Source organism: Hemitrygon akajei, chromosome 9, assembly GCF_048418815.1.
Source record: "Hemitrygon akajei chromosome 9, sHemAka1.3, whole genome shotgun sequence".
NCBI lineage: Eukaryota > Metazoa > Chordata > Chondrichthyes > Myliobatiformes > Dasyatidae > Hemitrygon > Hemitrygon akajei.
Genome location: NC_133132.1, coordinates 16,965,676 through 17,037,764, shown reverse-complemented (window position 1 = coordinate 17,037,764; position 72,089 = coordinate 16,965,676). Strand labels below are relative to the sequence as shown.

The 72,089-nt window shown below is 43.2% G+C and overlaps 2 pseudogenes; both read right to left on the bottom strand.

Annotated features, from left to right (window-relative positions):
* Window positions 1-29,839: 29,839 nt before the first annotated feature.
* Window positions 29,840-36,777, bottom strand: LOC140732702 (large ribosomal subunit protein P1-like; annotated as a pseudogene).
* A 22,763-nt stretch (window positions 36,778-59,540) lies between these two features.
* Window positions 59,541-66,413, bottom strand: LOC140732701 (large ribosomal subunit protein P1-like; annotated as a pseudogene).
* Window positions 66,414-72,089: the final 5,676 nt, after the last annotated feature.

The following is a 72,089-nucleotide window of genomic DNA, read 5'->3' as shown; positions in this document are numbered from 1 at the left end:
TGTATCACTTGTTCTGCTTACAAGGGTAAGGGCCGGGAGGGAGTTCGTTGGGAAGGGATGGGGCGGGGGGGGGGGGGAGGAATGGTCAAGGGAGTCGCGTAGGGAGCGATCCCGGCGGGAAGCAGAAGGCGGTGGGGGGGGGGGGGGGTGGAGTGCTTGGTAGTTTTTTTGCCATTCAAATATAATTTCTATTTATTTATTTGTAAAAAATAATTCAAGGCATTTAATCAAAGAGACCAAAACCCATGTCATCATCAGACTCCTCAGATTCTTCCTTTCTCTCTTCCGCAGCAGGAACAGCAGCAGTGGCAGCTGCGGCACATCCTCCACCACCACCAGCACCAACTCTACAGATCAAACTATTAATGTTACAGTTTACCAAAGCCTTACCGAACAGACTGGGCTAGAAAGTTTCGACACTAACTCCACCTGCCTTGACGAGGGCTTTGTGCTTGTCTTCGGTCACGGTGACCTCATCGTCGTGCGGGATGAGGACGCTGTAGATGCAGCTCGGAGTGGATGCCACGGCGGGTTGGATGGTACTAGTCGCCGGCTGGGATTCGACCTTAGCTTCGATCGAAGGATCGAGCGCCTCGGAGCAGAGTCAGGATAGGAAGAGGTTCCCACCCTTTCCAGTGGTCGCAGCATTGGAGATAATTACTCAGAGATGAAGATTCCTACTCAGGGATGGAGATAATTAATCAGGGGTGGAGATTCTTACTAAGCGGTGGACATACTTGCTCCTGGCTGGATATTCTTACTCGGGGGTGGCTTAATCAGATGCGTGAAAGGGTAATCGGCATCACTATATGAAAAAATAACGATTCGCTGTTCACCCGGTGTAAGAACACCAGGCATCGCAGTTCATTCCGAATTGCGGGTCAGTTGGAAGATGCGATGCCGTTCCTCTAACTTATGCTCTGCCTGTCGATGCCAGTGGAGAAGGCCACAGGCAGTGAAAATACTCCGAATGTCAGTGGAATAAGCATTAATAGAGAACGCAGGATCAAACAGGTGGACCGTACGCAAGTATTCCGGAGACCAAGCACGCAAACTCGGTTGTCCTTTTGTCGAATGTAGAGGAGACATAATTGTGGACAATGAAAGTGCAGTAGCCTGCGTTGCCAAGCAGTAACTACATTGCTGCGTCAATTCCCTACATCAGAAGAAAGTCAACACCTTCCATTAGCGTACGCTACTACTCACACGTGCCCTACACCTATGACTTCGTATGAGATGCAGCTGATTTTAAAAAAATAGAATCATAGAACAGAACACAGGCCTTTCGGCCCACAATGCTGTGCCGAACAACTACTTACTTTAGAAATTACCTAGGGTTACACATAACCCTCTATTTTTCTACGCTCCATGTACCTATTCAGGAGTCTCTTAAAGGATCCTATTGTATCCGCCTCCACCACGGTCGCCGGCAGCCCATTCCACGTACTTACCACCCTCTGCATAAAATACTTACCTCTGACATCTCTGTACCTACTTTCAAGCAACTGAGAATCGTGCACTCTCGTGATAGCCATTTCAGCCTTGGGAAAAAGCCTCTGACTATTCACACAATCAATGACTCTCATTATCTTACACACCTCTATCAGTTCACCTATCACCGAACATGCATTTACTTTAGAAATTACTTAGGGCTACCCGTAGCCCTTTGTATTTTCCAGCCAGCAGGACCATGCCAGAAACAAGCGATTCCTGAAACATCACGGCTAATGCATCCGTTATCTCTTCGGAAACATCTTTCAGGACTCTGGGATGTAGTCGATTTGGTCCAGTTGACTTTCCAACTTAAGACATTTCAGCTTGTCTCACACTTTTTCCTTTGTAGTAGCAAAGGCACTAACTCCTGCTCTGTCTTCCACAGTGAAGAATGATGCAAAGTATTCATTAAGTTCATCTGCAAATTCTTTATCCCCCAGCATCATTTTCCAGTAGTGCAATATCAACTTTCATCTCCCTTTCACTCCTTATTTAACTGAGAAAATATCTTTTAGTATCTTGCATCATACTATTGTCTAGTTTGCCATCATATTTCATCTTTACCATTCTTATCGATTTTTAGTTGCCTTTTGTTTAATTTTAATAGCATCCCAATAATCTAACATCCAACGTATTTTTGGTCCGTTATACGCCATTTCCTTAGGCTTTACGCAGTCCTTAACTTTCCTTATCAGCCGCGGATGCCACCCCCTGCCATTTGAGAACTCCATCTGTGGGGCATGTCTATCCTGCGCCTTGTAAACGATTCCTAGATACTTTAGCTACCTATGCTCTGCTGTCATCCCCGCAGTATCCTCCTCCAATTCTCCTGGGCAATCTCCTATCTCTAATTCCTCTAATTCCGCTTATTCCTTTACGATGCTGATACATGCGACATAGGCTTTCCTCTCTCAAATTGAAGTATGAATTCCATTATATTAGGATCACTGCCTCCTTAGGGCTCCTTACTTTAAGCTCCTGAATAAGATCAGGGTTATTACACAACACCCAATCTAAAATGGCTTTTCCTCGAGTAAGCCCAAGCACAAGCGGCGCTCAAAAGCCGTCTCGTAGGCATTCAACAAACCCCCCTCTTGTGATCCAACATCATCCTGATTTTCGCAATCGCGTTGCATATTGAATTCTTCTGATATAATTGGACATTATCATTATTACATGCCTTTTACAGCTCAATACTATGAATTAACTTAAAGTCACTCTCACACCTGAATAAAGCATTTATCAGAAAAATATTAACGACCCCCCCCCCCCACCCCACGATTGTACTGAGAGTGCAATTCATTTTTCAGCCTTATAAACGTAGGGCTCTGAGTAACAGTAACTGTGCTGTTAACTATTCAGGCTAACAAAATGGCTTCTCTGTATTGTTATAATGAAATGGCTTCTCTGTAATGTTATTTAATGCTGTAATGGGTTTCTGTGTTTGGTATGTTTGGGTTATGACAGCAGAAAATGGGGGGGGGAACTAACGGATGGAGAATTGTTATGCTATCTTGCATGTGTAAGCTGAGCGGGAGTTTGCGGTCAGTCTGGAGGAGAGCGAGAAGGACGGACGTGTGAAGAGCGGACAGCGGTTCGAGAGCGACGGATACTGGACTTTGGCGGTTCGAATGGTGGCCGAAGGCTCGGAAGGTCGTTGTCGATGTAACCGGAGGCGGGAGTTCCAATGTATTAAAATATTATGTGCACAAACTGATAAACGTATTGATTTGGCGCCTTTAGGTTATCTGTTTCTAGTAACACATCTCTAAGAATTAACTATAAAACTGCAATTATTTATTCAAATAAAAAAATACAAAATGCTGGCAGAACTCAGCAGGCCAACCAGCATCGATGGGAGGAGGTAATAACGACGTTCCGGGCCGAAGTCCTTCATCAGGAGTGAAGTAACATGGGATAGTTGAGGGGGGATAAGAAGTGGGGGTAGGGATAAAGTAGAGAGCTGGGAAGTGATAGGCTGGAGGTAAATGGTCTAGGGGGAAGGTGGAGAATTATGGGAAATAAAAGAGAAAGAAAGGTAGGGCTGGGGGAAGAGAGTATAGTGGGGTGGGAAAAGAGAGAGAGAAAGAGAACCAGACTAAAATAATAGATAGGGATGGGGGTAAGGGTGGGGGGCAGGGGTATCAACGGAGTTCAGTGAGTTGGATGTTCATGCCGGCAGGAAGGAGGCTACCTCGGCGGGAGATAAGGTATTGAAGAGCGGACATCGGTTCCAGAGCGACGGATACTGGACTTATTTACTCGCTTTTGGTGTATTGTCTGGTATTTGTCTTGCGAGCGTGCACTGGGGGGCGGGGGGGGGGGGGTGTGGGGGTGGCATCATTACACCGTATTTATACCGAAGTATCGCACTGTTGGCGGGGTGACACTTTGACATCGGAGTAACGTTGTCTCTTTTGGCTGTATTCATGAGTATTCACATATGGTTAAATAACAATTAAAGTTGAGTTGAAATAAACTGAATTAAATTGAGCAGGGTTGTCGATCCAAAGGGGGAAGGAAAAGTGAGAGTGAAGAACTGTAGGGTGACAGGACTGAGACGGGGGAAACGAGAAGCTGAGGATGGAAGAAAGAGGCTGAGAGAGAGGAGAGTGTGCTGAGGAATTGGGAAGGGGTGAGAAAATTTTGAGAGTGAGAAAGAAAGGAGGCTCGAAGTAGTAGATTGCTCTGTGGAGAGGGGAATCGGATGATGGTCAGGGGGCTGCACTCCTTCGGTCATGGAATTGGGGTATTTCCATTCTTTCTGTGGCAATATAGGATCGGGTGGGTAACATGAAAATATCCAAAATACACAATAATAGATTAACAAACTCAAGACAATAAAGGCGGGAAATAATAGAAATCAGAAAGTATTCAACACATTATAGGACCCTGGAACAGTTTAATTCAGTCTGACTGCTTACACAAGCAGAATGAATTGGCAAAAGTCACCAAAATCTTGCTTTAAATTGCAAACTCATGAAAGATACAATTAAAGTGTTACAATTATAATACGAATAGTCCATTCCTAGCGATTAGGCAATACATGATACCTGTCCAGATATAATATTACAGGATAAACCAGCAAAACAATTTATTTAATAGTTATCCAATAACAAACAAGAGAAAATCTGCAAATATGTGTGTGTCATTCCAAATGCACATAATATACGGATATCAGTACGTGAAAAACACCAGAAATATGCTGACTTGAAAAAGAAAATTGAAACACTAATGTACATAAACAGGATACACATTGCCCCAATTGTAATATCTACTGGTGGTTTCACCATAAAGTCACTGCACAACAACAACAATTATACCTACACAGAAACGTTCATGTGGATCTCCAGAAAGCTAAAATAATAAGCATCACCAGAGTAGTAGGAAAGTTCCCAGCAATTGAAAAACGAGCGTGCTGATCTATTTCCATACCTGAAGTTTTACCAGGTAAAAAATCTAATAACAAACAGGCGATTGTACTGGAGTGAATGCAGTTTGCTCGGATGGAAATTTATTAGAAATCAGGAAATGAGATGAAGCAGAGCCGGCACCGGGCTTTTCCATAGATGTTTGCACAATTATGGACAGAGTTCTGCAGCGGTAAACATTCCTCTCTGATAGGTCGATCTACTGCGAAGGACAAGTGCAAGGTTTATTGTAAGTACGGGTAGACTGTTGAATTTATTTTCATTTCATTCTTATGCAAAAGGCTTAAGTAACAAATCAGTTGCATTTCAGCCGATTTGCTCTTGAATGTTTTCAGATCCTGACCCGCTCTATAATTTCCGAAAGGGGTGTGGCGGTGAGGAGAACCGGATTATGGTGGACAAATCAATAAAACTAAAAACCAAGAATAATGTAATAATTGACAGGAGACAGAGGTTGCCGACTGCGGGTGCCGAAGTCCCTGTTTCTGTGCAATGTCTGTCTCGGGATCGCAACCATATTTATTCTCCCCGCTGCCCATTCTCTGATGACGGCCGAACTATAGTGTCAAGAAAACATTTTTGAAAATTTGGCGCCCTTATTTACAAAAGATAGGATTAAATATATAGGTGCTCCGAAGATGAAATAATTGGTTACTTGGGGAAAGAAATAAATATATATACTAAAGTTATTACGATCTCTATGGAGCATGTGGGGATTCCTTTTGTTTCTTTCTTTCTTATTTTTTTTTAATAGGGATGTTAGGGGGGAGGGGTTAAGGGGAGGGGGGCTGGGTAACACATTTTTCTTCATACACATTTATTCTGTAACTATTTGAAAACAATAAAAAAAGTTTTAATAAAAAAATAAAAAAAAGAAAGAAAGAAATCACTGCGACCGTCTCTGAGAATGGCTTAGATATGTTGTTTGTTAACTAGTAGAATAATGGAAGTTAGAGGATATTTCGCTGCGCTGATGAACAGCTCTCTGAACTTGGACTGAGTCACCCCATAAATAAACGTGTTTGTGCAGCAACTTAATATCATCAGCATGTAGGCGCAGTGTTGAAGTATGTATTCCGAGTCACTGTAATGATTTGGATCCAAACCCGCAATTGTGTAATAAAGGAATTCGGCAACATCCACCGACCACAGGATGACGAAGCTTCCGGAGATGGTGAGGAGTAAGATCACAGACCTCCTCCTGCTCTCCATCTCCGGGTCACTGCGGTTCTCTGCCTTGCTCTGTCCCCTCAGCCCTTTACGGACGCGACTGGCCATTAAAATGTGTCTGACTGTCAGAGCGTTGAGCAGTAGTATTAACACGAACGGAAGTAATGGCACACAAACGGTAGAAAGCCAATTATATCCCACCCAAACGGGATCCGTAAAGTAGCCAGGATTTGAAATACAGTCAAAAGGTATATTGTCAATCACTTTCACAGAACGATATCTAAAGGCGTCGGGCACGTTTTTACAGCAGAGCAGAACGCCGGTTGTTGTCAGAACCACAGCCGCAGTTTTTCCGCTGCAATACTTCTCTTTCCACTTCTGGCAACGGATGGCTACAAACCGATCAAATGTAAAAGTGACGGTGAACCAGACAGAACAGTCCGTGGCTGCAAATGTCAGGGCAGATATCACACTGCATACAGGGGTGATGTCCAGGCATGTCCCGGGGAAATAATAATAACTGACCCGCCACAGAATGACATCAAAGATGACGGTTAGTAGATCCGCCGTTGCCATGGCCACCAGGTAGCGAGTGGTGCAGGTGGAGAGGCCGCACTTCCCCCGGGACAGGATCAGAATCGCCGTTAAATTCACTGGGGGAACAGCCAATAAGGAATAAGTAAATTACTGTTATGCCGTTCCTTGGGTCTCAGGGCAGAGTTGAAATGGAAATTGAGAAGAACTTAAGTTTGAAGACACCTCATTTCTGTGGTTAAAAGGCTATAAAGCGTGAGTCTCTGTTGCTGTTAACGAGATGCTGGGTGACAGTTACTCGGGACTGCAAGAGAAGCAGCGCTGAGGAAGGAGCTAACTGATCGCCGATGTTACTTTGGAGAAATCAATATAAATCGCCCAACATCAGGTTTACGACTGAAGTGTAAAGCCTGGACACAATCTCTCGGCAGCGGTGATTGCCGGGTTCCCAGCACCTATATTCTGACACACTCCCCATTAAGCAAAGCCCCGATCCCTTCGGTTCTGTCAACTTACAAGTTTCAAAGTAAATGTATTTCCACATTTGTCATGTCTTTCCCACCTCTCAGACTCTTTGTTTGTCATCCGTCCGCAGCGACCCTGCTTGGTTCGCTTTTAAAAAAAAAATAATGCAACTATTCTTGTCCGGGGTTCCTGCGCACTATGTCAAGATAACCCATCAGAAAGTTACAATTCAATCAATGCGCACAAAATGCTGGGGAATCTCAGCTGGCCAGGCAGCATCTATGGAAAAAAAAGTATAGTCAAGGTTTCGGGCCGAGACCCTTCGGCAAGAGTCGGCCCGCAACGCCGACTGCATTTGTTCTTAGATGCTACAAGGCCGACTGAGTATTTTGTGTGTGTTGCTTGTATTTCCAGCATTTGCAGATTTTCTCTTGTCTGAGAAAGTTCCAATTTTCGCTTTTAAAGATTCTGCCTGACGCAATGAACTCATACACCCACCTCACGTGCGCTCTTAAATCCTCACTGACATTATAGGTAACTCAAAACATCTGCCTTATTAGGGGTTGCTCCAAATTTCGGGAGCATAAATCTAAATGCTTCGATGCTGCTTTTCCCAGAACATAAGCATGAACCTCGACCCGTCTGACCTCAAACGGACACCGCTGGGTTGGCCCTTATCACTTATTCGATTAATAGGACGTGGAAGCAAACACCGGTGCACTAAAACTCACACAAACACTAATATTCATTTTCGAAACTCCGGATGGTTCGGTGTCTAACTCACAAGTGATGTCTACCGCTCTCCCCTGAATGTCACCCTACGAATCTCTTCCCGGGTTCCCATCAAAATTTCAGCAAATTCTTTCAAATGGCGCAATACTTTTCCATTTGAACTTAAAACCTGTTGCGCTTCCGATGCGAAATAATACCAAAGAGCCCGTAAAACAGAGCGTTGGATTATCGGAGTTAATTTTGACGGTATGTTGCATTGATAACTTCAAACTGCTTGCCATGAATCCACAAATTGCATTAATTTTAACGAACTTCTGCTTGACATCTGTCTCAACTGCTGATTTATTTTCTGCCGAGTCCACCGATTAACCTGTAAGGGAGCTTCTGACCGAACACAGAGTTTTATCACAATGCCTGCACGGCACTGTCTGATTCGCCGGCATCACAACGCTGCCGGTAACTGACCGAGTCCAAAGACAGCACACACAGAACAGCAAATCTTAGTTCGCCTATGTTCTTACCAGGAACACCGATAACGGCAATGATCATGAAATATATCTTTCTCACACGCAAGAATGTTTCAAGCATGCTGTGTGAGATACAGCCTGTCTTCCAGCTGCCCGCGATCTCGCTGAACAAACGCTGAGCTGATGAATCTCCACGGTCATTCATTTATACTCGCTCGAGCACACTGAATATTGTATACTACACAAGGCTGACGTGTTTTCGAACAGCTGTGGTAAAATAAATACGATGTTATTTAAGTATAATTCCGATTGTGATGAGGTATGGATAATTTGACACGAAATTGCTAAATCTCAAAGTCGCAGAAATGGCGATTCAAGAATTCAGTGAATGCTGTTGCGAAACATTCTCAGGCTCACCTCTCGGTTTTATGATTGTTATTGTTTATCCTGTCCATACGCTGACGCCATAGATTTATTATCAATGATATACGGTCATTGGGCTCCTCTGTTTCACTCTGGGATTTGTCTAGATTGGTGATCTTGCAATAGAAATATATACATATCAAAAACGAATATATTGTTTGTACGGTCCTGAAATATATTTAAGAATTTTAAAAGAATATAGCATCGATGCTTACAAAGATACTGGATACATGAAAACTTTACTTTATTGTCACTAAACAATTGATACTAGAGCGTACAATCATCACAGTGATATTTGTTTCTGCGCTTCGCTCTCCCTGAGGTACAAATCGAAGTAAATATAATAAAAATTTAAATTATAAATCATAATTAGAAAATAGAAAAGGGAAAGTAAGGTTGTGCAAGTCAGGTCCGGATATTTGGAAGGTACGGCCCAGATCCCGGTCAGGATCTGTTCAGCAGTCTGATCACTGTTGGAAAGAAGCTGTTCCTAAATCTGGCCGTACGAATCTTCATGCTCCTGAACTTTCTCCCGGAGGGAAGTCGGACAAAAAGTGTGTTTGCTGGCAGGGTCTTGTCCTTGATTATCCTGGCAGCACTGCTCCGACAGCCTGCGGTGTAAAGTGAGTCCAAGGGTGGAAGATTGGTTTGTGTGATGTGCTGGGCTATGTTCACTATCTCCTGCAGCTTCTTCCGGTCTTGGACAGGGCAACGTCCATACCAGGTTGTGATGCACCCTAGAAGAATGCTTTCTACGGTGGACGTATAAAAATTAGTGAGGATTTTAGCGAACAGGACAAATTTCTTTAGCTTTCTCAGGAAGTAAAGGCGCTGGTGGGTTTCTTGGCAGTGGACTCTGCTTGGTTAGACCAAGTCTGGTCATTTGTGATATTCACCCCGAGGAACTTAAAGCTTTTGACCTGTTCCACCTGCGCACCACCGATGTAGATGGGGTTGTGCGGTCCGCTACTCCTTCTGAAGTCAACAACAAATTCCTCCGTCTTGCTGAAGTTGAGGGATAGGTTATTGTCTTCGCACCATGTCACAAGGTTCTTCATTTCCTCTCTGTACTCAGACTCATCTTTATCCAAGATACGGCCAATAATTGTGGTGTCTTCAGCAAACTTATATGTTGAGTTCGAAGGAAACTTGGCTACACAATCAAGGGTGTACAGTGAGTACAGCAGGGGGCTGAGTACACAACCTTGTGGGGCACCGGTGCTCAGAGTGATTGTAGAGGAGAACCTGTCCCCTATTATTACAGTCTGGGTCCTGTCTGTGAGGAAGTTGACGATCCAGCTGCAGATCGGAGTGCTAAGACCCTGGTTTCGGAGTTTAGGAATCAGTTTATTTGGAATAAAGGCAGAGATGTAGTCGATGAAAAGCAGCCTTACATATATGTCTTTATTCTCCAGGTGTTCTAGGTAGGAATGTAGTGCAAGAGAGATGGCATCTGCCGTTGACCTGTTGCTACAGTAGGCGAATCGCAAAGCGTCGAGGTTGACCGGTAGGTTATGGTTAATGTGTGCTATAACCAATCGCTCGAAGCACTTCATAGCAATTGATGTTAGAGCCGCAGGTCGGTAGTCATTCAGGCATACCACCTTGCTTTTCCTCGGCACCGCGATTATAGTTGCCTTCTTAAAACACGAGGAGACCTTAGACTGAAGCAGGGAGCAGTTGAAGATATCAGCAAATAATCCAGCTAGCTCATTTGCAAAGGCCCGGAGAACCCGTCCCTGGACGCCATCCGGGCCCGTCTCCTTCCGTGGATTTATCTTCAGTAAGGCTTTTCTAACGTCTTCCTCGGTGACGATGAATCTCGATGCCACCAGGTCCGGTTCATCCAGAGGGAGCGGGACGCTCCTCTTCTGTTCGAATCTTGCGTAGAATACGTTAAGTTCGACTGCTCATCAAAGTCATGGCAACACAGAGAAAAAGCTGCTGGAACTCAACACGTCCGGCGGCATCTATCAGCTGTTGCCGCCTCTGACCAAAAACCCTCTTCAAATTAATCAGCGCTTCGATGTGCTCCTCAACTCCTTTAACGAAAAGCTGAATCATTTGAAATCTAATACCCATTCACGGTCCGACATGTCGGTCCATGACATCCTTTTCTCAGGTTCTCAGTTCGTCTCAGATTCGAGGATTAACACCTGATAATTCGTCTGGCTAACCTCCAAACTTATAGCATGAGCATGGGCATCTCCATCTTCCGGTATTTTCCCATCCCCTTTCCTGCTCCTTTCTTTCCCCACTCTGGCCTCTTGCTCTGATCTCAGATACCTATCAACTCCCACCTGTGCCCTCTCCTTCCCTTTCTACCATGGTCCACTCTATTTCTTCAGCCCTCCGCCTTTTCCACATCTCCTCCCAGCCTATTATTTCGTCCCCTTACCCCAACCACCGGGCTTCTGCTAGCATCTTCTGGGTTGCCCTCCGACCCCCACCCACATCATTTTAATTCTGGCATTTCCTTTTCCCCAGCCCTGTTGAAGGGTCGCGGCCCAGACGTTCAACTGCTCCTTCATATCCACAGATGGTGACTGCGCAGAATCATGGCACATAGAACATATAACCCTACAGCACATTACAGGCCATTAGGTCCACAATATTGTGCTGACCATGTAACCTACTCTATAATCTGCCTATAATTACACCACACATAGCCCTCTAATTTACTCAGATCCTAGTACCTATCTAAGATTTTCTTATAATATCTATGTGGAAACCAGAGAAAGGGTGCAGAGGAGATTTAAGAGGATTCTGTCTGGATTTGGGAGCATGCCTTATAAGAATAGATTGAGTGAGCTCGGCCTTTTCTCCTTGGACCGACGGAGGATGAGAGGTGACCTGGTAGAGGTGTATAAGATGGTGAGAGGCATTGATCGTCAGAGGCTTGTTCCCAGGGCTGAAATTGCTGCCGCAAGAGAACACAGGTTTAAGGTGTTTGTGAGTGGGTAGAGAGGAGATATCAGGGGTAAGTTTTTTACGCAGAGACTGGTGAAAGTGTGGAATGCGCAGCCGGCAACGGTGGTGCAGGCTAATACGACAGGGTCTTTTAAGAGACTTTTGGATGGGTACATGGAGCTTAAAAAATTGATGGCTATCGGTATCCCTGGAGATTTCTAAGGTAAGGTCATGTTCGGCACAACTTTGTGTGCTGAAGGGCCGGTATTTTACCGTAGGTTTTCTAAGTTTCTATCCTATTGTATCCTCCTCTACCACGATCCCTGGCCGTACATTCCACGCTCCCACCACTCTTTCTAAAAAGATACCCTTGATATTCCCCTTGTACCTAATTGCAAGCACCTTAAAACTATGTCCGATCGTGTTAGCCATTTCAGCACTGGGAAAAGAGCCTCTGGCTATCGACACGATCAATACCTCTCATCATCTTATGCACATCTATCAGGTCATCTCATCCTTTAGCACTGCAGTGAGAAAAGGCCAAGTTCATTCAACCTATTCTCAGAAGGCACGTTCTACAATCAAATCCTTGTAAATCTCTTCTACCGTCTCTCTTTAGAATCCACATTCTTCTGTGAGGTGACCAGATAGGAACCCAGTATTTGTGATACATACTTTCTCCAGGAACTCGGCACCTTGCCAAAGAACGAATTTCAGCTTTTATTAACCTACCACCTCCCTGCACCCGAGCTGAAATGCTTCCCAATTTGGGAATGGTCAATTTGTGTAGAGATTGCATTCCCGAATATGGAATGATGGAGGTTCCTCTTCGACAAGCCTCATTACCGAGCATGTCTGCCGAAATACAATACACTCAGGAAATGAACACAGCCTTTAATGCTCTGAACGCCGCTTTGTCAGCCGCCCCTGCTTTGGACATATCTGACTATCCAGCTCCTTTCTAAATATCTGTAAATGAACACCATGGGTTTGTTAGTGGCAATTTAACACATCGACATGGGGGCCTCCGACGATATTATTCGGTAAAATCACCACCAGTTGTAAGAGGCATGGATGGTTGTCTAAGATCTGTTGCCGACACTGCAGGTATGGTAGAACGTCCAATCCTATAGTATTGCATCGGCTGATGAAGGGTTTAGGCCTGAAACATCGACTGTTAACTCTTCTATGTGGCTGCTGCCTGACCTGCTGAGCTCCTCCAGGATTGTGGGTGTAGTACTTTGATTTCCATCATCTGCAGAGTTTCTCTTGTTCGTGATTGGACTCAGGCAGCAGTCAACACGAAGCAAAGTTAACCAAATGTTAGAACCATCTCCGGAATGCAATAGGCTTGTCACTTAATCTTGCCAGGAAATTTTGTTGTAGTCACTAAACCACCCAATCTGACTGGGAGTTAAATTGACCAAAAGTAGAATAACGCCCTTTGGGATTCAGGCTGTTATTGTTTTCACGGGGTGGCCGGAGTTGGGACATAATCATTGCGCATTATTGGAAGCGTAATTTATAAAAATAAATTATTGATTTACTAATGACCAGCGCGAGGCGCATAAATCTATTGTGCGCTCGAAAGGTTATCTCTCAGGTCAACAGTTACTTCCGTCAAACCCCTGGCCTGAAGAATCACCGCTGTTGTATAACTCTGATCAGTTGCATGACAGCCTTCAGAGAGACTGAACTTGAAATGTACCACAGTGCGTCATGCTCTGTTAGAACGCGGTACAACACCTTTTAAATTAATTTTGCGATATTTCTATGCGAGGCTTATCGCATCTGATAATCAATGTTAAAGATAAGCTGTCCGAATCCACAGACACGAGGCATTTGACATTTTTTAACCCTTGTGATGAACGGTAAGCACAGATGACTGAAATATTAATGAATATTTTAACTGGCCGTGCCGTACAAGCTGAGCGTTTCCTGTAATTTATGTCTGAATTCGGATTTTCAGTATCACTATTCTTCCCAAAAATCGATTACACTTTCAGATAGAGCTCAGTTCGTCGAGAGAGAGCGAGAAGCAGAGAGAGAGAGATCAAATAACATTTTCCTGTGGCATTGGAAGTTCTCTAAAGTTTTATGTACATTTATTATCAATGTAAATACACTTGCCAACATACTGCAGTGAGATTTATTTTGTGCAGTAGGGGATCGAGCGTGTGGTCGGGGTGAAACAGAGAACAGAGGGAGAAGTAAGGAAACAGATTGTCACGGGACCTTTGGATGTGAACAGAGATAAAACGGAAATATGAAAGGACAAAGAGGGAGCAGTCCAGAGAGGGAGACTTGAAAATAGAGTTGAAAAAAGAGAAAAAAACACATATGACCATGTTACATGTTTTCCAATCCGATCATGTTTCCTTCATGGTGAAACTCTTCGCTCTAAACCGGTGTGCCGGCCTTGCGGAAATCATAAACGGGGAAGTTTCTGGTGAAATCCAGGGCATCCTGAGAGAGGTTGGGAATAAATATCGGGTATGTCACTAAAAGCAAGAATGAGGAACAGCGGAGAGGGTGAAGACAAATGAGTTGATCCATTATGACTGAAGAAACCCGGAGGAAAACACGGCGGGCATCACCAGAGCGAAGAATAAGTTGCAGCTGAGAGAATGAAAATAAAACAGGCGGGACCTGGCTGGACCGTCCCGGTCAGTTCCCGTGTTCTACAGAGCGGCCATCAGGGTGAAGTACCGGTGAGCTGAGCTTTGCATATTTGCGAGGAATCTGATGAAAAATAAATTTCAGCTGCACGGGGTAGACAGCGAGTAAAATATATCACCACTAAACGCATGCGTATTTCAGAGTGCTCAGTTGTTACCCGTGGTTCTACAGATCGGCAAGAGGATAGTTTAAGGAGGGAAATGGTGATTGATTTAATCCCACTGCAGAAACCAGCTGGTCGCTCTCTGATTTACCGAATTTGGTTAACAGTTTCAGCGGGTATTTCACCGCGTTCTTCAGTTCCTCTCCGAACTTGCTCTGAGTCACGGCGTAAATACATGCGTTGGTGCAGGAGCTGAGGATCTGCAGCATCGTCACCGTGGAGTCTGCGACATAAATCGGATCCGTGACAGAGTAACGAGGAACGCTTGCAAACTGTGCGTAGATATCAAGTACCTACCGCATTAACCACAACAATGTAAATCTACCGGTTGTACTGAATAGTAAATCGACCGATTTCCTTCGGTTCACGATCTCAGCTTCCTTCTCATTCTTTCCGTTGCTGCGGCCTCGGACCCCATCCGGACTTTATTGGCAATAAAAATCCATCTAACTGTCAGAGCATTGAACAAGACAATCCGAACAAACGGGAGACAAGTTATTAATATGCGATGAAACATCTGAAGTGCGGCACATGAGGGGGACCTATAGAAGCTCGCTTTGGTCAAGCAGCCATAGAAAATTCCATTAATTATCATCACAGGATCCAATGTAAAGTAGAAAGGGATACTTTTAACATCCTAGAATACTCACTGTCCCGATAACCACAGCCACCGTTCTTTCGGTGCAATAATTTGTTTTCAGCTTTTCCCAACAAATGGCTAAAAAATTGTCACAGGTGAATCAGGCAGGTCAGCCAGACAGAAAAAGTAAATCTTTTTTAAAATATATTTAAATACACAATGATTAATAGTTTACATTTTAAGGTAGAGATTGATAGTTATCTGTGTAGCTGGGGCATCAAAAATATGTTCAGAAGGCGGGGGAGTGGGACTAAATGGGAGAATGGAGCAGCTCATGATAAAATGGCAGAGCAGACTCGATGGACTTAATGGTCTACTTCGACTCCTTTGTCTTATGATATATAATGAGACCCCGGCGCTGGCCAAAAGCAGGCAAAGAACGGCTCTGCAAACCGGAGTTCTGTAGAGGATAGAAGACCGAAAGTAGATTGAAACATTCCAGTTCAGCAGAGGTTTTGAGATAAGGACCAGGAGGAGATCGACCGCTGCCATTCCCGGCAGGGAGCGAGTGATGCATTTGGAGAGACCATACTTTCCTCCGGACAGGATAACAATCTCCACCAAGTTAACTGCAAGAGATTGGGAAGGAAGCAGATATATTATTGACAAGTCAGGGAAATAAAACAACATTGTGAAGGAATCAGATTAGTTCTTGCGTTTATTTTCTTCCTCAGAGGATGGAAACCGGTATATGAAGCCGCTGGCAGTGTGCGTTATCGGGGCGACAGAAAACCTGCCTCGAGTTTTATAAATGGTTAATTCTGGATAATTCCCCAAATGTCGCTGGGAGAGCTGCGTAATTGTTTCAGCGGCCAAAGTAAGGGATGGACATTAAATACCAGCATCACCGAGTCTGAGCAATATAGACATAAAATAAAATTCACGTACGCAATTCCCTCTGCTCATATTTCTAAAATATATGAACCATTCGCGTTGCCCCATCACCCAGTCACGCAATTCACAGGCAATTTCTTTGGATAGAACTGCAGAAGGACGGCTGGTTTCCACAGGAGCAGTGTTCCCCCGTGTCCTCATGTGCGGATGTTTCAATCCACCATCATTCCACGACTTCGGAGCAGAGGACATTATTTCAATCAAAAGCTGCATCTCATCCCCAATAGAGAGGGCTGCCTGCTGCGAAAGCAATGGGATGAATATTGTCAGCGCCTTCCGCCCATGACTGAAATGCGGGTACTGGACAGGTGGCTGTGGAAACAAGTGGCGAGAGGAGCACTTCAGAACATCGGAATTAACTCTCAGTTTCTGCCGTTTGCAGGCGTGACAGCAGCTTACCGGGAATTCCAACGGCTGAAATGACGGGGTAGTAAATGTCTTCATTCCGCCAGATTACTGGATATCCCATTTGAGTGACGCAGTGAACGCTACTGCTCTGACATCCAAAGCTCGGCAAACACTCTGGGCTGACGGACGGCACAGGCTCTGATTTATACAGGGGATCGATCTCAGAGACAAGGTCCCACTTCTGACCATTGTTACTGAAAGAAGAAATTCCATCACCGGCAGTGTCTCCGGTGCAAATGCAGTGGGGATGTAGCACAAATGCGTCGATGTCACTGACGTTACCTTTGTCTGATCCCTTTGTGTAATTCGACCGAGATTGTAATGAGACCAGTAAGTGAACAATGTGCGGCTCTATTTACAACGTTCCACTGTTATCTTGACAGCGGTCACGACTCTTCTCATTTTCCAACCTAAACTTTCACTGTGGTTCGCTTTCCACGAGCATTCCGGAATCGATGATTCAAGCATTTTCAGCAATTTTCACTGTCACGCCTGCTGTTTCATCATCAAATTGATCCGGTTTCCCTCAGTGATGTCTGGATCCAGGGACACATGAACACCCCATCCCAGTCTCCTCCTGCCGACTTTCAGTTAGTATCATTTTGGCCGCTGAGGCGCCAAACCCACCCCACCCCGTCTCACCAGAAATAAAACATACCCTCTGTCTACACAGACACTCTGCCCAGTTCTGCGTCAGCCCTGAATGACATCGAAGTTGACTTCATTTTAATCTGCTCCCTAATACGATGTTTATTTTCTATACCTTGAAGCTCAGAGCTGACCACGGTTCCTTCCATCTCTTAAACTAACTTCTCCGCATGTGTGTGTGGGGGGGGGGGGCGGGGGAGGGTGTTTGTCATAAATAATGTAATGTAATATAATACTCATTTCATTGTTTTTATGATAGCTGCAGCCTGTACTGTAATATGTCATGCATTTTTGATCGATAAATTGTGACTGCGTTGTTCTAGCACTGCGAGGTCTTGTGAGTAGGAGTGCGAGGGAAACTCCAGTTTCCCATTTCGTGTAATCCGAAGTTCCACAGTTGGTGAACTACTGAGAAGTTGTCCGCACTGCCTACGTCACAGCAAAGCCGGGAATGTTCCGCTCGACAGGGTGATGAAGGGCGGAATGGCCTGTTCCTGTGCTGCAAGCGACCGTGTCCGATGTGACACCCATCAGAGTAGAAGGAGAAGAGGAACTGAGGTGAACGGACATTGGACGATAAACAAATTGACGTCACAATGTGAACACACCACGTGGACATGCTTGGGGGAGGGGTCATGGAACGATACAGCATAGGAACAGGTGTTTTGACTCATTACCATCTCCGCTGAACAAGATGCCGAATGAGAATAAACTCTGATGTCTGTACGTGAACCATCTCCCTCCTTTCACTTATGCTCGTCCTCTAAGCCAACAATATCGGAAGCAACAATTCCGCATCTGCTTCCTGCCGCACCTGACAGTTGTCCCAGACACCCACCACTATCTGTTGTTACGTATTCAGGCAACAATAAATATATATGAGTTAGGCAAGGGTTTTCATAACAAATAACACCTTTATTAAACACTGAAAACCAACCCCCCAAAAGTAAACAAACATTAGCTCAACTGGAATTCAGCTGCTGTGCGGCAGACTCAGTTCTTAATAGCGCTGCAGTTCAAACAGTTCTTAAAGCGGTATGCCGAAAGAGAACAGTTCTTTAAAGCGGTATGCCGAAAGTTCAAAAGCTCACAGTCCTTTTAGAAGGAGAGACTTTTTAAAGCGATTTAAATTCTCTTCCACTTCGATGTCCTTCGATTCCCTGAACGTCGAACTTTCCCACGAAGAATTTTATAAAACGTAATGGTTTAATGGCACTAACCTCTTCTTCCACACTATTCTCAACCTCCCGCTATCCCAGCGGAGATTAACACGAGAACAGTCAACGAAATCCTTCCGAATGAGGATCAAATAAGGTGGTAACCAATCCACCGTCGAAAACCGATTCTCCTCGATTTTTATCTTCCAAATTCTTATCTTCACTCTCCACCAGCAAAGAAACCGTTGGCAATGACCTTTTAAACTTTAGGCATTATATAAAACTTCATTTTTCAACTAAACTGCGTCATCACATTAAATCACGCAGTAACATGAAGTCATCTTGGCAAATTCCGCCACGAACTGCCCCACCTGACAGGGTGGGTCTTCCTTTTATACCCTGTAAAAAAAAACCTGTCACATGACCTCTACTGGCGGGAAAATGACATCACTCCACCATCACAAGACCATTACCTCAAGTCCAGTGTAACTTCAACCCCAGTCACGTGACAAGGGTACCACTGTCACGTGTCACGGGTACGTAACACCTCCCTCCAAAAAAAACATTTTTGGTCTGACAAGAACAAAAATTTTAACAATTACTTACAAGAAAAACAAATGTATAAATTATATAACATACACAATTTACAATACAGTAGGAGTGTTACAATCAGAAAAAACCACTCCAAATAAAAAAAATATTACATTGTACATTCAACATCGAGATAGACAATCAGCAACCACATTATCTTTACCTTTAATATGAGTTATCACAACATTGTACTCTTGTAACATCAAGCTCCAATTTAACAATCTTCTGTTTTTGTTTTTCATCTTACTCAGAAAAACTAACGGATTATGATCAGTGTAAACAATAAGTGGTTTTTGAGTTGAACCAACATATACCTCAAAATATTCCAAAGCTAAAACAAGAGATAACAATTCTTTCTCTATTGTTGAATAGTTTCTTTGGTGCTTATTAAATTTCTTAGAAAAGTAAGCTACTGGATGATCAACCTCATCACCCTCATTCCTTTGCATCAATACTGCTCCTGCAGCTTCATCACTAGCATCTACAGCTAATGAAAAAGGTTTTTCAAAGTCAGGTGCCTTAAGCACAGGTTGTTGACATATCATTGTTTTCAATTTTTCAAATGCTTCCTGACAAAACACTGTCCACACAAACTTCACATTCTTCTGCAGAAGGTTAGTTAATGGAAGGGCAACATCAGCAAAATTCTTACAAAATTTTCGATAATATCCTACCATTCCCAAAAATCTTCTGAGAGTTTTTTTCCCCGTCGGAGTGGGAATCTCTAAAATTGCCTGAACTTTTGCCTGAACAGGAGCTACCTTACCTTGACCTACAACATAACCAAGGTAAGTCACAGTGGCATGTCCAAATTCACTCTTGGCTAAATTAATAGTCAAGTTAGCTTTTGAAAGCTTTTCAAACAATTTCTCCACCGCAATTATGTGTGCTTCCCAAGTATCATTTCCTGTCACTAAATCATCAATATAAGCATCAGTATCTTTCAATCCCTGAATCACAGAATTAATCATCCTCTGGAAAGTACCTGGGGCATTCTTCATCCCAGATGGAAGAACATTATACTCATATAACCCAGATGGAGTTACAAATGCAGAAATCTCTCTACCTCTGTCCGTTAATGGAACACACCAATACCCTTTCAATAAATCAATCTTTGTAAGGAACTTTGCTTTTCCAACCTTATCTACACAATCATCTACTCTAGGAATTGGATATGCATCTGTTTTCGTTACAGCATTCACCTTCCTATAGTCCGTACAAAACCTAATACTACCATCAGGTTTTGGCACCATAACACATGGCGAACTCCAATTCGAGTTAGAATGTCTAATAATATCATTCTCTAACATGTATTCAATTTCTTTCTCAGGAAGTTCACATTTTTCCATGTTCATCCTATATGGATGTTGTTTAATAGGTTTGGCATCTCCAACATCTACATCATGTGAAGCTATAGTAGTCCTTCTCGGAACATCTGGAAACAAATCCTTATACTTAAAAATCAATTCCTTCATCTGTTGTTTCTGCTCTAGCTGTAAATGTACTAATTTCTCACCCATATTTTCCAGAATGGTCGAATTAGGTAACCTAACAGAAACAATGTTAGATTTAGAATGAAAGTCAGATGAATCATCTATCATGTTCCCAGTTAAATCAAACTCATTCTCACTAACCACAACAGTCACAGTATCAGATTGTTTCTCAAAATATGGTTTAATCATATTTATGTGGCAAAGTTGTGTTGACCTTCTACGATCTGGAGTTTTTTATTACATAATCCACATCATTGATTCTAGACACAATTTCATAAGGACCATGAAATCTAGCTTGAAAGGGATTTGTCTGCACTGGGAAAAGAACCAACACCTTATCTCCAGGCTTAAACATCCTCATCCTAGCTTCCTTATCATACCAAGTCTTCATTTTCTCCTGAGCCAACTTTAAATTTTCCTTGGCTAAACTACAAGCTTTATGTAACCTGTCCTTAAATTTCAAAACATAGTCCAACAAATTAGTATGCACTTCCTTACTAATCCACTGTTCCTTCAATAAAGCTAAAGGTCCTCTAACTCTATGCCCAAACACAAGTTCAAATGGACTAAAACCTAAAGATTCCTGTACCGATTCCCTTAGTGCAAATAAAAGTAAGCTTATACTCTCATCCCAGTCACTTTCATTTTCTACACAATATGTCCTAATCATATTCTTGAGAGTAGAATGAAACCTCTCCAAGGCACCTTGCGATTCTGGATGGTATGCAGACGAAGTGATTTGCTTAGCTCCCAATTTATAAACTATCTGTTGAAACAATCCAGACATAAAATTACTGCCTTGATCAGTTTGTATTTCCTTAGGCAATCCAAAATAAGTAAAGAATTTTATAAGAGCCTTCGTCACAGTTTTAGCTTTTATATTCCTAAGTGGTACTGCCTCTGGAAACCTAGACGAAGTACACATGATAGTCAACAAATACTGATAACCAGTTTTTGTCTTTGGTAATGGACCAACACAATCTACAATAACTTTAGAAAACGGTTCACCAAATGCTGGAATAGGTTGTAATGGAGCTACTGGTGTAACCTGATTTGGTTTACCCACAATTTGACAAGTATGGCACGTCTTACAAAACATCGCCACATCTTTTCTTAAACCAGGCCAGTAAAAATGTTTTAAAATCTTGTCCACAGTTTTCCTTACCCCTTGATGTCCACCGAAAGGCACACTATGAGCTAAAGTCAAAATCTCATTCCGATAAACTTTAGGAACAACCACCTGATAAACAACATTCCATTCCTCACTTGCAGGAATTGTAGGCGACCTCCACTTCCTCATCAACACTCCTTTTTCCAAATAATATCCTACTGACACCTTCTCAATTTCACTACCTAGTAAAGCTTGTTCCCTTAATTTTATAATCTCAGGATCTCTATTCTGCTCTGCTATCATCTCCTTCCGAGACAGAGATAAATCTTCATAGTCAGACTTACTCCCGGAACCTTGTTCAAACAACGAAGGTAAGAAAGTCCCTGACACATCCTCAAAACTCGAATCCTGAGTTGAACAGTCATGAGTAACAACCTCATTCTGCAAATCAATCTTTTTAGCCATAGCTCTAGTCACAACACAGGAAAAATCTGTGTTAGAATTCAAACCTGGTTCCTCTGACTCCATTGTCAAATGCACTTCAGGAAAAACTTGTCCACCTGCCAAGTCATTACCTAACAATAAAGAAATACCCTTCACAGGTAAGCTATGCTGTAATCCTACTTTAACAAATCCTGTAACTAACCCTGACTTTAAATTTACTTCATGTAAATGTACAGGCATAAAATCACTTCCAACACCTCTTATGTAATTTACCTCACCAGTATCACTCTCTTCATTAAACTGCAACACACTATCTAACATCAGTGATTGAGAAGCTCCAGTATTCCTAAGAATTTTTATTGGCACCAGAGTAGATTCTTCTTTCAAGGATACAAACCCTTCAGTTATAAAATGATCATATCCCTTTCTAACTTGGTCAGACTCTAACAAATCCTCATTTGTGTTTACCAAACCCTGTAACTTTACAGGTGCTTCAGTATGTTGCACACAAGCATCTGGAACTGCTTCCTTCTCTTTCTTTTTCAATTTGAAACAGTTAGCTATTACATGGCCAGGCTTCTTACAATAGTTACAAATAAGACCAAACTGTCTTTCCTTCACAGGTTTTCCTTCCTCCTTACCTCTCTGATTAACCTCTGATTTAATTTCTGATTTACCTTGAGTCTCCATATTATTTTTCCTCTTAAAAATTCTACCCTGAGGAAATTTATTCTTATGGATTAAAACATACTCATCAGCTAATCTAGCACAGTCCTACAATTTATCAGTATCCCTCTCATTTAAGTAGGTCCTTACTTCAACAGGAATGCTTCTTTTAAATTCCTCCATTAAAATCAGCTCTTTCAATGTATCATAGTCCTCATTTACATTTTTAGAAGAAACCCATCTCTCAAAACACATAGCTTTATCATAGGCAAATTCCACATAAGTCTTTTCCACAGACTTTTTCAAACTCCTGAATCTTTCCCTATAAGCTTCTGGGACCAATTCATATGCTTTGAGAATATTTGTTTTCACAATATCATAATCAAGTGCTTGCGCAGCAGTTAAAGCTGTGTAAACTTGTTGTGCTTTGCCTTTAATCACACTCTGTAACAACACTGACCATTTATCTTTCGGCCACTCTGACATCCGAGCAATAGTTTCAAAATGTTGAAAATATCTTTCCACTTCTGTTTCACTAAATGGAGGGATTTCTTGGCTAGCAACAAACGGTTTTTTAGAATCAGAAGACTGATCCCCAGACCTTAATTTCGCCATTGCATATTCAAAATCTCTCTGCTTTTGTTCAATTTCCAATTTACACCGCTCTAACATCATTTGTTTGATTTGCAACTGCATCTCCAGATTACTTATTGGAAACGATTCAAAAATCGATTCATCAAAATGACCCGAAGCCACAAAATGTGATGCGATTTTTCTCTGTATTACAGCTTTTGATGTAGTCGCCAAAATACCTTTAAGTTGCAATCTATTAGCAATCTCAGATACTTCAGTTTTTTTCGCCTTCGCTAACAAATCCGCAGCTGGCGAATCCAGAAACACATCAATATTCATCGTTGCTGAATACCACTCACAAGCCAATCAAACAAAAGAATCGAGTATTCCCGGTTACCAAAACACCAATTCAAAAGTTAACAAGCATTTAACTCAAACGATCCAAATCCGGACGCAGCCCCCATAATTATGTTACGTATTCAAGCAACACTAAATATATATGAGTTAGGCAAGGGTTTTCATAACAAATAACACCTTTATTAAACACTGAAAACCAACCCCCCAAAAGTAAACAAACATTAGCTCAACTGGAATTCAGCTGCTGTGCGGCAGACTCAGTTCTTAATAGCGCTGCAGTTCAAACAGTTCTTAAAGCGGTATGCCGAAAGAGAACAGTTCTTTAAAGCGGTATGCCGAAAGTTCAAAAGCTCACAGTCCTTTTAAAAGGAGAGACTTTTTAAAGCGATTTAAATTCTCTTCCACTTCGATGTCCTTCGATTCCCTCAACGTCGAACTTTCCCACGAAGAATTTTATAAAACGTAATGGTTTAATGGCACTAACCTCTTCTTCCACACTATTCTCAACCTCCTGCTATCCCAGCGGAGATTAACACGAGAACAGTCAACGAAATCCTTCCGAATGAGGATCAAATAAGGTGGTAACCAATCCACCGTCGAAAACCGATTCTCCTCGATTTTTATCTTCCAAATTCTTATCTTCACTCTCCACCAGCAAAGAAACCGTTGGCAATGACCTTTTAAACTTTAGGCATTATATAAAACTTCATTTTTCAACTAAACTGCGTCATCACATTAAATCACGCAGTAACATGAAGTCATCTTGGCAAATCCCGCCACGAACTGCCCCACCTGACAGGGTGGGTCTTCCTTTTATACCCTGTAAAAAAAACCTGTCACATGACCTCTACTGGCGGGAAAATGACATCACTCCACCATCACAAGACCATTACCTCAAGTCAAGTATAACTTCAACCCCAGTCACGTGACAAGGGTACCACTGTCACGTGTCACGGGTACGTAACACTGTGCAAAAACAAAACATGCCGCACACACTTCCTCTAAACGTTTCCACTCACACGTTAAATGCATTCCTCCAGTCCTTGAGATTTCAACACTGGCACCACAAACTGTCGCTCTCGGCCTCTCATACTTTTCTAACCTTATACCAAATCGCGACTGTCAGTCCATGGCCTCCTCTACTGTCGCCATGAGGCCAGCCTCAGGTTGGAGGAGAAACACCTTATATTCCCTTTGGGTAGCCTCCAAGCTGATGGCCTAAAGATCGATTTCTCGAATATCCGGTAATGCCACCTTCAACATCCTCCATTTCTATTTCCCTCCCTCGCTTAATCTCCTTAATTGCTCATAACCTCTCTCTGGAGCTCTTTCCCCGTTTTCAGTTTTCCATGATCTCTGTCCTCTCCTTTCAGATTCTCCATTCTCCCGCTCTCTACTTCACAGCCCCCCTCCCCCTGGCTTAACCTATCACCGTGTGCTGCTCTCTCTACCTCCCGCCCACTAACCATTTATCCCGATTCCTTCTCGTTTTCCTCCCGTCCTGCCGAAGGGTCTCGGCCTGAAACGTCGACTGTACGTCGCTAATCCGTAGATGCTGCCTGGTCTGCTGACTGCCACCAGCATTGTGTGTGTTGCTTGTATTTCCAGCATCTGCAGATTTCCTCTTGTTTGTAATCAACGCCGAGATCTGCTCATGATCTGTGAACTCTGAGTCCAACGCACGCAGAGAATTGACACCGATGAGTGACCACTGCCGATTACAGACTCTGAGGTGAGAGATAAGTTTCTAATCCGTGACCCACTATATCCTTAGATGTGGAACCCGATCGCAACACATCCTCATTTCCATCACGGATTCGTGACCAATGCCGCTCCCACAACCTCAGACGTGACAGCAGTATGCGATCCTAACAGACCATGAGATCTAGGCATGATCCGCAGTAGCGTATGACCACTCACTTCAACACATAATGAGACTGAGCTGGCTGTCGAACTTTGACCGCACCATGTTATATCCTATGACCAGGGTTATGAGATCACTGACACCTCACACAGTGAGTCATGACTCTGCGTCAACACCTGACACCATCTGACTCTGGGATCTGGCTAAGGCGTGCGACACGTGACTGCACTGCAATTTGCGAACTGTCTTCGATGTCAGCATTCAGACGCACTAAACTCCGAGATCTGAAACAGCATTTCCCGCCCTGACCCAACAAAACTGAAATCTGATCCCATTGCGTGACACTAACCCGAACACATCCTAATATTGGAACTCCACGTGTGTCCCCATTCCCAATTACAACTTTAGATCTCATTCAAGTGTGTGACCTCTGACAATTCCATACTCCGTGACTTGTCCTTAGTGTGCAACCGCTGAAACACACGCCGTGATACCCGTTGGCAGTGTTGGCATCTCTTATCCTTCCGCACACTGATATTTGACTCGTCTTTTCTGACCCATGACCCCAGTATGTGTCCTGACACTGACTAAAACATAGATCGGACCCTAGTGTATGACCCCTAACCTCACAAGCTCCCGACATTCACCTGCTAGGTAGCATCTGATATCAGAGAATCTTGAGATCTGATCCCTTTGCCAGACCCCTGTCACGACGAAATCCCGCGATCTGTACATTTGCATTTTTCCGAACGCTATAACCTGTAAGACCTTAAGAGCATAACATACAGGATCAGGTTTAGACCGCTTGGATCATCGAGCCTGCTCCGCCATTTCGTTATGGCTAATTCATTTTCCTCTCAGCTTGAAACTCCAATCCTCTCGCATCCTTTTCATGCCTGGCCAATCAACAATTTACCACCGCTGTCTGAAAAATGCATACATAAATAGCCTCCACAGCTGCCTGGTGCAACGAATTCCACAGATTCAACACTCTCTGGCTAATTGAATTCTTCCTCGTCTCAGCTCCTTAAGAATGTCCTCTATTCTAAGGCTGTATCATTAGATCTTACTCCCCCACCACAGGAATGGCCCTCTCCGTATCAAGGCCTTTCGCCATTCCGTAGCATTCAACGGGATAACCACTTATTTTTCCGAATTCCGGGGAATACAGGGCCAGAGCCATTAATCTCTCTCTCATATGACAAGCTGTTCGAACTTCCAATTGTTTTCGTGTAGCAAACCCAGGTGTGTGAAGGCAGATATTGCTACATGAAAATTGGCCAGTGGATCTGTGTTGCCCTTAAGGCATTCGTTTAGTTTATTATATTTTCGCTTTAGTAATTCGTTTGTAATGGTTTTCTAGTTAAACTTAAGGTTGTTGAAAGAAAATTCTTTGTCTGTTATATATCGCGCCATGTGATGACGTCACACCCGGTTTCGCTGCGTCCTGTGGGAAAATACCGGTTTGGAGAAACGGGAAGGAGGGCGCTTGTGTGTGCAGGATCAGCGCGAGGAAAGTTATCTTTCTACGCACTAGAAACATCATGGAAGCAACGCCGTAAGTTCATAAGATAATCGATATGTTGAAGTAAAAATGTTAACGCTGATTCTGTTAAAAGTAATGACGGTTGATAAAGTTTATGTTCTTTGTTATTTAAAGAGTTGCGGATAGTTTGTGTTGAAGTGTATTTAAAGCAGTTGATGGCGTAGGTAGATTCTGACTGTATATTGTACTTTAATGTAATATAGTTTGTTGTAGTTTTATTTTTGCAAGTATTTATGATGTAAATGTGATGCCCAGAAGGAAACAAATACTGTATATATTTTGTATTGTTTTATCAACAGGTTTCACCATACGTTAATATGGAAGAGTGAACAGTAAACGGTTAATCTTACTGGGATCGCGCGTAATTGACTCCGCTTTATACTGCGTGTTTAGTTCAGAGTTTTTAAACCTGTGCGAGAACACTACAGGGTCAATTGACCATGAATGCACTGCAGCCTGAGATCTGAACTCGGTGTTTGACTGCTGAATGAATCTACACCTTGATTTCGAACTCCACGTGTGTGTTCCAGACCCCAACTCAGCCTACATGCCGACAACAATCGTGCGACATTCAGCGTGAGAGAGTTATCATTCGGCCCGGCATCATTCTGCAAGCTATTCGTTACTCAACCACATAGAGCCAGTCGAACAGAACCTGATCTGTAAATTTCTCTGGCTTGGCTTCACAACTACTTCAACATTGAATGAAAATATACACATTAAATATTTTATTTAAATAAATAGTTACGTAAGTAAAGAATGAATACATATTCCTCGGCAATTCTTAAGTTCCATTTTCACTGTGTATCTCTGCAGTCTTATGTTTTCCGATTCTGTCACAGATTCCTCAATGTGCACCGGGGTGTGATTTGATAACAGTGAAGTCCCACACAGCAATAATAAAATATTATTTCTATTTTGTTATTCCAGCTTCAGACTCGTCTGTTTCGCCCCATCCATGTTGACTGATAGAATAGTGACAGACTTGCTCTGTGTAGTACTGTGAGTGTTTATCGGTAGGAATGTGAGGGAAACTCAAGTTGCTCTTTTGGAATAATCCTTTGTTCCACATTGCAGCACGCGGTTAATTGATGAACTACTGAGAAAATGGCGTCAGCGCTCAGGCAACAAACCCACCCACCCCGCCCCACAATGTGCCACTACATGGAAAATATACCCGCTGTAAACAAAGATACACCATCCAGTTCTCCATCAGCCCTGGACGACATTAATACTTACTTCATTTTGATCAGCCTGCCCTGCATGATACTTACTTTTGATACTTCGAAGTCCAAGTTGTGACGATTCCCTCTTAATCTATCGTCCCCGCATCTGTAGTATCAGTATATGTTTGTGTGTGTGTGTATGTGTTTGCTTGTGTGTGGGTGTGTGTGTGTGTGTGTGTGTGTGTGTGTGTGTGTGTCGATATATGTGTGTGTCTGTGTGTCTAGAAGTAACTCTCATATATCCTATTATATATATATATATACATACATGAGATCTCTTACTCATTCTGTGGATTTTGAAACGGTAAAGTTACGGACAAAGCCGCTGTTGAATTCACCTGAGGAACAGTTAGATCCATCCAACAGTACATCCTCAATACCGTTAAATCTGGGACACCAAGTGAGAGATTCAACTCTTCCGACTCGCTGGTTAATGGATCACGAAATTCAGTCTTCCTTTGTAAATACTTTCGAGGTGACATTGGCATGATAAACTGACGCCATTCCCACGTTACAGTATTTTTATCTTGTCGACATTTGTCCAATTAGATTGAGAAAACAATCATTTCCATAATTTCAGAAGTGCTTCTCATTGATAATTTCCATGTGAATTCTGCACGATCAAATTCGAAACAGGAGCAGATGAACGACGTATAGTTAGAGGAATAAAAGTCAAACAAACAGGCAAGCGGAGGATAGGCAACCTGTCGGATAGGTAGGTAGATAGATAGATAGAAAAAGACACAGACAGACATACTGATATGCAGTCCAGAAAAAGCTATAATCTATAAATCAGTAAAGAGGAATGAGGGAAGAGGCAAGAACTAGAGAAAGAAGAAAAAAAATATGTAACACACACAAAATGCTGGTGGAACGCAGCAGGCCAGGCAGCATCTGTAGGAAGAAGTACAGTCGACGTTTCGGGCCGGGACCCTTCGTCAGGACTAACTGAAAGAAAATTTACTAGAGATTTGAAAGTAGGAGGGAGAGGGGGAAATTCAAAATGTCAGGAGAAGAACGGAAGGTCTGGAAGCTGAGAGCTGGAAAGGTGATTGGCAAAAGGGATGTAGAGCTGGATAGGATCATGGGACCAGAGAACTACGGAGAACAAAAAGGGGGAGGGGAGCACCAGAGGGAGATGCTAAGAGTGATGGGCAGAGAGATAGAAAAAAGGAAGAGAGGCAAAATAAATAAATCGGGGATGGGGTGAGAAGGGGAGTAGGGGCATTAACGGAAGTCAGAGAAATCAATGGTCATGCCATCAGGTTGGAGGCTACCCAGCCGGTATATAAGGTGTTGTTACTCCAACCTGAGCTTGGATTCATTTTGACAGTAGAGGAGGCCATGGAGAGATATATCAGAACGGGAATGGGACGTGGAATTAAAATGTGTGGCCAATGGGAGATCCTGCTTTCTCTGGCGGACCGAGCATAGGTGTTCTGCGAAACTGTCTCCCAGTCTGCGTCGGGTCACACCAATATATAAAAGGCCGCACCGGGAGTACCGGACGGAGTATACCACACCAGTCGAATCACAGGTAAAGTGTCGCCTCACCTGGAAGGTCTGATGGGGCCCTGAATGTTGGTGAGGGAGGAAGTGTAAGGTCAGGTGTATCACTTGTTCTGCTTACAAGGGTAAGGGCCGGGAGGGAGTTCGGTGGGAAGGGATGGAGCGGGGCGGAGGAGGAATGGGCAAGGGAGTCGCGTAGGGAGCGATCCCGGCGGAAAGATGGGGGGGGGGGAGTGCTTGGTAGTTTTTTTGCCATTCAAAAATAATTTCTATTTATTTATTTGTAACAAATAGTTCATGGCACTTAATCAAATACACCAAAACCCATGTCATCATCAGACTCCTCAGATTCTTCCTTTCTCTCTTCCGCAGCAGGAACAGCAGCAGTGGCAGCTGCGGCACATCCTCCACCACCACCAGCACCAACTCTACAGATCAAACTATTAATGTTACAGTTTACCAAAGCCTTACCGAACAGACTGGGCTAGAAATGTTCGAGATTAACTCCAGCTGCCTTGACGAGGGCATTGAGCTTGTCTTCGGTCACGGTGACCTCATCGTCGTGCGGGATGAGGGCGCTGTAGATGCAGCTCGGAGTGGATGCAACGGCGGGTTGGATGGTACTAGTCGCCGGCTGGGAATCGACCTTAGCTTCGATCGAAGGATCGAGCGCCTCGGAGCAGAGTCAGGGTAGGAAGAGGTTCCCACCCTTTCCAGTGGTCGCAGCATTGGAGATAATTACTCAGAGATGAAGATTCCTACTCAGGGATGGAGATAATTAATCAGGGGTGTAGATTCTTACTAAGCGGTGGACATACTTGCTCCTGGCTTGATATTCTAACTCGGGGGTGGCTTAATCAGATCTTGAAAGTGTCATCGGCATCACTATATGAAAAAATAACGATTCGCTGTTCACCCGGTGTAAGAACACCAGACATCGCAGTTCATTCCGAATTGCGGGTCAGTTGGAAGATGCGATGCCGTTCCTCTAATTTATGCTCTGCCTCTCGATGCCAGTGGAGAAGGCCACAGGCAGTGAAGATACTCCGAATGTCAGTGGAATAAGCATTAATAGAGAACGCAGGATCAAACAGGTGGACCGTACGCAAGTATTCCGGAGACCAAGCACGAAAACTCGGTTGTCTTTTTGTTCTAATGTAGAGGAGACATAATTGTGGACAATGAAAGTGCAGTAGCCTGCGTTGCCAAGCAGTAACTACATTGCTGCGTCAATTCCCTACATCAGAAGAAAGTCAACACCTTCCATTAGCGTACGCTAGTACTCACACGTGCCCTACACCTATGACTTCGTATGAGATGCAGCTGATTTTTAAAAAAATAGAATCATAGAACAGAACACAGGCCTTTCGACCCACAATGCTGTGCCGAACAACTACTTACTTTAGAAATTACCTAGGGTTACAGATAACCCTCTATTTTTCTACGCTCCATGTACCTATTCAGGAGTCTCTTAAAGGATCCTATTGTATCGGCGTCCACCACGGTCGCCGGCAGCCCATTCCACGTACTTACCACTCTCTGCATAAAATACTTACCTCTGACATCTCTGTACCTACTTTCAAGCAACTGAAAACTGTGCACTCTCGTGATAGCCATTTCAGCCTTGGGAAAAAGCCTCTGACTATTCACACAATAAATGGCTCTCATTATCTTACACACCTCTATCAGTTCACCTATCACCGAACATGCATTTACTTTAGAAATTACTTAGGGCTACCCGTAGCCCTTTGTATTTTCCAGCCAGCAGGACCATGCCAGAAACAAGCGATTCCTGAAACGTCACGGCTAATGCATCCGTTATCTCTTCGGAAACATCTTTCAGGACTCTGGGATGTAGTCGATTTGGTCCAGTTGACTTTACAACTTAAGACATTTCAGCTTGTCTCACACTTTTTCCTTTGTAGTAGCAAAGGCACTAACTCTTGCTCTGTCTTCCACAGTGAAGAATGATGCAAAGTATTCATTAAGTTCATCTGCAAATTCTTTATCCCCCAGCATCATTTTCCAGTAGTGCAATATCAACTCTCATCTCCCTTTCACTCCTTATTTAACTGAGAAAATATCTTTTAGTATCTTGCATCATACTATTGTCTAGTTTGCCATCATATTTCATCTTTACCATTCTTATCGATTTTTGGTAGCCTTTTGTTTAATTTTAATAGCATCCCAATAATCTAACATCCAACGTATTTTTGGTCCGTTATATGCCATTTCCTTAGGCTTTACGCAGTCCTTAACTTTCCTTATCAGCCACGGATGCCACCCCCTGCCATTTGAGAACTCCATCGGTGGGGCATGTCTATCCTGCACCTTGTAATCGATTCCTAGATACTTTAGCTACCTATGCTCTGCTGTCATCCCCGCAGTATCCTCCTCCAATTCTCCTGGGCAATCTCCTGTCTCTAATTCCTCTAATTCCGCTTATTCCTTTACGATGCTGATACATGCGACATAGGCTTTCCTCTCTCAAATTGCAGTATGAATTCCATTATATTAGGATCACTGCCTCCTTAGGGCTCCTTTACTTTAAGCTCCTGAATGAGATCAGGGTTATTACACAACACCCAATCTAAAATGGCTTTTCCTCGAGTAAGCCCAAGCACAAGCGGCGCTCAAAAGCCGTCTCGTAGGCATTCAACAAATCCCCCCTCTTGTGATCCAACATCAACCTGATTTTTCCAATCCCGTTGCATATTGAATTCTTCTGATATAATTGGACATTATCATTATTACATGCCTTTTCCAGCTCAATAATATGAATTAACTTAAAGTCACTCTCACACCTGAATAAAGCATTTATCTGAAAAATATTAACGACCCCCCCCCCCCAAGATTGTACTGAGAGCGCAATTCATTTTTCAGCCTTATAAACGTAGGGCTCTGAGTAACAGTAACTGTGCTGTTAACTATTCAGGCTAACAAAATGGCTTCTCTGTAAAGTTATAATGAAATGGCTTCTCTGTAATGTTATTTAATGTTGTAATGGGTTTCTGTGTTTGGTATGTTTGGGTTATGACAGCAGACAATGGGGGGGGGGAACTAACGGATGGAGAATTGTTATGCTATCTTGCATGTGTAAGCTGAGCGGGGGTTTGCGGTCATTTCTGGAGGAGAGCGAGAAGGCCGGACGTGTGAAGAGCGGACAGCGGTTCGAGAGCGACGGATACTGGACTTTAGCGGTTCGAATGGTGCACGAAGGCTCGGAAAGTCGTTGTCGATGTAACCGGAGGAGGGAGTTCCAATGTATTAAAATATTATGTGCACAAACTGATAAACGTATTGATTTGGCGTCTTTAGGTTATCTGTTTCTAGTAACCCATCTCTAAGAATTACCTATAAAACTGCAATTATTTATTCAAATAAAAAAAAACACAAAATGCTGGCAGAACTCAGCAGGCCAACCAGCATCGATGGGAGGAGGTAATAACGACGTTTCGGGCCGAAATCCTTCATCAGGAGTGAAGTAACATGGGATGGTCGAGGGGGGATAAGAAGTGGGTGTAGGGATAAAGTAGAGAGTTGGGAAGTGATAGGCTGGAGGGAAATGGTCTAGGGGGAAGTTGGAGAATTATGGGAAATAAAAGAGAAAGAAAGGTAGGGCTGGGGGAAGAGATTATAGTGTGGTGGGAAAAGAGAGAGATAAAGAGAACCAGACTAAAATAATAGATAGGGATGGGGGTAAGGGTGGGGGGCAGGGGTATCAACGGAGTTCAGTGAGTTGGATGTTCATGACGGCAGGAAGGAGGCTACCTCGGCGGGAGATAAGGTATTGAGGAGCGGACAGCGGTTCCAGAGCGACGGATACTGGACTTATTTACTCGCTTTTGGTGTATTGCCTGGTATTTGTCTTGCGAGTGAGCACTGGGGGGAGGGGGGCGGGTGGCAGCATTACACCGTATTTACACGGAAGTATCGCACTATTGGCGGGGTGACACTTTGACATCGGAGTAACGTTGTCTCTTTTGGCTGTATTCATGAGTATTCACATATGGTTAAATAACAATTAAAGTTGAGTTGAAATAAACTGAATTAAATTGAGCAGGGTTGTCGATCCAAAGGGGGAAGGAAAAGTGAGAGTGAAGAACTGTGGGGTGACAGGACTGAGACGGGGGAAACGAGAAGCTGAGGATCGAAGAAAGAGGCTGAGAGAGAGGAGAGTGTGCTGAGGAATTGGGAAGGGGTGAGAAAATTTTGAGAGTGAGGAAGAAAGGAGGCTCGAAGTAGTAGATTGCTCTGTGGAGAGGGGAATCGGATGATGGTCAGGGGGCTGCACTCCTTCGGTCATGGAATTGGGGTATTTCCATTCTTTCTGTGGCAATATAGGATCGAGTGGGTAACATGAAAATATCCAAAATACACAATAATAGATTAACAAACTCAAGACAATAAAGGCGGGAAATAATAGAAATCAGAAAGTATTCAACACATTATAGGACCCTGGAACAGTTTAATTCAGTCTGACCGCTTACACAAGCAGAATGAATTGGCAAAAGTCACCAAAATCTTGCTTTAAATTGCAAACTCATGAAAGATACAATTAAAGTGTTACAATTATAATACGAATAGTCCATTCCTAGCGATTAGGCAATACATGATACCTGTCCAGATATAATATTACAGGATAAACCAGCAAAACAATTTATTTAATAGTTATCCAATAACAAACAAGAGAAAATCTGCAAATATGTGTGTGTCATTCCAAATGCACATAATATACGGATATCAGTACGTGAAAAACACCAGAAATATGCTGACTTGAAAAAGAAAATTGAAACACTAATGTACATAAACAGGATACACATTGCCCCAATTGTAATATCTACTGGTGGTTTCACCATAAAGTCACTGCACAACAACAACAATTATACCTACACAGAAACATTCATGTGGACCTCCGGAAAGCTAAAATAATAAGCATCACCAGAGTAGTAGGAAAGTTCCCAGCAATTGAAAAACGAGCGTGCTGATCTATTTCCATACCTGAAGTTTTACCAGGTAAAAAATCTAATAACAAACAGGCGATTGTACTGGAGTGAATGCAGTTTGCTCGGATGGAAATTTATTAGAAATCAGGAAATGAGATGAAGCAGAGCCGGCACCGGGCTTTTCCATAGATGTTTGCACAATTATGGACAGAGTTCTGCAGCGGTAAACATTCCTCTCTGACAGGTCGATCTAATGCGAAGGACAAGTGCAAGGTTTATTGTAAGTACGGGTAGACTGTTGAATTTATTTTCATTTCATTCTTATGCAAAAGGCTTAAGTAACAAATCAGTTGCATTTCAGCCGATTTGATCTTGAATGTTTTCAGATCCTGACCCGCTCTATAATTTCCGAAAGGGGTGTGGCGGTGAGGAGAACCGGATTATGGTGGACAAATCAATAAAACTAAAAACCAAGAATAATGTAATAATTGACAGGAGACAGAGGTTGCCGACTGCGGGTGCCGAAGTCACTGTTTCTGTGCAATGTCTGTCTCGGGATCGCAACCATATTTATTCTCCCCGCTGCCCATTCTCTGATGACGGCCGAACTATAGTGTCAAGAAAGAAACATTTTTGAAAATTTGGCGCCCTTATTTACAAAAGATAGGATTAAATATATAGGTGCTCCGAAGATGAAATAATTGGTTACTTGGGGAAAGAAATAAATATATATACTAAAGTTATTACGATCTCTATGGAGCATGTGGGGATTCCTTTTGTTTCTTTCTTTCTTATTTTTTTTTAATAGGGATGTTAGGGGGGAGGGGTTAAGGGGAGGGGGGCTGGGTAACACATTTTTCTTCATACACATTTATTCTGTAACTATTTGAAAACAATAAAAAAAGTTTTAATAAAAAAATAAAAAAAAGAAAGAAAGAAATCACTGCGACCGTCTCTGAGAATGGCTTAGATATGTTGTTTGTTAACTAGTAGAATAATGGAAGTTAGAGGATATTTCGCTGCGCTGATGAACAGCTCTCTGAACTTGGACTGAGTCACCCCATAAATAAACGTGTTTGTGCAGCAACTTAATATCATCAGCATGTAGGCGCAGTGTTGAAGTATGTATTCCGAGTCACTGTAATGATTTGGATCCAAACCCGCAATTGTATAATAAAGGAATTCGGCAACATCCACCGACCACAGGATGACGAAGCTTCCGGAGATGGTGAGGAGTAAGATCACAGACCTCCTCCTGCTCTCCATCTCCGGGTCACTGCGGTTCTCCGCCTTGCTCTGTCCCCTCAGCCCTTTACGGACGCGACTGGCCACTAAAATGTGTCTGACTGTCAGAGCGTTGAGCAGTAGTATTAACACGAACGGAAGTAATGGCACACAAACGGTAGAAAGCCAATTATATCCCACCCAAACGGGATCCGTAAAGTAGCCAGGATTTGAAATACAGTCATAAGGTATATTGTCAATCACTTTCACAGGACGATATCTAAAAGCGTCGGGCACGTTTTTACAGCCGAGCGGAACGCCGGTTGTTGTCAGAACCACAGCCGCAGTTTTTCCGCTGCAATACTTCTCTTTCCACTTCTGGCAACGGATGGCTACAAACCGATCAAATGTAAAAGTGACGGTGAACCAGACAGAACAGTCCGTGGCTGCAAATGTCAGGGCAGATATCACACTGCATACAGGGGTGATGTCCAGGAATGTCCCGGGGAAATAATAATAACTGACCCGCCACAGAATGACATCAAAGATGACGGTTAGTAGATCCGCAGTTGCCATGGCCACCAGGTAGCGAGTGGTGCAGGTGGAGAGGCCGCACTTCCCCCGGGACAGGATCAGAATCGCCGTTAAATTCACTGGGGGAACAGCCAATAAGGAATAAGTAAATTACTGTTATGCCGTTCCTTGGGTCTCAGGGCAGAGTTGAAATGGAAATTGAGAAGAACTTAAGTTTGAAGACACCTCATTTCTGTGGTTAAAAGGCTATAAAGCGTGAGTCTCTGTTGCTGTTAACGAGATGCTGGGTGACAGTTATTCGGGACTGCAAGAGAAGCAGCGCTGAGGAAGGAGCTAACTGATCGCCGATGTTACTTTGGAGAAATCAATATAAATCGCCCAACATCAGGTTTACGACTGAAGTGTAAAGCCTGGACACAATCTCTCGGCAGCGGTGATTGCCGGGTTCCCAGCACCTATATTCTGACACACTCCCCATTAAGCAAAGCCCCGATCCCTTCGGTTCTGTCAACTTACAAGTTTCAAAGTAAATGTATTTCCACATTTGTCATGTCTTTCCCACCTCTCAGACTCTTTGTTTGTCATCCGTCCGCAGCGACCCTGCTTGGTTCGCTTTTTAAAAAAAAATAATGCAACTATTCTTGTCCGGAGTTCCTGCGCACTATGTCAAGATAACCCATCAGAAAGTTACAATTCAATCAATGCGCACAAAATGCTGGGGAATCTCAGCTGGCCAGGCAGCATCTATGGAAAATAAAAGTATAGTCAAGGTTTCGGGCCGAGACCCTTCGGCAAGAGTCGGCCCGCAACGCCGACTGCATTTGTTCTTAGATGCTACAAGGCCGACTGAGTATTTTGTGTGTGTTGCTTGTATTTCCAGCATTTGCAGATTTTCTCTTGTCTGAGAAAGTTCCAATTTTCGCTTTTAAAGATTCTGCCTGACGCAATGAACTCATACACCCACCTCACGTGCGCTCTTAAATCCTCACTGACATTATAGGTAACTCAAAACATCTGCCTTATTAGGTGTTGCTCCAAATTTCGGGAGCATAATTCTAAATGCTTCGATGCTGCTTTTCCCAGAACATAAGCATGAACCTCGACCCGTCTGACCTCAAACGGACACCGCTGGGTTGGCCCTTATCACTTATTCGATTAATAGGACGTGGAAGCAAACACCGGTGCACTAAAACTCACACAAACACTAATATTCATTTTCGAAACTCCGGATGGTTCGGTGTCTAACTCACAAGTGATGTCTACCGCTCTCCCCTGAATGTCACCCTACGAATCTCTTCCCGGGTTCCCATCAAAATTTCAGCAAATTCTTTAAAATGGCGCAATACTTTTCCATTTGAACTTAAAACCTGTTGCGCTTCCGATGCGAAATAATACCAAAGAGCCCGTAAAACAGAGCGTTGGATTATCGGAGTTAATTTTGACGGTATGTTGCATTGATAACTTCAAACTGCTTGCCATGAATCCACAAATTGCATTAATTTTAACGAACTTCTGCTTGACATCTGTCTCAACTGCTGATTTATTTTCTGCCGAGTCCACCGATTAAACTGTAAGGGAGCTTCTGACCGAACACAGAGTTTTATCACAATGCCTGCACGGCACTGTCTGATTCGCCGGCATCACAACGCTGCCGGTAACTGACCGAGTCCAAAGACAGCACACACAGAACAGCAAATCTTAGTTCGCCTATGTTCTTACCAGGAACACCGATAACGGCAATGATCATGAAATATATCTTTCTCACACGCAAGAATGTTTCAAGCATGCTGTGTGAGATACAGCCTGTCTTCCAGCTGCCCGCGATCTCGCCGAACAAACGCTGAGCTGATGAATCTCCACGGTCATTCATTTATACTCGCTCGAGCACACTGAATATTGTATACTACACAAGGCTGACGTGTTTTCGAACAGCTGTGGTAAAATAAATACGATGTTATTTAAGTATAATTCCGATTGTGATGAGGTATGGATAATTTGACACGAAATTGCAAAATCTCAAAGTCGCAGAAATGGCGATTCAAGAATTCAGTGAATGCTGTTGCGAAACATTCTCAGGCTCACCTCTCGGTTTTATGATTGTTATTGTTTATCTTGTCCATACGCTGACGCCATAGATTTATTATCAATGATATACGGTCATTGGGCTCCTCTGTTTCACTCTGGGATTTGTCTAGATTGGTGATCTTGCAATAGAAATATATACATATCAAAAACGAATATATTGTTTGTACGGTCCTGAAATATATTTAAGAATTTTAAAATAATATAGCATCGATGCTTACAAAGATACTGGATACATGAAAACTTTACTTTATTGTCACTAAACTATTGATACTAGAGCGTACAATCATCACAGTGATATTTGTTTCTGCGCTTCGCTCTCCCTGGGGTACAAATCGAAGTAAATATAATAAAAATTTAAATTATAAATCATAATTAGAAAATAGAAAAGGGAAAGTAAGGTTGTGCAAGTCAGGTCCGAATATTTGGAAGGTACGGCCCAGATCCCGGTCAGGATCTGTTCAGCAGTCTGATCACTGTTGGAAAGAAGCTGTTCCTAAATCTGGCCGTACGAATCTTCATGCTCCTGAACTTTCTCCCGGAGGGAAGTTGGACAAAAAGTGTGTTTGCTGGGTGGGACGTGTCCTTGATTATCCTGGCAGCACTGCTCCGACAGCCTGCGGTGTAAAGTGAGTCCAAGGGTGGAAGATTGGTTTGTGTGATGTGCTGGGCTCTGTTCACTATCTCCTGCAGCTTCTTTCGGTCTTGGACAGGACAACTTCCATACCAGGTTGGGATACACCCTAGAAGAATGCTTTCTACGGTGCACCTATAAAAATTAGTGAGGGTTTTAGGGAACAGGCCAAATTTATTTAGCTTTCTCTGGAAGTAAAGGCGCTGGTGGGTTTCTTGGCATTGGACTCTGCTTGGTTAGACCAAGACTGGTCATTTGTGTTATTCACCCCGAGGAACTTAAAGCTTTTGACCTGTTCCACCTGCGCACCACCGATGTAGATGGGGTTGTGCGGTCCGCTACTCCTTCTGAAGTCAACAACAAATTCCTTCGTCTTGCTGAAGTTGAAGGATAGGTTATTGTCTTCGCACCATGTCACAAGGTTCTTCATTTCCTCTCTGTACTCAGACTCATCATTATCCAAGATACAGCCAACAATTGTGCTGTCATCAGCAAACTTATATGTTGAGTTCGAAGGAAACTTGGCTACACAATCAAGGGTGTACAGTGAGTACAGCAGGGGGCTAAGTACACAACCTTGTGGGGCACCTGTGCTCAGAGTGATTGTAGAGGAGAGCTTGTCCCCTATTTGTACAGTCTGGGTCCTGTCTGTGAGGAAGTTGACGATCCAGCTGCTGATCTGAGTGCTAAGACCCAGGTTCCGGAGTTTAGGAATAAGTTTATTTGGAATAAAGGCAGAGTTGTAGTCGATGAAAAGGAGCCTTACATATATGTCTTTATTCTCCAGGTGTTCTAGGGAGGAATGTAGTGCCAGAGAGATGGCATCTGCCGTTGACCTGTTGCTCCAGTAGGCGAATCGCAAAGCGTCGAGGTTGACCGGTAGGTTCTGGTTGAAGTGTGCCGTAACCAATCGCTCGAAGCACTTCATAGCAATTGATGTTAGAGCCACAGGTCGGTAGTCATTCAGGCATGCCACCTTACTTTTCCTCGGCACCGCGATTAAAGTTGCCTTCCTAAAACACGAGGAGATCTTAGACTGAAGCAGGGAGCAGTTGAAGATGTCAGCAAATAATTCAGTTAGCTCATTTGCAAAGGCCCGGAGAAACCGTCCCTGGACGCCATCCGGGCCCGTCGCCTTCCGTGGATTTATCTTCAGTAAGGCTTTTCTAACGTCTTCCTCGGTGACGATGAATCTTGATGCCACCAGGTCCGGTTCATACAGAGGGAGCGGGACGCTCCTCTTCTGTTCGAAACTTGCGTAGAATACGTTAAGTTCGACTGCTCATCAAAGTCATGGCAACACAGAGAAAAAGCTGCTGGAACTCAACACGTCCGGCGGCATCTATCAGCTGTTGCCGCCTCTGACCAAGAACCCTCTTCAAATTAATCAGCGCTTCGATGTGCTCCTCAACTCCATTAACGAAAAGCTGAATCATTTGAAATCTAATCCCAATTCACGGTCCGACATGTCGGTCCATGTCATTCGTTCCTCAGGTTCTCAGTTCGTCCAGATTCGAGGATTAACACCTGATAATTCGTCTGGCTAACCTCCAAACATATAGCATGAGCATGGCATCTCCATCTTCCGGTATTTTTCCATCCCCTTTCCTGCTCCCTTCTTTCCCCACTCTGGCCTCTTGCTCTGATCTCAGAACCTATCAACTCCCACCTGTGCCCGCTCCTTCCCTTTCTACCATGGTCCACTCTATTTCTTCAGCCCTCCGCCTTTTCCACATCTCCTCCCAGCCTATTATTTCGTCCCCTTACCCCAAACACCGAGCTTCACCTAGCAGCTTCTGGCTTGCCCCCCTACCCCCACCCACATCATTTTAATTCTGGCATTTCCTTTTCCCCAGCCCTGTTGAAGGGTCGCGGCCCAGACGTTCAACTGCTCCTTCATTTCCACAGATGGTGACTGCGCAGAATCATGGCACATAGAACATATAACCCTACAGCACATTACAGGCCATTAGGTCCACAATGTTGTGCTGACCATGTAACCTACTCTAGAATCTGCCTATAATTACACCACACATAGCCCACTAATTTACTCAGATCCTAGTACCTATCTAAGAATTTCTTATAATATCTATGTGGAAACCATAGAAAGGGTGCAGAGGAGATTTAAGAGGATTCTGTCTGTATTGGGGAGCATGCCTTATAAGAATAGATTGAGTGAGCTCGGCCTTTTCTCCTTGGAGCGACGGAGGATGAGAGGCGACCTGATAGAGGTGTATAAGATGGTGAGAGGCATTGATCGTCAGAGGCTTGTTCCCAGGGCTGAAATTGCTGCCGCAAGGGAACACAGGTTTAAGGTGTTTGTGAGTAGGTAGAGAGGAGATGTCAGGGGTAAGTTTTTTACGCAGAGACTGGTGAAAGTGTGGAATGCGCAGCCGGCAACGGTGGTGCAGGCTAATACGATAGGGTTTTTTAAGAGACTTTTGGAAAGGTACATGGAGCTTAAAAAATTGATGGCTATAGGTATCCCTGGAAATTTCTAAAGTAAGGTCATGTTCGACACAACTTTGTGTGCTGAAGGGCCGGTATTTTGCCGTAGGTTTTCTAAGATTCTATCCTATTGTATCCTCCTCTACCACGATCCCTGGCCGTACATTCCACGCTCCCACCACTCTTTCTAAAAAGATACCCTTGATATTCCCCTTGTACCTAATTGCAAGCACCTTAAAACTATGTCCGATCGTGTTAGCCATTTCAGCACTGGGAAAAGAGCCTCTGGCTATCGACACGATCAATACCTCTCATCATCTTATGCACATCTATCAGGTCATCTCATCCTTTCTCACTGCAGTGAGAAAAGGCCAAGTTCATTCAACCTATTCTCACAAGGCACGTTCTACAATCAAATCCTTGTAAATCTCTTCTACCTTCTCTCTTTAGTATCCAAATTCTTCCGGTCGTGAGGTGACCAGATATGAACCCAGAATTTGTGATACATACTTTCTCCAGGAACTCGGCACCGTGCCAAAGAACGAATTGCAGCTTTTATTAACCCACCACCTCCCTGCACCCGAGCTGAAATGCTTCCCAATTTGGGAATGGTCAATTTTTGTAGAGATTGCATTCCCGAATATCGAATGATGGAGTTTCCTCTTCGACAAGCCTCTTTACCGAGCATGTCTGCCGAAATACAATACACTCAGGAAATGAACACAGCCTTTAATGCTCTGAACGCCGCTTTGTCAGCCGTCCCTGCTTTGGACATATCTGACTATCCAGCTCCTTTCTAAATATCTGTAAATGAACACCAAGGGTTTGTTCGTGGCAATTTAACACATCGACATGGGGGCCTCCGACGATATTATTCGGTAAAATTACCACCATTTGTAAGAGGCATGGATGGTTGTCTAAGATCTGTTGCCGACACTGCAGGTATGGTAGAACGTCCAATCCTATAGTATTGCATCGGCTGATGAAGGGTTTAGGCCTGATACATCGACTGTTAACTCTTCTATGTGGTTGCTGCCTGAACTACTGAGCTCCTCCAGGATTGTGGGTGTAGTACTTTGATTTCCATCATCTGCAGAGTTTCTCTTGTTCGTGATTGGACTCAGGCAGCAGTCAACACGAAGCAAAGTTAACCAAATGTTAGAACCATCTCCGGAATGCAATAGGCTTGTCACTTAATCTTGCCAGGAAATTTTGTTGTAGTCACTAAACCACCCAATCTGATTGGGAGTTAAATTGACTAAAAGTAGAATAAAGCCCTTTGGGATTCAGGCTGTTATTGTTTTCACGGGGTGGCAGGAGTTGGGACATAATCATTGCGCAATATTGGAAGCGTAATTTATAAAAATAAAGTATTGATTTACTAATGACCAGCGCGAGGCGCATAAATCTATTGTGCGCTCGAAAAGTTATCTCTCAGGTCAACTGTTACTTCCGTCAAACCCCTGGCCTGAAGAATCACCGCTGTTGTATAACTCTGATCGGTTGCATGACAGCCTTCAGAGAGACTGAACTGGAAATGTACCACAGTGCGTCATGCTCTGTTAGAAAGCGGTACAACACCTTTTAAATTAATTTTGCGATATTTCTATGCGAGGCTTATCGCATCTGATAATCAATGTTAAAGATAAGGTGTCGGAATCCACAGACACGAGGCATTTGACATTTTTTAACCCTTGTGATGAACGGTAGGCACAGATGACAGAAATATTAATGAATATTTTAACTGGCCGTGCCGTACAAGCTCAGCGTTTCCTGTAATTTATGTCTGAATTCGGATTTTCAGTATCACTATTCTTCCCAAAAATCGATTACACTTTCAGATAGAGCTCAGTTCGTCGTGAGAGAGAGAGAGAGAGAGGCGGAGAGAGAGAGATCAAATAACATTTTCCTGTGGCATTGGAAGTTCTCTAAAGTTTTATGTACATTTATTATCAATGTAAATACACTTGCCAACATACTGCAGTGAGATTTATTTTGTGCAGTAGGGGATCGAGCGTGTGGTCGGGGTGAAACAGAGAACAGAGGGAGAAGTAAGGAAACAGATTGTCACGGGACCTTTGGTTGTCAACAGAGATAAAACGGAAATATGAAAGGACAAAGAGGGAGCTGTCCAGACAGGGAGACTTGAAAAAAGAGTTGAAAAAAGAGAAAAAAACACATATGACCATGTTACAGGTTTTCCAATCCGATCATGTTTCCCTCATGGTGAAACTCTTCGCTCTAAACCGGTGTGCCGGCGTTGGGGAAATCATAATCGGGGAAGTTTCTGGTGAAATCCAGGGCATCCTGAGAGAGGTTGGGAATAAATATCGGGTATATCACTAAAAGGAAGAATGAGGAAGAGCGGAGTGGGTGAAGACAAGTGAGTTGATCGATTATGACTGAAGAAACCCGGAGGAAAACACGGCGGGCATCACCAGAACGAAGAATAATTTGTATCTGAGAGAATGAAAATAAAACAGGCGGGACCTGGCTGGACCGTCCCGGTCAGTTCCCGAGTTCTACAGAGCGGCCATCGGGGTGAAGTACCGGTGAGCTGAGCTTTGCATATTTGCGAGGAATCTGACGAAAAATAAATTTCAGCTGCACGGGGTAGACGGCGAGTGAAATATATCACCACTAAACGCATGCGTATTTCAGAGTGCTCAGTTGTTACCCGTGGTTCTACAGATCGGCAAGTGGATAGTTTAAGGAGGGAAATGGTGATTGATTTAATCCCACTGCAGAAACCAGTTGGTCGCCCTCTGATTTACCGAATTTGGTTAACAGTTTCAGCGGGTATTTCACCGCGTTCTTCAGCTCCTCTCTGAACTTGCTCTGAGTCACGGCGTAAATACATGCGTTGGTGCAGGAGCTGAGGATCTGCAGCATCGTCACCGTGGAGTCTGCGACATAAATCGGATCCGTGACTGAGTAACGAGGAACGCTTGCAATCTGTGCGTGGGTATCAAGTACCTACCGCAATAACCACAACAATGTAAATCAACCGGTTATAATGAATAGTAACTCGACCGATTTCCTTCGGTTCACGATCTCAGCTCCCTTCTCATTCTTTCCGTTGCTGCGGCCTCGGACCCCATCCGGACTTTATTGGCGGAAAAAATCCATCTAACTGTCAGAGCATTGAACAATACAATCCGAACAAACGGGAGACAAGTTATTAATATGCGATGAAACATCTGAAGTGCGGCACATGAGGGGAAATATAGAAGCTCGCTTTGGTCAAGCAGCCATAGAAAATTCACAGGTGAATCAGGCAGGTCAGCCAGACAGAAAAAGTAATTCTTTTTAAAAATATATTTAAATACACAATGATTAATAGTTTACATTTTAAGGTAGAGATTGATAGGTATCTGTGTAGCTGGGGCATTAAAAATATGTTGAGAAGGCGGGGGAGTGGGACTAAATGGGAGAATGGAGCAGCTCATGATAAAATGGCAGAGCAGACTCGATGGACTTAATGGTCTACTTCGACTCCTTTGTCTTATGATATATAATGAGACCCCGGCGCTGGCCAAAAGCAGGCAAAGAACGGCTCTGCAAACGAGAGTTCTGTAGAGGATAGAAGACCGAAAGTAGATTGAAAAATTCCAGTTCAGCAGAGGTTTTGAGATAACGACCAGGAGGAGATCGATCGCTGCCATTCCCGGCAGGGAGCAAGTGCTGCATTTGGGGAGACCACACTTTCCTCCGGACAGGATAACAATCTCCACCAAGTTAACTGCAAGAGAGAGGGAAGGAAGCAGAGATATTATTGACAAGTCAGGGAAATAAAACAACATTGTGAAGGAATCAGATTAGTTCGTGCGTTTATTTTCTTCCTCAGAGGATGGAAACCGGTATATGAAGACGCTGGCAGTGTGCATTATCGGGCCGACAGGAAACCTGCCTCGAGTTTTATAAATGGTTAATTCTGGATAAATCCCCAAATGTCGATAGGAGAGCTGCTTAATTGTTTCATCGGCCACAGTAAGGGATGGACATTAAATACCAGCATCACCGAGTCTGAGCAATATAGACATAAAATAAAATTCACGTATGCAATTCCCTCTGCTCATATTTCTAAAATATATGAACCATTCGCGTTGCTCCATCACCCAGTCACGCAATTCACAGGCAATTTCTTTGGATAGAACTGCAGAAGGACGGCTGGTTTCCACAGGAGCAGTGCTCCCCCGTGTCCTCGTGTGCGGATGTTTCAATCCACCATCATTCCACGACTTCGGAGCAACGGAGAGGATTTCAATCAAAAGCTGCATCTCATCCCCAATAGAGAGGGCTGCCTGCTGCGAAAGCAATGGGATGAATATTGTCAGCGCCTTCCGCCCATGGCAGAATTGTGGGGACTGGACAGGTGTCCGTGGAAACAAGTAGCGAGAGGAGCACTTCAGAACATCGGAATTAACTCCCAGTTTCTGCCGTTTGCAGGCGTGCAGCAGCTTACCGGGAAATCCAACGGCTGAAATGACGGGCTAGTAAATGTCTTCATTCCGCCAGATTACTGGATATCCCATTTGAGTGACGCAGTGAACGCTACTGCTCTGACATCCAAAGCTCGGCAAACACTCTGGGCTGACGGACGGCACAGGCTCTGATTTATACAGGGGATCGATCTCAGAGACAAGGTCCCACTTCTGACCATTGTTACTGAAAGAAGAAATTCCATCACCGGCAGTGTCTCCGGTGCAAATGCAGTGGGGATGTAGCACAAATGCGTCGATGTCACTGACATTACCTTTGTCTGATCCCTTTGTGTAATTCGACCGAGATTGTAATGAGACATGTAAGTGAACAATGTGCGGCTCTATTTACAACGTTCCATTGTTATCTTGACAGCGGTCACGACTGTTCTCATTTTCCAAACTAAACTTTCACTGTGGTTCGCTTTCCACGAGCATTCCGGAATCGATGATTCAAGCATTTTCAGCAATTTTCACTGTCATGCCTGCTGTTTCATCATCAAATTGAACCGGTTTCCCTCAGTGATGTCTGGATCCAGGGACACATGAACACCCCATCCCAGTCTCCTCTGCCGACTTTCAGTTAGTATCATTTTGGCCGCTGAGGCGCCAAACCCACACCACCCCGTCTCACCAGAAATAAAACATACCCTCTGTCTACACAGACACTCTGCCCAGTTCTGCGTCAGCCCTGAATGACATCGAAGTTGACTTCATTTTAATCTGCTCCCTAATACGATGTTTATTTTCTATACCTTGAAGCTCAGAGCTGACCACGGTTCCTTCCATCTCTTAAACTAACTTCTCCGCATGTGTGTGTGTGGGGGGGGGGGTGGGGTGGGGGGAGGGTGTTTGCCATAAATAATGTAATGTAATATAATACTCATTTCATTGTTTTTATGATAGCTGCAGCCTGTACTGTAATATGTCATACATTTTTGATCGATAAATTGTGACTGCGTTGTTCTAGCACTGCGAGGTCTTGTGAGTAGGAGTGCGAGGGAAAGTCCAGTTTCCCATTTCGTGTAATCCGAAGTTCCACAGTTGGTGAACTACTGAGAAGTTGTCCACACTGCCTACGTCAAAGCAAAGCTGGGAATGTTCAGCTCGACAGGGTGATGAAGGGCGGAATGGCCTGTTCCTGTGCTGCAAGCGACCGTGTCCGATGTGACACCCATCAGAGTAGAAGGAGGAGAGGAACTGAGGTGAACGGACATTGGACGGTAAACAGATTGACGTCACAATGTGAACACACCACGTGGACATGCTTGGGGGAGGGGTCATGGAACGATACAGCATAGGAACAGGTGTTTTGACTCATTACCATCTCCGCTGAACAAGATGCCGAATGAGAATAAACTCTGATGTCTGTACGTGAACCATCTCCCTCCTTTCACTTATGCTCGTCCGCTAAGCCAACAATATCGGAAGCAACAATTCCGCATCTGCTTCCTGCCGCACCTGACAGTTGTCCCAGACACCCACCACTATCTGTTGTTACGTATTCAGGCAACAATAAATATATATGAGTTAGGCAAGGGTTTTCATAACAAATAACACCTTTATTAAACACTGAAAACCAACCCCCCAAAAGTAAACAAACATTAGCTCAACTGGAATTCAGCTGCTGTGCGGCAGACTCAGTTCTTAATAGCGCTGCAGTTCAAACAGTTCTTAAAGCGGTATGCCGAAAGAGAACAGTTCTTTAAAGCGGTATGCCGAAAGTTCAAAAGCTCACAGTCCTTTTAAAAGGAGAGACTTTTTAAAGCGATTTAAATTCTCATCCACTTCGATGTCCTTCGATTCCCTCAACGTCGAACTTTCCCACAAAGAATTTTATAAAACGTAATGGTTTAATGGCACTAACCTCTTCTTCCACACTATTCTCAACCTCCCGCTATCCCAGCGGAGATTAACACGAGAACAGTCAACGAAATCCTTCCGAATGAGGATCAAATAAGGTGGTAACCAATCCACCGTCGAAAATCGATTCTCCTCGATTTTTATCTTCCAAATTCTTAGCTTCACTCTCCACCAGCAAAGAAACCGTTGGCAATGACCTTTTAAACTTTAGGCATTATATAAAACTTCATTTTTCAACTAAACTGCGTCATCACATTAAATCACGCAGTAACATGAAGTCATCTTGGCAAATTCCGCCACGAACTGCCCCACCTGACAGGGTGGGTCTTCCTTTTATACCCTGTAAAAAAAAAACTGTCACATGACCTCTACTGGCGGGAAAATGACATCACTCCACCATCACAAGACCATTACCTCAAGTCCAGTGTAACTTCAACCCCAGTCACGTGACAAGGGTACCACTGTCACGTGTCACGGGTACGTAACACCTCCCTCCAAAAAAAACATTTTTGGTCTGACAAGAACAAAAATTTTAACAATTACTTACAAGAAAAACAAATGTATAAATTATATAACATACACAATTTACAATACAGTAGGAGTGTTACAATCAGAAAAAACCACTCCAAATAAAAAAAATATTACATTGTACATTCAACATCGAGATAGACAATCAGCAACCACATTATCTTTACCTTTAATATGAGTTATCACAACATTGTACTCTTGTAACATCAAGCTCCAATTTAACAATCTTCTGTTTTTGTTTTTCATCTTACTCAGAAAAACTAACGGATTATAAACAATAAGTGTAAACAATAAGTGGTTTTTGAGTTGAACCAACATATACCTCAAAATATTCCAAAGCTAAAACAAGAGATAACAATTCTTTCTCTATTGTTGAATAGTTTCTTTGGTGCTTATTAAATTTCTTAGAAAAGTAAGCTACTGGATGATCAACCTCATCACCCTCATTCCTTTGCATCAATACTGCTCCCGCAGCTTCATCACTAGCATCTACAGCTAATGAAAAAGGTTTTTCAAAGTCAGGTGCCTTAAGCACAGGTTGTTGACATATCATTGTTTTCAATTTTTCAAATGCTTCCTGACAAAACACTGTCCACACAAACTTCACATTCTTCTGCAGAAGGTTAGTTAATGGAAGGGCAACATTAGCAAAATTCTTACAAAATTTTCGATAATATCCTACCATTCCCAAAAATCTTCTGAGAGTTTTTTTCCCCGTCGGAGTGGGAATCTCTAAAATTGCCTGAACTTTTGCCTGAACAGGAGCTACCTTACCTTGACCTACAACATAACCAAGGTAAGTCACAGTGGCATGTCCAAATTCACTCTTGGCTAAATTAATAGTCAAGTTAGCTTTTGAAAGCTTTTCAAACAATTTCTCCACCGCAATTATGTGTGCTTCCCAAGTATCATTTCCTGTCACTAAATCATCAATATAAGCATCAGTATCTTTCAATCCCTGAATCACAGAATTAATCATCCTCTGGAAAGTACCTGGGGCATTCTTCATCCCAGATGGAAGAACATTATACTCATATAACCCAGATGGAGTTACAAATGCAGAAATCTCTCTACCTCTGTCCGTTAATGGAACACACCAATACCCTTTCAATAAATCAATCTTTGTAAGGAACTTTGCTTTTCCAACCTTATCTACACAATCATCTACTCTAGGAATTGGATATGCATCTGTTTTCGTTACAGCATTCACCTTCCTATAGTCCGTACAAAACCTAATACTACCATCAGGTTTTGGCACCATAACACATGGCGAACTCCAATTCGAGTTAGAATGTCTAATAATATCATTCTCTAACATGTATTCAATTTCTTTCTCAGCAAGTTCACATTTTTCCATGTTCATCCTATATGGATGTTGTTTAATAGGTTTGGCATCTCCAACATCTACATCATGTGAAGCTATAGTAGTCCTTCTCGGAACATCTGGAAACAAATCCTTATACTTAAAAATCAATTCCTTCATCTGTTGTTTCTGCTCTAGCTGTAAATGTACTAATTTCTCACCCATATTTTCCAGAATGGTCGAATTAGGTAACCTAACAGAAACAATGTTAGATTTAGAATGAAAGTCAGATGAATCATCTATCATGTTCCCAGTTAAATCAAACTCATTCTCACTAACCACAACAGTCACAGTATCAGATTGTTTCTCAAAATATGGTTTAATCATATTTATGTGGCAAAGTTGTGTTGACCTTCTACGATCTGGAGTTTTTTATTACATAATCCACATCATTGATTCTAGACACAATTTCATAAGGACCATGAAATCTAGCTTGAAAGGGATTTGTCTGCACTGGGAAAAGAACCAACACCTTATCTCCAGGCTTAAACATCCTCATCCTAGCTTCCTTATCATACCAAGTCTTCATTTTCTCCTGAGCCAACTTTAAATTTTCCTTGGCTAAACTACAAGCTTTATGTAACCTGTCCTTAAATATCAAAACATAGTCCAACAAATTAGTATGCACTTCCTTACTAATCCACTGTTCCTTCAATAAAGCTAAAGGTCCTCTAACTCTATGCCCAAACACAAGTTCAAATGGACTAAAACCTAAAGAATCCTGTACCGATTCCCTTAGTGCAAATAAAAGTAAGCTTATACTCTCATCCCAGTCACTTTCATTTTCTACACAATATGTCCTAATCATATTCTTGAGAGTAGAATGAAACCTCTCCAAGGCACCTTGCGATTCTGGATGGTATGCAGACGAAGTGATTTGCTTAGCTCCCAATTTATAAACTATCTGTTGAAACAATCCAGACATAAAATTACTGCCTTGATCAGTTTGTATTTCCTTAGGCAATCCAAAATAAGTAAAGAATTTTATAAGAGCCTTCGTCACAGTTTTAGCTTTTATATTCCTAAGTGGTACTGCCTCTGGAAACCTAGACGAAGTACACATGATAGTCAACAAATACTGATAACCAGTTTTTGTCTTTGGTAATGGACCAACACAATCTACAATAACTTTAGAAAACGGTTCACCAAATGCTGGAATAGGTTGTAATGGAGCTACTGGTGTAACCTGATTTGGTTTACCCACAATTTGACAAGTATGGCACGTCTTACAAAACATCGCCACATCTTTTCTTAAACCAGGCCAGTAAAAATGTTTTAAAATCTTGTCCACAGTTTTCCTTACCCCTTGATGTCCACCGAAAGGCACACTATGAGCTAAAGTCAAAATCTCATTCCGATAAACTTTAGGAACAACCACCTGATAAACAACATTCCATTCCTCACTTGCAGGAATTGTAGGCGACCTCCACTTCCTCATCAACACTCCTTTTTCCAAATAATATTCTACTGACACCTTCTCAATTTCACTACCTAGTAAAGCTTGTTCCCTTAATTTTATAATCTCAGGATCTCTATTCTGCTCTGCTATCATCTCCTTCCGAGACAGAGATAAATCTTCATAGTCAGACTTACTCCCGGAACCTTGTTCAAACAACGAAGGTAAGAAAGTCCCTGACACATCCTCAAAACTCGAATCCTGAGTTGAACAGTCATGAGTAACAACCTCATTCTGCACATCAATCTTTTTAGCCATAGCTCTAGTCACAACACAGGAAAAATCTGTGTTAGAATTCAAACCTGGTTCCTCTGACTCCATTGTCAAATGCACTTCAGGAAAAACTTGTCCACCTGCCAAGTCATTACCTAACAATAAAGAAATACCCTTCACAGGTAAGCTATGCTGTAATCCTACTTTAACAAATCCTGTAACTAACCCTGACTTTAAATTTACTTCATGTAAATGTACAGGCATAAAATCACTTCCAACACCTCTTATGTAATTTACCTCACCAGTATCACTCTCTTCATTAAACTGCAACACACTATCTAACATCAGTGATTGAGAAGCTCCAGTATCCCTAAGAATTTTTATTGGCACCAGAGTAGATTCTTCTTTCAAGGATACAAACCCTTCAGTTATAAAATGATCATATCCCTTTCTAACTTGGTCAGACTCTAACAAATCCTCATTTGTGTTTACCAAACCCTGTAACTTTACAGGTGCTTCAGTATGTTGCACACAAGCATCTGGAACTGCTTCCTTCTCTTTCTTTTTCAATTTGAAACAGTTAGCTATTACATGGCCAGGCTTCTTACAATAGTTACAAATAAGACCAAACTGTCTTTCCTTCACAGGTTTTCCTTCCTCCTTACCTCTCTGATTAACCTCTGATTTAATTTCTGATTTACCTTGAGTCTCCATATTATTTTTCCTCTTAAAAATTCTACCCTGAGGAAATTTATTCTTATGGATTAAAACATACTCATCAGCTAATCTAGCACAGTCCTACAATTTATCAGTATCCCTCTCATTTAAGTAGGTCCTTACTTCAACAGGAATGCTTCTTTTAAATTCCTCCATTAAAATCAGCTCTTTCAATGTATCATAGTCCTCATTTACATTTTTAGAAGAAACCCATCTCTCAAAACACATAGCTTTATCATAGGCAAATTCCACATAAGTCTTTTCCACAGACTTTTTCAAACTCCTGAATCTTTCCCTATAAGCTTCTGGGACCAATTCATATGCTTTGAGAATATTTCTTTTCACAATATCATAATCAAGTGCTTGCGCAGCAGTTAAAGCTGTGTAAACTTGTTGTGCTTTGCCTTTAATCACACTCTGTAACAACACTGACCATTTATCTTTCGGCCACTCTGACATCCGAGCAATAGTTTCAAAATGTTGAAAATATCTTTCCACTTCTGTTTCACTAAATGGAGGGACCAATTTAATTTCTTGGCTAGCAACAAACGGTTTTTTAGAATCAGAAGACTGATCCCCAGACCTTAATTTCGCCATTGCATATTCAAAATCTCTCTGCTTTTGTTCAATTTCCAATTTACACCGCTCTAACATCATTTGTTTGATTTGCAACTGCATCTCCAGATTACTTATTGGAAACGATTCTAAAATCGATTCATCAAAATGACCCGAAGCCACAAAATGTGATGCGATTTTTCTCTGTATTACAGCTTTTGATGTAGTCGCCAAAATACCTTTAAGTTGCAATCTATTAGCAATCTCAGATACTTCAGTTTTTTTCGCCTTCGCTAACAAATCCGCAGCTGGCGAATCCAGAAACACATCAATATTCATCGTTGCTGAATACCACTCACAAGCCAATCAAACAAAAGAATCGAGTATTCCCCGTTACCAAAACACCAATTCAAAAGTTAACAAGCATTTAACTCAAACGATCCAAATCCGGACGCAGCCCCCATAATTATGTTACGTATTCAAGCAACACTAAATATATATGAGTTAGGCAAGGGTTTTCATAACAAATAACACCTTTATTAAACACTGAAAACCAACCCCCCAAAAGTAAACAAACATTAGCTCAACTGGAATTCAGCTGCTGTGCGGCAGACTCAGTTCTTAATAGCGCTGCAGTTCAAACAGTTCTTAAAGCGGTATGCCGAAAGAGAACAGTTCTTTAAAGCGGTATGCCGAAAGTTCAAAAGCTCACAGTCCTTTTAAAAGGAGAGACTTTTTAAAGCGATTTAAATTCTCTTCCACTTCGATGTCCTTCGATTCCCTCAACGTCGAACTTTCCCACGAAGAATTTTATAAAACGTAATGGTTTAATGGCCCTAACCTCTTCTTCCACACTATTCTCAACCTCCCGCTATCCCAGCGGAGATTAACACGAGAACAGTCAACGAAATCCTTCCGAATGAGGATCAAATAAGGTGGTAACCAATCCACCGTCGAAAATCGATTCTCCTCGATGTTTATCTTCCAAATTCTTATCTTCACTCTCCACCAGCAAAGAAACCGTTGGCAATGAAATTTTAAACTTTAGGCATTATATAAAACTTCATTTTTCAACTAAACTGCGTCATCACATTAAATCACGCAGTAACATGAAGTGATCTTGACAAATACCGCCACGAACTGCCCCACCTGACAGGGTGGGTCTTCCTTTTACACCCTGTAAAAAAAACCTGTCACATGACCTCTACTGGCGGGAAAATGACATCACTCCACCATCACAAGACCATTACCTCAAGTCCAGTATAACTTCAACCCCAGTCACGTGACAAGGGTACCACTGTCACGTGTCACGGGTACGTAACACTGTGCAAAAACAAAACATGCCGCACACACTTCCTCTAAACGTTTCCGCTCACACGTTAAATGTATTTCTCCAGTCCTTGAGATTTCAACATTGGCACCACAAACTGTCGCTCTCGGCCTCTCATACTTTTCTAACCTTATACCAAATCGCGACTGTCAGTCCATGGCCTCCTCTACTGTCGCCATGAGGCCAACCTCAGGTTGGAGGAGAAATACCTTATATTCCATTTGGGTAGCCTCCAAGCTGATGGCCTAAAGATCGATTTCTCGAATATCCGGTAATGCCACCTTCAACATCCTCCATTTCTATTTCCCTCCCTCGCTTTATCTCCTTAATTGCTCATAACCTCTCTCTGGTGCTCTTTCCCCGTTTTCAGTTTTTCATGATCTCTGTCCTCTCCTTTCAGATTCTCCATTCTCCCGCTCTCTACTTCACAGCCCACCCACCCCCTGGCTTAACCTATCACCGTGTGCTGCTCTCTCTACCTCCCGCCCACTAACCATTTATCCCGATTCCTTCTCGTTTTCCTCCCGTCCTGCCGAAGGGTCTCGGCCTGAAACGTCGACTGTACGTCGCTAATCCGTAGATGCTGCCTGGTCTGCTGACTGCCACCAGCATTGTGTGTGTTGCTTGTATTTCCAGCATCTGCAGATTTCCTCTTGTTTGTAATCAACGCCGAGATCTGCTCATGATCTGTGAACTCTGAGTCCAACGCACGCAGAGAATTGACACCGATGAGTGACCACTGCCGATTACAGACTCTGAGGTGAGAGATAAGTTTCTAATCCGTGACCCACTATATCCTTAGATGTGGAACCCGATCGCAACACATCCTCATTTCCATCACGGATTCGTGACCAATGCCGCTCCCACAACCTCAGACGTGACAGCAGTATGCGGTCCTAACAGACCATGAGATCTAGGCATGATCCGCAGTAGCGTATGACCACTCATTCCAACACATAATGAGACTGAGCTGGCTGTCGAACTTTGACCGCACCATGTTATATTCTATGACCAGGGTTATGAGATCACTGACACCTCACACAGTGAGTCATGACTCTGCGTCAACACCTGACACCATCTGACTCTGGGATCTGGCTAAGGCGTGCGACACGTGACTGCACTGCAATTTGCGAACTGTCTTCGATGTCAGCATTCAGACGTACTAAACTCCGAGATCTGAAACAGCATTTCCCGCCCTGACCCAACAAAACTGAAATCTGATCCCATTGCGTGACACTAACCCGAACACATCCTAATATTGGAACTCCACGCGTGTCCCCATTCCCAATTACAACTTTAGATCTCATTCAAGTGTGTGACCTCTGACAATTCCATACTCCGTGACTTGTCCTTAGTGTGCAACCGCTGAAACACACGCCGTGATACCCGTTGGCAGTGTTGGCATCTCTTTTCCTTCCGCACACTGATATTTGACTCGTCTTTTCTGACCCATGACCCCAGTATGTGTCCTGACACTGACTAAAACATAGATCGGACCCTAGTGTATGACCCCTAACCTCACAAGCTCCCGACATTCACCTGCTAGGTAGCATCTGATATCAGAGAATCTTGAGATCTGATCCCTTTGCCAGACCCCTGTCACGACGAAATCCCGGGATCTGTACATTTGCATTTTTCCGAACGCTATAACCCGTAAGACCTTAAGAGCATAACATACAGGATCAGGTTTAGACCGCTTCGATCATCGAGCCTGCTCCGCCATTTCGTTATGGCTAATTCATTTTCCTCTCAGCTTGAAACTCCAATCCTCTCGCATCCTTTTCATGCCTGGCCAATCAACAATTTACCACCCCTGTCTGAAATATACATACATAAATAGCCTCCGCAGCTGCCTGGTGCAACGAATTCCACAGATTCAACACTCTCTGGCTAAATGAATTCTTCCTCGTCTCAGCTCCTTAAGAATGTCCTCTATTCTAAGGCTGTATCATTAGATCTTACTTCCCCACCACAGGAATGGCCCTCTCCGTATCTACCCTATCAAGGCCTTTCGCCATTCCGTAGCATTCAACGGGATAACCACTTATTTTTCCGAATTCCGGGGAATACAGGGCCAGAGCCATTAATCGCTCTCTCATATGACAAGCTGTTCGAACTTCCAATCGTTTTCGTGTAGCAAACCCAGGTGTGTGAAGGCAGATATTGCTACATGAAAATTGGCCAGTGGATCTGTGTTGCCCTTAAGGCATTCGTTTAGTTTATTATATTTTCGCTTTAGTAATTCGTTTGTAATCGTTTTCTAGTTAAACTTAAGGTTGTTGAAAGAAAATTCTTTGTCTGTTATATATCGCGGCATGTGATGACGTCACACCCGGTTTCGCTGCGTCCTGTGGGAAAATACCGGTTTGGAGAAACGGGAAGGAGGGCGCTTGTGTGTGCAGGATCAGCGCGAGGAAAGTTTTCTTTCTACGCACTAGAAACATCATGGAAGCAACGCCGTAAGTTCATAAGATAATCGATATGTTGAAGTAAAAATGTTAACGCTGATTCTGTTAAAAGTAATGACGGTTGATAAAGTTTATGTTCTTTGTTATTTAAAGAGTTGCGGATAGTTTGTGTTGAAGTGTATTTAAAGCAGTTGATGGCGTAGGTAGATTCTGACTGTATATTGTACTTTAATGTAATATAGTTTGTTGTAGTTTTATTTTTGCAAGTATTTATGATGTAAATGTGATGCCCAGAAGGAAACAAATACTGTATATATTTTGTATTGTTTTATCAACAGGTTTCACCATACGTTAATATGGAAGAGTGAACAGTAAACGGTTAATCTTACTGGGATCGCGCGTAATTGACTCCGGTTTATACTGCGTGTTTAGTTCAGAGTTTTTACACCTGTGCGAGAACACTACAGGGTCAATTGACCATGAATGCACTGCAGCCTGAGATCTGAACTCGTTGTTTGACTGCTGAATGAATCTACACCTTGATTTCGAACTCCACGTGTGTGTTCCAGACCCCAACTCAGCCTACATGCCGACAACAATCGTGCGACATTCAGCGTGAGAGAGTTATCATTCGGCCCGGCATCATTCTGCAAGCTATTCGTTACTCAATCACATAGAGCCAGTCGAACAGAACCTGATCTGTAAATTTCTCTGGCTTGGCTACACAACTACTTCAACATTGAATGAAAATATACACATTAAATATTTTATTTAAATAAATAGTTACGTAAGTAAAGTATGAATACATATTCCTCGGCAATTCTTAAGTTCCATTTTCACTGTGTATCTCTGCAGTCTTATGTTTTCCGATTCTGTCACAGATTCCTCAATGTGCACCGGGGTGTGATTTGATAACAGTGAAGTCCCACACAGCAATAATAAAATATTATTTCTATTTTGTTATTCCAGCTTCAGACTCGTCTGTTTCTCCCCATCCATGTTGACTGATAGAATCGTGACAGGCTTGTTCTGTGTAGTACTGTGAGTGTTTATCGGTAGGAATGTGAGGGAAACTCAAGTTGCTCTTTTGGAATAATCCTTTGTTCCACATTGCAGCACGCGGTTAACTGATGAACTACTGAGAAAATGGCGTCAGCGCTCAGGCAACAAACCCACCCACCCCGCCCCACAATGTGCCACTACATGGAAAATATACCCGCTGTAAACAAAGATACACCATCCAGTTCTCCATCAGCCCTGGACGACATTAATACTTACTTCATTTTGATCAGCCTGCCCTGCATGATACTTACTTTTGATACTTCGAAGTCCAAGTTGTGACGATTCCCTCTTAATCTATCGTCCCCGCATCTGTAGTATCAGTATATGTTTGTGTGTGTGTGTATGTGTTTGCTTGTGTGTGTGTGTGTGTGTGTGTGTGCGTGTGTGTGTGTGTATGTGTTTGTTTGTGTGTGTGTGTGTGTATGTGTTTGTTTGTGTGTGTGTGTGTGTGTGTGTGTGTGTGTGTGTGTCGATATATGTGTGTGTCTGTGTGTCTAGAAGTAACTCTTATATATCCTATTATATATATATATATATATATACATGAGATCTCTTACTCATTCTGTGGATTTTGAAACGGTAAAGTTACGGACAAAGCCGCTGTTGAATTCACCTGAGGAACAGTTAGATCCATCCAACAGTACATCCTCAATACCGTTAAATCTGGGACACCAAGTGAGAGATTCAACTCTTCCGACTCGCTGGTTAATGGATCACGAAATTCAGTCTTCCTTTGTAAATAATTTCGAGGTGACATTGGCATGATAAACTGACGCCATTCCCACGTTACAGTATTTTTATCTTGTCGACATTTGTCCAACAAGATTGAGAAAACAATCATTTCCATAATTTCAGAAGTGCTTCTCATTGATAATTTCCATGTGAATTCTGCACGATCAAATTCGAAACAGGAGCAGATGAACGACGTATAGTTAGAGGAATAAAAGTCAAACAAACAGGCAAGCGGAGGATAGGCAACCTGTCGGATAGGTAGGTAGATAGATAGATAGAAAAAGACGCAGACAGACATACTGATATGCAGTCCAGAAAAAGCTATAATCTATAAATCAGTAAAGAGGAATGAGGGAAGAGGCAAGAACTAGAGAAAGAAGAAAAAAAATATGTAACACACACACAAAATGCTGGTGGAACGCAGCAGGCCAGGCAGCATCTGTAGGAAGAAGTACAGTCGACTTTTCGGGCCGGGACCCTTCGTCAGGACTAACTGAAAGAAAATTTACTAGAGATTTGAAAGTAGGAGGGAGAGGGGGAAATTCAAAATGTCAGGAGAAGAACGGAAGGTCTGGAAGCTGAGAGCTGGAAAGGTGATTGGCAAAAGGGATGTAGAGCTGGATAGGATCATGGGACCAGAGAACTACGGAGAACAAAAAGGGGGAGGGGAGCACCAGAGGGAGATGCTAAGAGTGATGGGCAGAGAGATAGAAAAAAGGAAGAGAGGCAAAATAAATAATTCGGGGATGGGGTGAGAAGGGGAGTAGGGGCATTAACGGAAGTCAGAGAAATCAATGGTCATGCCATCAGGTTGGAGGCTACCCAGCCGGTATATAAGGTGTTGTTACTCCAACCTGAGCTTGGATTCATTTTGACAGTAGAGGAGGCCATGGAGAGATATATCAGAATGGGAATGGGACGTGGAATTAAAATGTGTGGCCAATGGGAGATCCTGCTTTCTCTGGCGGACCTAGCATAGGTGTTCTGCGAAACGGTCTCCCAGTCTGCGTCGGGTCACACCAATATATAAAAGGCCGCACCGGGAGTACCGGACGGAGTATACCACACCAGTCGAATCACAGGTAAAGTGTCGCCTCACCTGGAAGGTCTGATGGGGCCCTGAATGTTGGTGAGGGAGGAAGTGTAAGGGCAGGTGTATCACTTGATCTGCTTACAAGGGTAAGTGCCGGGAGGGAGTTCGGTGGGAAGGGATGGGGCGGGGGGGGGGGGGGGAGGGAGGAATGGGCAAGGGAGTCGCGTAGGGAGCGATCCCGGAGGAAAGAAGAAGGCGGGGGGAGTGCTTGATAGCTTTTATTGCCATTCAAAAATGATTTCTATTTATTTATTTGTAACAAATATTTCATGGCACTTAATCAAATACACCAAAACACATGTCATCATCAGACTCCTCAGATTCTTCCTTTCTCTCTTTCGCAGCAGGAACAGCAGCAGTGGCAGCTGCGGCACATCCTCCACCACCACCAGCACCAACTCTACAGATCAAACTATTAATGTTACAGTTTACCAAAGCCTTACCGAACTGACTGGGCTAGAAAGTTTCGACGTTAATTCCAGCTGCCTTGACGAGGGCATTGAGCTTGTCTTCGGTCACGGTGACCTCATCGTCGTGCGGGATGAGGGCGCTGTAGATGCAGCTCGGAGTGGATGCAACGGCGGGTTGGATGGTACGAGTCGCCGGCTGGGAATCGACCTTAGCTTCGATCGATGGATCGAGCGCCTCGGAGCAGAGTCAGGGTAGGAAGAGGTTCCCACCCTTTCCAGTGGTCGCAGCATTGGAGATAATTACTCAGAGATGAAGATTCCTACTCAGGGATGGAGATAATTAATCAGGGGTGGAGATTCTTACTAAGCGGTGGAGATACTTGCTCCTGGCTGGATATTCTTACTCGGGGGTGGCTTAATCAGATGCGTGAAAGGGTCATCGGCATCACTATATGAAAAAATAACGATTCGCTGTTCACCCGGTGTAAGAACACCAGACATCGCAGTTCATTCCGAATTGCGGGTCAGTTGGAAGATGAAATGCCGTTCCTCTAATTTATGCTCTGCCTCTCGATGCCAGTGGAGAAGGCCACAGGCAGTGAAAATACTCCGAATGTCAGTGGAATAAGCATTAATAGAGAACGCAGGATCAAACAGGTGGACCGTACGCAAGTATTCCGGAGACCAAGCACGCAAACTCGGTTGTCTTTTTGTTCGAATGTAGAGTAGACATAATTGTGGACAATGAATGTGCAGTAGCCTGCGTTGCCAAGCAGTAACTACATTGCTGCGTCAATTCCCTACATCAGAAGAAAGTCAACACCTTCCATTAGCGTACGCTAGTACTCACACGTGCCCTACACCTATGACTTCGTATGAGATGCAGCTGATTTAAAAAAAATAGAATCATATAACAGAACACAGGCCTTTCGGCCCACAATGCTGTGCCGAACAACTACTTACTTTAGAAATTACCTAGCGTTACACATAACCCTCTATTTTTCTACGCTCCATGTACCTATTCAGGAGTCTCTTAAAGGATCCTATTGTATCCGCCTCCACCACGGTCGCCGGCAGCCCATTCCACGTACTTACCACTCTCTGCATAAAATACTTACTTCTGACATCTCTGTACCTACTTCCAAGCAACTGAAAATTGTGCACTCTCGTGATAGCCATTTCAGCCTTGGGAAAAAGCCTCTGACTATTCACACAATCAATGACTCTCATTATCTTACACACCTCTATCAGTTCACCTATCACCGAACATCCATTTGCTTTAGAAATTACTTAGGGCTACCCGTAGCCCTTTGTATTTTCCAGCCAGCCGGACCATGCCAGAAACAAGCGATTACTGAAACGTCACGGCTAATGCATCCGTTATCTCTTCGGAAACATCTTTCAGGACTCTGGGATATAGTCGATTTGGTCCAGTTGACTTTCCAACTTAAGACATTTCAGCTTGTCTCACGCATTTTCCTTTGTAGTAGCAAAGGCACTAACTCCTGCTCTGTCTTCCACAGTGAAGAATGATGCAAAGTATTCATTAAGTTCATCTGCAATTTCCTTATCCCCCAGCATCATTTTCCAGTAGTGCAATATCAACTCTCATCTCCCTTTCACTCCTTATTTAACTGGGAAAAAATCTTTTAGTATCTTGCATCATACTATTGTCTAGTTTCCCATCATATTTCATATTTACCATTCTTATCGACTTTCAGTTGTCTTTTGTTTAATTTTAAAAGCATCCCAATAATCTAACATCCAACGTATTTTTGGTCCGTTATACGCCATTTCCTTAGGCTTTACGCAGTCCTTAACTTTCCTTATCAGCTACGGATGCCACCCCCCTGCCATTTGAGAACTCCATCTGTGGGGCATGTCTATCCTGCGCCTTGTAAACGATTCCTAGATACTTTATCTACATATGCTCTGCTGTCATCCCCGCAGTATCCTCGTCCAATTCTCCTGGGCAATCTCCTGTCTCTAATTCCTCTAATTCCGCTTATTCCTTTACGAGGCTGATACATGCGACAAACGCTTTCGTCTCTCAAATTGCAGTATGAATTCCATTATATTAGGATCACTGCCTCCTTAGGGCTCCTTTACTTTAAGCCCCTGAATAAGATCAGGGTTATTACACAACACCCAATCTAAAATGGCTTTTCCTCGAGTAAGCCCAAGCACAAGCGGCGGTCAAAAGCCGTCTCGTAGGCATTGAACAAATCCCCCCTCTTGTGATCCAACATCAACCTGATTTTCCCAATCGCGTTGCATATTGAATTCTTCTGATATAATTGGACATTATCATTATTACATGCCTTTTCCAGCTCAATAATATGAATTAACTTAAAGTCACTCTCACACCTGAATAAAGTATTTATCTGAAAATTATTTAGAGCCCCCCCCCCCCCAAGATTGTACTGAGAGAGGAATTCATTTTTCAGCCTTATAAGTGCAGGGCTCTGAGTAACAGTAACTGTGCTGTTAACTATTCAGGCTAACAAAATGGCTTCTCTGTATTGTTATAATGAAATGGCTTCTCTGTAATGTTATTTAATGCTGTAATGGGTTTCTGTGTTTGGTATGTTTGGGTTATGATAGCAGATAATGGGGGGGAACTAACGGATGGAGAATTGTTATGCTATCTTGCATTTGTAAGCTGAGCGGGAGTTTGCGGTCAATTTCTGGAGGAGAGCGAGAAGGCCGGACGTGTGAAGAGCGGTCAGCGGTTCGAGAGCGACGGATACTGGACTTTAGCGGTTCGAATGGTGGACGAAGGCTCGGAAGGTCGTTGTCGATGTAACCGGAGGCGGGAGTTCCAATGTATTAAAATATTATGTGCACAAACTGATAAACGTATTGATTTGGCCCCTTTAGGTTATCTGTTTCTAGTAACCCATCTCTAAGAATTAACTATAAAACTGCAATTATTTATTCAAATAAAAAAAACACAAAATGCTGGCAGAACTCAGCAGGCCAACCAGCATCGATGGGAGGAGGTAATAACGACGTTTCGGGCCGAAATCCTTCATCAGGAGTGAAGTAACATGGGATGGTCGAGGGGGGATAAGAATTGGGTGTAGGGATAAAGTAGAGAACTGGGAAGTGATAGGCTGGAGGGAAATGGTCTAGGGGGAAGGTGGAGAATTATGGGAAATAAAAGAGAAAGAAAGGTTGGGCTGGGGGAAGAGATTATAGTGTGGTGGGAAAAGAGAGAGATAAAGAGAACCAGACTAAAATAATAGATAGGGATGGGGGTAAGGGTTGGGGGCAGGGGTATCAACGGAGTTCAGTGAGTTGGATGTTCATGCCGGCAGGAAGGTGGCTACCTAGGCGGGAGATAAGGTATTGAAGAGCGGACAGCGGTTCCAGAGCGACGGATACTGGACTTATTTACTCGCTTTTGGTGTATTGTCTGGTATTTGTCTTGCGAGCGTGCACTGGGGGGAGGGGGACGGGTGGCAGCATTACACCGTATTTACACCGAAGTATCGCACTATTGGCGGGGTGACACTTTGACATCGGAGTAACGTTGTCTCTTTTTGCTGTATTCATGAGTATTCACATATGGTTAAATAACAATTAAAGTTGAGTTGAAATAAACTGAATTAAATTGAGCAGGGTTGTCGATCTAAAGGGGGGAGGAAAAGTGAGAGTGAAGAACTGTGGGGTGAGAGGACTGAGACGGGGGAAATGAGAAGCTGAGGATGGAAGAAAGATGCTGAGAGAGAGGAGAGTGTGCTGAGGAATTGGGAAGGGGTGAGAAAATTTTGAGAGTGAGGAAGAAAGGAGGCTCGAAGTAGTAGATTGCTCTGCGGAGAGGGGAATCGGATGATGGTCAGGGGGCTGCACTCCTTCGGTCATGGAATTGGGGTATTTCCATTCCTTCTGTGGCAATATAGGATCGGGTGGGTAACATGAAAATATCCAAAATACACAATAATAGATTAACAAACTCAAGACAATAAAGGCGGGAAATAATAGAAATCAGAAAGTATTCAACACATTATAGGATCCTGGAACAGTTTAATTCAGTCTGACTGCTTACACAAGCAGAATGAATTGGCAAAAGTCACCAAAATCTTGCTTTAAATTGCAAACTCATGAAAGATACAATTAAAGTGTTACAATTATAATACGAATAGTCCATTCCTAGCGATTAGGCAATACATGATACCTGTCCAGGTATAATATTACAGGACAAACCAGCAAAACAATTTATTTAATAGTTATCCAATAACAAACAAGAGAAAATCTGCAAATATGTGTGTGTCATTCCAAATGCACATAATATACGGATATCAGTACGTGAAAAACACCAGAAATATGCTGACTTGAAAAAGAAAATTGAAACACTATGGTACATAAACAGGATACACATTGCCCCAATTGTACTATCTACTGGTGGTTTCATCCTAAAGTCACTGCACAACAACAATTATACCTACACAGAAACATTCATGTGGACCTCCGGAAAGCTAAAATAATAAGCATCACCAGAGTAGTAGGAAAGTTTCCAGCAATTGAAAAACGAGCGTGCTGATCTATTTCCATACCTGAAGTTTTACCAGGTAAAAAAACTAATAACAAACAGGCGATTGTACTGGAGTGAATGCAGTTTGCTCGGATGGAAATTTATTTGAAATCAGGAAATGAGATGAAGCAGAGCCGGCACCGGGCTTTTCCATAGATGTTTGCACAATTATGGACAGAGTTCTGCAGCGGTAAACATTCCTCTCTGACAGGTCGATCTAATGCGAAGGACAAGTGCAAGGTTTATTGTAAGTACGGGTAGACTGTTGAATTTATTTTCATTTCATTCTTATGCAAAAGACTAAAGTAACAAATGAGTTGCATTTCAGCCGATTTGCTTTTGAATGCTTTCAGATCCTGACCCGCTCTATAATTTGCGAAAGGGGTGTGGCGGTGAGGAGAACCGGATTATGGTGGACAAATCAAAAAAACTAAAAACCAAGAATAATTTAATAATTGACAGGAGACAGAGGTTGCCGACTGCGGGTGCCGAAGTCCCTGTTTCTGTGCAATGTCTGTCTCGGGATCGCAACCATATTTATTCTCCCCGCTGCCCATTCTCTGATGACGGCCAAACTATAGTGTCAAGAAAGAAACATTTTTGAAAATTTGGCGCCCTTATTTACAAAAGATAGGATTAAATATATAGGTGCTCCGAAGATGAAATAATTATTTACTTGGGGAAAGAAATAAATATATATACTAAAGTTATTACGATCTCTATGGAGCATGTGGGGATTCCTTTTGTTTCTTTCTTTCTTATTTTTTTTTAATAGGGATGTTAGGGGGAGGGGTTAAGGGGAGGGGGGCTGGGTAACACATTTTTCTTCATACACATTTATTCTGTAACTATTTGAAAACAATAAAAAAAGTTTTAATAAAAAAATAAAAAAAAGAAAGAAAGAAATCACTGCGACCGTCTCTGAGAATGGCTTAGATATGTTCTTTGTTAACTAGTAGAATAATGGAAGTTAGAGGATCTTTTCGCTGCGCTGATGAACTGCTGTCTGAACTTGGACTGAGTCACCCCATAAATAAACGTGTTTGTGCAGCAACTTAATATCATCAGCATGTAGGCGCAGTGTTGAAGTATGTATTCCGAGTCACTGTAATGATTTGGATCCAAACCCGCAATTGTGTAATAAAGGAATTCGGCAACATCCACCGACCACAGGATGACGAAGCTTCCGGAGATGGTGAGGAGTAAGATCACAGACCTCCTCCTGCTCTCCATCTCCGGGTCACTGCGGTTCTCCGCCTTGCTCTGTCCCCTCAGCCCTTTACGGACGCGACTGGCCACTAAAATGTGTCTGACTGTCAGAGCGTTGAGCAGTAGTATTAACACGAACGGAAGTAATGGCACACAAACGGTAGAAAGCCAATTATATCCCACCCAAACGGGATCCGTAAAGTAGCCAGGTTTTGAAATACAGTCATAAGGTATATTGTCAAAATCACTTTCACAGGACGATATCTAAAGGCGTCGGGCACGTTTTTACAGCAGAGCAGAACGCCGGTTGTTGTCAGAACCACAGCCGCAGTTTTTCCGCTGCAATACTTCTCTTTCCACTTCTGGCAACGGATGGCGACAAACCGATCAAACGTAAAAGTGACGGTGAACCAGACAGAACAGTCCGTGGCTGCAAATGTCAGGGCAGATATCACACTGCATACAGGGGTGATGTCCAGGAATGTCCCGGGGAAATAATAATAACTGACCCGCCACAGAATGACATCAAAGATGACGGTTAGTAGATCCGCCGTTGCCATGGCCACCAGGTAGCGAGTGGTGCAGGTGGAGAGGGCCGCACTTCCCCCGTGACAGAATCAGAATCGCCGTTAAATTCACTGGGGGAACAGCAAAAAAGGAATAAGTAAATTACTGTTATGCCGTTCCTTGGGTCTCAGGGCAGAGTTGAAATGGAAATTGAGAAGAACTTAAGTTTGAAGACACCTCATTTCTGTGGTTAAAAGGCTATAAAGCGTGAGTCTCTGTTGCTGTTAACGAGATGCTGGGTGACAGTTACTCGGGACTGCAAGAGAAGCAGCGCTTAGGAAGAATCTAACTGATCGCCGATGTTACTTTGGAGAAATCAATATAAATCGCCCAACATCAGGTTTACGAAGTGTAAAGCCTGGACACAATCTCTCGGCAGCGGTGATTGCCGCGTTCCCAGCACCTATATTCTGACACACTCCCCATTAAGCAAAGCCCCGATCCCTTCGGTTCTGTCAACTTACAAATTTCAAAGTAAATGTATTTCCACATTTGTCATGTCTTTCCACCTCTCAGACTCTTTGTTTGTCATCCGTCCGCAGCGACCCTGCTTGGTTCGCTTTTTTAAAAAAAATAATGCAACTATTCTTGTCCGGGGGTTCCTGCGCACTATGTCAAGATAACCCATCAGAAAGTTACAATTCAATCAATACGCACAAAATGCTGGGGGATCTCAGCCGGCCAGGCAACATCTATGGAAAAAAAAGTATAGTCAACGTTTCGGGGCGAGACCCTTCGGCAAGACTCGGCCCAAAACGCCGACTGCATTTGTTCTTACATGCTACAAGGCCGACTGAGTATTTTGTGTGTGTTGCTTGTATTTCCAGCATTTGCAGATTTTCTCTTGTCTGAGAAAGTTCCAATTTTCGCTTTTAAAGATTCTGCCTGACGCAATGAACTCACACACCCACCTCACGTGCGCCCTTAAATCCTCACTGACATTATAGTAATTCAAAACATCTGCCTTATTAGGGGTTGTTCCAAATTTCGGGAGCATGATTCTAAATGCTTCGATGCTGCTTTTCCCAGAACATAAGCATGAACCTTATCCCGCCTGACCTCAAACGGACACCGCTGTTTGGCCCTTTTCACTTATTCGATTAATAGGACGTGGAAGCAAACACCGGTGCACTAAAACTCACACAATCACTAATTTTCATTTTCGAAACTCCGGGTGGTTCGGACTCACAAGTGATGTCTACCGCTCTGCCCTGAATGTCACCCTACGAATCTCTTCCCGGGTTCCCATCAAAATTTCAGCAAATTCTTTAAAATGGCGCAATACTTTTCCATTTGAACTTAAAACCTGTTGCGCTTCCGATGCGAAATAATACCAAATAGCCTGTAAAACAGAGCGTTGGATTATCGGAGTTAATTTTGACGGTATGTTGCATTGATAACTTCAAACTGCTTGCCATGAATCGACAAATTGCATTCATTTTCCCGAACTTCTGCTTGACATCTGTCTCAACTGCTGACTTATTTTCAGCCGAGGTCACTGATTAAACTCTAAGGGAGCTTCTGACCGAACACAGAGTTTTATCACAATGTCTGCACCCCACTCTCTGATTCACCGGCATCACAACGCTGCCGGTAACTGACCGAGTCCAAAGACCGCACACACAGTACAGCAAATCTTAGTTCGCCTATGTTCTTACCAGGAACACCGATAACGGCAATGATCATGAAATATATCTTTCTCACACGGTAAAATGTTTCAAGCATGCTGTGTTAGATACAGCCTGTCTTCCAGCTGCCCGCGATCTCGCTGAACAAACGCTGAGCTGAAGAATCTCCACGGTCATTCATTTATACTCGCAAGAGCACACTGAATATTCTATAGTACACAAAGCTGACGTGTTTTCGAACAGCTGTGGTAAATAAATATGATGTCATTTAAGTAATATCCCGATTGTGATGAGGTATGGATAATTTGTCACGAAATTGCAAAATCTCAAAGTCGAAGAAATGGCGATTCAAGAAGTCAGTGAATGCTATTGCGAAATATTCTCAGGCTCACCTCTCGGTTTTATGATTGTTATTGTTAATCTTGTCCATACCATGACGCCATAGATTTATTATCAATGATATACGGTCATTGGTCTCCTTTGTTTCACTCTCGGATTTGTCTACATTGGTGATCTTGCAATAGAAATATCTATATATCAAAAACGAATATATTGTTTGTACGGTCCTGAAATATATTGAAGAATTTTAAAATTATATAGCATCGATGCTTACAAAGATACTGGATATATGAAAACTTTATTTTCACCAAACTATTGATACTAGAGCGTACAATCATCACAATGATATTTGTTTCTGCGCTTCCCTCTCCCTGAGGTACAAATCGAAGTAAATATAATAAAAAATTAAATTATAAATCATAATTAGAAAATAGAAAAGGGAAAGTAAGGTTGTGCAAGTCAGGTCCGGATATTTGGAAGTTACGGCCCAGATCCTGGTCAGGAACCGTTCAACTGTCTGATCACAGTTGGAAAGAAGCTGTTCCCAAATCTGGCCGTACGAATCTTCATGCTCCTGAACCTTCTCCGGGAGGGAAGAGGGACAAAAAGTGTGTTTGCTGGGAGGGTCTTGTCCTGGATAATCCTGGCAGCACTGCTCCGAAAGCGTGCGGTGTAAAGTGAGTCCAAGGGTGGAAGATTGGTTTGTGTGATGTGCTGAGCTATGTTCACTATCTTCTGCAGCTTCTTCCGGTCTTGGACAGTACAACTTCCATACCAGGTTGTGATGCACCATAGAAGAATGCTTTCTACGGTGCACCTATAAAAATTAGTGAGGGTTTTAGGGGACAGTCCAAATTTATTTCGCTTTCTCAGGTTGTAAAGGCGCTGGTGGGCTTCTTGGCAGTGGACTCTGTTTGTTTAGACCAAGTCAGGTCATTTGTGATATTAACCCTGAGAAACTTAAAGCGTTTGACCTGTTCCACCTGCGCACCACCGATGTAGATGGGGTTGTGCGGTCCGCTACTCCTTCTGAAGTCAACAACCAATTCCTTCGTCTTTCTGACGTTGAGGGATAGGTTATTGTCTTCGCACCAGGCCACCAGGTTCTTAATTTCCTCTCTGTACTCAGACTCATCATTACCCAAGATACGGCCAACAATTGTGGTGTCATCAGCAAACTTATATGTTGAGTTCGATGGAAACTTGGCTGCACAATCATGGGTGTACAGTGAGTACAGCAGGGGGCTGAGTACACAGCCTTGTGGGGCACCGGTGCTCAGAGTGATTGTAGAGGAGAGCTTGTCCCCTATTTTTACAGCGTGGGTCCTGTCTGTGAGGAAGTTGAAGATCCAGCTGCAGATCTGAGTGCCAAGACCCAGATTCCGGAGTTTAGGAATCAGTTTATTTGGAATGATGGTATTAAAGGCAGAGCTGTAGTCGATGAAAAGGAGCCTTACATATGCGTCTTTATTCTCCAGGTGTTCTAGGGAGGAACGTAGTGCCAGAGAGATGGCATCTGCCGTTGACCTGTTGCTCCAGTAGGCGAATCGCAAAGCGTCAAGGTTGACCGGTAGGTTATGGTTGATGTGTGCCATAACCAATCGCTCGAAGCACTTCATAGCAATCGATGTTAGAGCCACGGGTCGGTAGTCATTCAGGCATGCCACATTGCTTTTCCTCGGCACCGGGATTATCGTTGCCTTCTTTAAACACGAGGGGATCTTAGACTGATGCAGGGAGCAGTTGAAGGTGTCAGCAAACAATCCAGCTAGCTCAATTGTACAGGCCCGGAGAACCCGTCCCTGGATGCCATCCGGACCCGTCGCTTTCCTTGGATTTATCTTCAGGAAGGCTCTTCTATCGTCTTCCTCGGTGACGATGAATCTTGATGCCAGCAGGTCCGGTTCATCCAGAGGGAGCGGGACGCTCCTCTTCTGTTCGAATCTTGCGTAGAATACGTTAAGTTCGACTGCTCATCAAAGTCATTGCAACACACAGACAAAGCTGCTGGAACTCAAAGCGTCCGGCGGCGTCTATCAGCTGTTGCCGCCTCTGACCAAGAACCCTCTTCAAATTGATCAGCGCTTCGATGTGCTCCTCAACTACATTAACGAAAAGCTGAATCATATGAAATCTAATCCCCATTCACGGTCCGACATGTCGGTCCATGACATCCGTTTCTCAGGTTCTCAGTTCGTCTCAGATTCGAGGAATAACACCTGATAATTCGTCTCGGTATCCTCCAAACATATAGCATGCGCATGGGCATCTCCATCTTTTCCCATAACCTTTCCTGCTCCTTTCTTTCCCCACTCTGGCCTCTTGCTCTGATCTCAGTTACCTATCAACTCCCACCTGTGCCCTCTCCTTCCCTTTCTCCCATGATCCACCCTATTTCTTCTGCCCTCCGCCTTTTCCACATCTCCGCCCAGCCTATTGCTTCGTCCGCTTACCCCAACCACGGGGCTTCACCTATCATCTTCTGGCATTCCCTCCGACCCCCCACCCACATCATTTTAATTCTGGCATTTCCTTTTCCCCCAGCCCTGTTGAAGGGTCGCGGCCCAGACGTTCAACTGATTCTTCATTTCCATAGATGGTGACTGAGCAGAATCATGGAACATAGAACATATAACCCTACAGCACATTACAGGCCATTCGACCCACAATGTTGTGCTGACCATGTAACCTATTCAAGAAGCTGCCTATAATTACACCACGTATAGCCCTCTAATTTACTCAGATCCTAGTACCTATCTAAGATTTTCTTATAATATCTATGTGGAAACCATAGAAAGAGTGCACTGGATATTTAAGAGGATGCTGTCTGGATTGGAGAGCATGCCTTATAAGAATAGATTGAGTGAACTCGGCCTTTTCTCCTGGGAGCGACGGAGGATGAGAGGTGGCCTGATAGAGGTGTATAAGATGGGGAGAGGCATTGATCGTCAGAAGCTTGTTCCCAGGGCTGAAATTGCTGCCGCAAGAGAACACAGGTTTAAGGTGTTTGTTGAGTAGGTAGAGAGGAGATGTCAGGGGTAAGTTTTTTACGCAGAGACTGGTCGAAGTGTTGAATGTGCTGCCTTCAACGGTGGTGCAGGCTAATACGATAGGGTCATTTAAGAGACTTTTGGATAGGTACATGGAGCTTCAAAAAATAGAGGTCTATAGGTATCCCTGGACATTTCTAAGGTAAGGTCATGTTCGGCACAACTTTGTGTGCTGAAGGGCCGGTATTGTGCCGTAGGTTTTCTAAGATTCTATCCTGTTGTATCCTCCTCTGCCGCGATCCCTGGCCGTACATTCCACGCTCCCACCACTCTTTCTAAAAATATACCCTTGATATTCCCCTTGTACCTAATTGCAAGCACCTTAAAACTATGTCCGATCGTGTTAGCCATTTCAGCACTGGGAAAAGAGCCTCTGGCTATCGACACGATCAATACCTCTCATCATCTTATGCACATCTATCAGGTCATCTCATCCTTTCTCACTGCAGTGAGAAAAGGCCAAGTTCATTCAACCTATTCTCACAAGGCACGTTCTAAAATCAAATTCTTGTAAATCTCTTCTACCGTCTCTCTTTAGTATCCACATTCTTCTTGTCGTGAGGAGACCAGATATGAACCCAGTATTTGTGATACATACTTTCTCCAGAAACTCGGTGCCTTGCCAAAGAACGAATTGCAGCTTTTATTAACCCACCACCTCCCTGCACCCGAGCTGAAATGCTTCCCAATTTGGGAATGGTCAATTTTTGTAGAGATTGCGTTCCTGAATATCGAATGATGGAGGTTCCTCGTCGACAAGCCTCTTTACCGAGCATGTCTGCCGAAATACAATACACTCAGGAAATGAACACAGCCTTTAAGCTCTTAAGGCCGCTTTGCCAGCCGCCCCTGCTTTGGACATATCTGACTAACAAGCTCCTTTCTAAATATCTGTAAATGAACACCAAGGGTTTGTTCGTGGCAATTTAACACTTCGACATGGGGGCCTCCGACGATATTATTCGGTAAAATTGCCACCAGTTGTAAGAGGCATGCCTGGTTATCTAAGATCTATCGCCGACACTGCAGGTATGGTAGAACTTCTAATCCTATAGTTTTGCAGCACGCTGAAGAAGGGTTTAGGC